General features: G+C 48.2%; 5 protein-coding genes across 6 annotated transcripts in view; 4 read left to right on the top strand and 1 right to left on the bottom strand.

Moving 5' to 3' along the window:
* Positions 1–17,153: 17,153 nt before the first annotated feature.
* Positions 17,154–19,823, bottom strand: TMEM278 (transmembrane protein 278). Its single transcript, XM_009484024.2, has 2 exons — positions 19,554–19,823; positions 17,154–17,423 (listed from the first exon to the last, which is right to left on the bottom strand). Exons 1-2 carry the CDS (start codon positions 19,821–19,823, stop codon positions 17,154–17,156), a joined length of 540 nt encoding a protein of 179 aa, XP_009482299.1.
* Positions 19,824–27,819: 7,996 nt separating this feature from the next.
* On the top strand, positions 27,820–31,924 carry MRPL20 (mitochondrial ribosomal protein L20). The gene is made up of 4 exons (XM_075721616.1): positions 27,820–27,906; positions 29,469–29,579; positions 29,888–29,965; positions 31,461–31,924. The coding sequence occupies exons 1-4, from the start codon at positions 27,820–27,822 to the stop codon at positions 31,632–31,634; spliced, it is 450 nt and encodes a 149-aa protein (XP_075577731.1). The 3' UTR covers positions 31,635–31,924.
* Positions 31,925–32,403: 479 nt separating this feature from the next.
* Positions 32,404–44,574, top strand: CCNL2 (cyclin L2). Its single transcript, XM_075721768.1, has 11 exons — positions 32,404–32,727; positions 33,725–33,799; positions 34,085–34,194; positions 34,474–34,594; positions 35,859–35,923; positions 38,787–38,886; positions 38,974–39,078; positions 39,316–39,457; positions 40,278–40,395; positions 40,480–40,572; positions 41,585–44,574. Exons 1-11 carry the CDS (start codon positions 32,404–32,406, stop codon positions 41,937–41,939), a joined length of 1,608 nt encoding a protein of 535 aa, XP_075577883.1. The 3' UTR covers positions 41,940–44,574.
* A 10,423-nt stretch (positions 44,575–54,997) lies between these two features.
* Positions 54,998–65,888, top strand: LOC104027217 (C-signal). The gene is made up of 6 exons (XM_075721533.1): positions 54,998–55,138; positions 63,433–63,484; positions 63,799–63,986; positions 64,443–64,598; positions 65,457–65,567; positions 65,775–65,888. Exons 1-6 carry the CDS (start codon positions 54,998–55,000, stop codon positions 65,886–65,888), a joined length of 762 nt encoding a protein of 253 aa, XP_075577648.1.
* Positions 65,889–67,325: 1,437 nt separating this feature from the next.
* The window catches only part of AURKAIP1 (aurora kinase A interacting protein 1), a 4,354-nt gene continuing 2,339 nt past the window's right edge, over positions 67,326–69,340 (top strand). Inside the window, exon 1 of one of the 2 annotated variants that reach the window (XM_075721592.1) lies at positions 67,326–67,346. The gene's annotated coding sequence lies outside the window, so the exon portion shown is untranslated. Of the gene's footprint in view, positions 67,347–69,189 lie in introns of those variants that run through there. The other variant, XM_075721591.1, reaches the window with a different exon arrangement.

The following is a 69,340-nucleotide window of genomic DNA, read 5'->3' as shown; positions in this document are numbered from 1 at the left end:
TGAAAAAAAGGGCCTTTTGTTTGCAGTCTTCCCCTGAGGCTGTTTATGTTATTGTTTGCATCATTATGCATGTAGGCTACCAAGACCTTCTCTCCTTGCACAGAATTCCCTGCAGATCTCCAAAGCAGTGGTGAAGTTCTGGAAGTTCTTCACTCTTCTCTCCTGGGCCTTCAGACTAGGCTATGGCTAGCTGTGAGGAGACACCCTTTGCCCCAGTTTTGGTCAGCCTTTGCTAGCTGGAGAACCAAGCAAAAATGCAGTCTTTTCACCCCTACATGTTAGACCTCTGACCCTAACCAGAATGAAACATTTTTCAGGATTGTAGATCAAAAAGCAGACAGTTTTAGTGCAGTGATTCCTGGACTCTTTCTTGTTACAGTTGTTCATTATTCAGTGATGACAAGACTTTCCTGTGTTGCAGTTTTGGAAGGAGCATGAAAGCTGGAGACTGAGCCTGTCATGTATGCTGCAGTAAGTATCCTAAATACTTCTGTAGCAGACATAACCATGTTAAAGAGGATGCCAGCAGGAATGCAAAGACAGGTATGTCCTATGGTAGACCATGGTAAGACACCCTGCACGTGAGGGGTCTCAAGCCCAAAGAGACTTTTCATTTCTGGTTGTGAATGATCTAGACAGTGGGAGGAACTCCAACAGTGACCTCATGAAAATGTCTTGTGCCAGAGAAACACTTGGCTAGGCTTTGGAGAGAATTTTTCTTGTCTCCAGAATGTTCATGGGGTTTTGCTCAACAGCCATATCCAGCAGGATTGACAGTGAGATGGTGCATCTGTTCTCGACAGCCGCTGCCCTTGGGTGCAGACAGTTACACAGGAATCATAGAATCAAAGAATCATAGAATGCTTTGGGTTGGAAGGGACCTTGAGAGATCATCTAGCCCAACCCCCCTGCAGCGAACAACCTCTGTTGTCTGTGTGAGTCTCGGGCTGCATGGATCCTTCTAGTCTTTCCTGGGAGAAGAAAAGGGACTTGCTGGTCTCCAGGTTTTCCTTCTAACCATTATTAGCAGGAGTCTGCGAGTTACTGTGAAACGGTTCAGAACATATCTTTATTGCTCTAGAGAAGCATTTCCTTCTTCCGGAAATATAGTTGTTCTGTGCATAATAATAGCCATCGAAGTGCCAGAATCCACCCCAGCATCTGTCCCAGTTCACATTCACAGTGGCAAGAGAACCTGCTGCTGTAGCACTCAACATTTTTTGCTGATTGCAAAGCACTCGGCATGCTGCAAAATACTGCTCACTGATTCCAGACAAGATGGCAGTGTGCGGTATCCTTCTGGTACCAACAGCAACAGCCTATAAAGACAGGCAGCTGGGGGCACCGATGTTGTTGCCTTGGGATTTGACCTTTATTTAAGCCCACAAATCCAATGTAAATAATCCCTTTTTTGCACCAAACCCCTGTATTGAAAAGCTGGCAGCTGTGCTGGGGTAAGGGTTAAATTTCCATCACTGACAACCATGACCCAAAGTACACTTTCTGGTGGAAATGAGGGAATTCTGCTGCTACAACATTTGTACTGTAGGAAATCTCAAACTGTGTTTTTCCAGCTTACATTTAATAACAAACCTTGTTCTCGATCACTGCTATCTTGATGAGACAACCCCAAAAGTGCATCTCATCCTTTGGCTACTACATTTGTGTGCCTAAAATTACGGCAAGGAGCAACAAGTGAAATGATCAAGGCAAGCACCAAAACGCCCCTTCAACAAAAGGCCCTTGATCAGAGAAACCAAGCGGCTAGGGTGAGTTCCACCCACAGTACCTGTGCAAATCCCAAGGAACCCGATTTGCCAAGCGCTAACAGGAACGGTCTAGCCCATGTAGACAGGCAGGCACAGAGCCATGCCTGCTTACTGAGAACAAACTAGAAAAACAACAAAGTTATCCACCCCCTTATTCAACTGCACGACATCCTTAATTGCAACAAGGCAAAAAGGGTTTCTGTCTTACCCCTGCTCACTCTATTTATGTAGCACATGGAGTATTGCATTATTAATAAGTAAATCAGAAGGCTGAATGAACTCTTTCCCCATAACCCGAACTAAAAACCTCTTGTGGTCTGAAGGAGTCTGACTGATTGATTTCATTTCTATGCTTTTTTTTTTTTCCCCTCTGGATTTCTAAGTATCTGGAGTCCAGTTGTGACGAGAAAGCAAATGCCAGAATGTCACAAGCAGAGCGTCTGCCTGGTGCGTTTGGCTCAGATGGAGTCAGGAAGCAACAGTAAATTAAATGGCAACCCTGTGTCCAGCAGCAGCGTGAAGTGCAGCTGGTGCCTGCAAGAAAAGTGGTCTTTGTAAAAGCATCTGTCCCCAAAAGCTGACACAATTCCACCCTCCCTGTACATGGGTCAAGACCTCATGAGGGGAAAGGCAGTGTGAGAAAGGAAAGCCATCTCCAAGAAGAAATAAGAGCTATCCAAAAGCAGTTTGCAGAAAACTGGTTGGATCTCTTCCCCCTTCCCATGCACTGTTGTGGTAAAGCCTGACTCCCTAGCAGGAAAGCTAGTCTGCAAACGTGCTGCGTGGCTGCGCACATTTCCAGCGATAACGGCATTTATTTTGCAGCTGGACTCACATAAAACTCCTGTTCCTCTGAAACAGCGAGTGCTGTGTGAATGGAGGGACTCTGTTTACATCTCAGCAGCAGACGTAGCTTTTGCAGACGATTTCGGAAGGCTAAGCGATCCAGGATGGCTGAAAAGCTGGGACTTGGAATGTAAGAGCCGGTAGCCGACATGGGACCACAGTCACCACAGCTAAAATAGAAACCAAAAGGCCAAACTCTCCCTGCTACCACTGACCTCAAGAACAGGCTGGGTCACAGCAATCTGAGGGCTTCCTAAAGCAATTGGTGTGGAGGGGCTGAACTGGGCCTCCACGTTCTTTTTCATAGCAAGCATTTCTCTGTTTTTGCCAGCACTCCCTCTAAGCTCAGCCACTGACCAGCTGCAGGGGCCTTGAGAAAGCTTCCTCCGCGTCCCCCATGACGCAGACCTCTTACAATCCTTTGCTCCTCACGTGTGCTGTAAAATATTGTTGCAGACCAGGCACTGTATTTTTACGAATAAACAATTGGGTCATATCAAAACCATATCCAGAAGAGTTAGTCATGCTACTTGAATATCTCTCCCTCCACGGACAACTGCACACACAGATCCACACGCGGCAGGAGCGAGATACGCAGCCTCGGAGGAGCCCCGGTTAATGCTCATGCATGTGGCACCAAATTTCTAGATAGGGACAGTGCCTTTCAAAGAGTACAACACTTCTGTCACTCTGCTGACGTCTGTGGGAATGGGCTATGAACAGTCTACTCTGGAACACCGGCTCAGCAGGTCTTTCCAAAATGTGCTAAGCAGCCCCCCAGCCTCAGCATCACAACTGGTGCTGAAACAGCCTGGATCCGTGAGCGGAAGCTGGTGAAGGAGTCAGGAGGACTTTTCAGGAACAAAGCAGATATTCTTGGCTTTCAGCAACAAGAGGCTGATGTCTGGGAGGAAGTCTGCTCCCCTGGTTTCTATTTTTACTGCTTCTCATCTGTTTAGGGTCTAGGGCTTGGTTTCCTTAGTGCTATACTTCGTCCTTGGGAAACAATGAAAGCAGGCACCAAGTCAAACTGGCAGCATCTGAAAGAAGAGAAGCAAACCAGACAGCACCACTGTTTTCCTGACTGGTTTGTTTGGGATTTTTTTTTTTTTTTGCCTTGCTTCTTATCTCTCCCTGAGGTTCACACAAACCATTGAAAACCAGGTCCAGCCCTACACATCCTGTCTACTTTATACCTGCTGGAGGATTGCCTACCGAGTCTCAGGGGGCAGAAGCACATCAGTATCTTCTGGCTTGACCCAGCAGGTCTTCCCAGTATGGTTTGCTTGACCTTTATGATGCTGAGCCCACCAGTTGTGCCGGCAGTGGAACAAATTGCTTCATGCAGAGATGTCCTGTCTTACAAAGTAGCCAGAGACAGGATGTCAGAACAATTTCCAGCACCTAAAAGGGCTGGGAATGGCTTTTCAGCTCCCCCCTAAATACCAGTAAGATAACTTGTGCCAGCAGATCTGGTCAAATCCCCAGGTTTCCAGAGCCTGACCAGTATATGCTGAAACACCACAGGAAAAGAAAAAGGACAACTCTGTTTCCCCTTCCTCCTCCCCAAATATCTGTCACAAAAAGTTACCTTCAATGGTATTAAAGGGGGGGGGGGGGGGGGGGGGCACAGCTGGGCTGTGCCTATGGGAAATCCTCAACAGCCTTTAATTGTATTCTGCTCTGCTCGCCTCATGCCCTGGAGATGCCAGGGATTTGCTAGCAGCTCACTAGCAGCAAGGCTTTTACGAACATCAGATCCCAAGCGCAGATTGCTCTCATAGTGACACCCACTAGAGCCGACTGCGTTCCCATGTTTTCTTCTGCAGACAAGGGACTCGGAGCCAGCTCCCTTCACACTCTTGGCCACCTGCCCTTTCAGTTCCCAACCAGGCCAGTCACTTTCTCTTCGCAGTTTTCACTGCGTTATCTAAAACCATCTTCCTTAGGCAGGTTCTCGCTCCTTTACGCTCGCTGGAGAGAGACAAGATAGGTGCAGGGGCTGGGAAGTTGTGATTTTCGCCTTGCGCTGATTATCAGATTAGCTGCCAAGCCTGCACAGATGGGCAGCAGCGTCATGAACAATGTTATTGGGATTGCAACACTTCACAAAGGCTTTAACTTACTTCAGCAGTCTCCTGCTTGGTGCCATGCAGATAAAAATGTGTTGACCAAAGAGTAATTTTAGCACATTGGTTTATTAACCCTGCTGCTGAAGAACAGGAGCAGAACAGTGCTTTCAGATGAGCAGGAGGAATTGATTTTCCAGTTCAGCACCACGTCCTCACTGCCACGGAGCTACAGACAGAGCCAGCATCTTTGCAAAATGCACGCTGTCTCGCTGGGTAGCTGCATACAATTCCTTAAATGCTCACCAGCTGGCATGGCTCAAGAGCCGACTCAAAGTGAGGATGCTCTTTAAGGGCCGGTGCCCCTTTCACTAGCTCTCAGTCATCTTACTAAGTGCAGGGAATGTCCTGAGTAAACATCCTTTTGATCCTCCTTGCAGTTGGCTCAGGAAAGAGGAGTCGTTAGGCCTGCGTTCAGGGAAGGAATCCAAGGACAGGTCCCCTGGGCAGCGCTGCCAGCAAACCAGCGTTCCTAGAGCACAGCTTTAGTTTGCACTTCATTTTGGTGTAACTAGCGTAGGTGCTGAGAGTGCCCCTCATTCCCCCCTCCACCCTCCTGGTTACACAGCCACTCTTTGCTGTGTGGCGAGGGAGGAGCTGGCATAGAAAGCTGACCGGGATTGAATTGCTTCTGGCACTCAAGTGCACCCACCCACTGCACGGTCTGGTCCCGACACACTGCAGGCTGTCCTGCTTGCCCACATCAACTGCCAGCGTTTCCATGAACTCATGTACTGGCAGAGAGGATAAATGCAAAGCAAAGCTGTGGCAGCGGCAGCAACCCTTGCAGCGCTGAGCATCCGATGTGAACAATTCATGGCTCTTCTCACGAAAAGTGGCTCTTTTGTTAGGTTGATAAATGTCCCTATTTTCCCACTCAGAGCAGGCTCCAGTCAGAGCTTGGAGAATGGGGTGTAGATCCTTCACTTGGGTTGCCACCACACAACCTGGGATCACTGCCCAGCCTGCTCTGCATTGCTCTTTCACATGGGAATGATGGCAGACCCTAAAAATCTTGCTGCCACAGATAGGCAGACTGATTATTCCCGTCAGCTCTGTGCGAGTAAAGTTCATATTCAGCTGCAGGAAGTGGTTCGGCTAAGGTCAAAGGGAAAGCAATGATGACGGGCTTGGGAGGTGACTGTTGTCAGTTACAGAAAACGCGTGCATTGTGCCAGGACACACTGATCCCCTTGAGTTTCCTTTTGTGAAATGACACTAGTTTCCAGCAATAGCTCATAGGATCATACCACCACATACTCCCTCCCCCTTTGCATTTTTCAGCCTTCACTGGCTAGATAGGACCAGATTTGGCCAAAACTTCAGTGACGGATGCTGGTACCCAGAAATGGCCTTGCCCAGTCAGAAGGGATGCGACCCAGAAGCAACGCCCGGGTGCGCGGTTGGAAGGAGAGCCTGCAAGATGATAATGCTGAGCCAAGGACCGAACTGAAACACTGCTCCAGCCTGTGCGCTCAGTGCCACTTCCACCCAATCCCATGGCCTTGGGGGATCTCAGTCTGGACATAAACCACGATGAAGCCGGTTGTGCGTTGCCTTCCCGGCATCCGTGGTGCTGGCTGTAGTGGCAGGCAGCAAGTGGCACAGCATCCAGGACCAGCTGTCCCAACCCAAAGGGTCTCGCTCTAGCCTGGATGCACCAGAGCACACTCAGATGTTCCAGACTCAGCCCCACAGCACCATCTTGAGGCCTGGGCACACAGGGGAACAGCTGCTCCTCCAGGCATAGAACAAGCTCCATCACGCATTTGCAAAGAATATATGAAATTAGGGGAAATTCCATCCTGGAAGATGACAGACAGGTAAAGGAAGGCCAAAAAACCAGACGCCAATCCAGCTGTGCACTTCCAGGTGCGAACCCAGGAAACACCGAGGTCCTGATTGGCCCAGTCCTGTCTCCTGGCCCCGCATCTGGTGTAGCAGCTCACAAAACCAGGGCTCGCGCTCCCCTAGAGAATTGCTGCGCATATCCAGCAGAAGGTTTTGTGGCACAGAACAGAGCAGCTAATCTGAAGCTGCCAGGCAAAGCGTCCTTTAGGAAGTCCCAGACAACACCTCATGGTGCACAATCTCTCCATCCACAAGAGCTACATAAGCTGATAGATAAAGACATATAAATCTGATTTCCTTGGAAATAATTCCCCTTCTCCCCCCTTGAGAAACAAAGTGATTTTTTTCCCCCTCGAAATTTCTTATAAGGAACAAACATACCATGGGGACTCAAATGGGTGACAACTTCTAGTGCGTGGAGGTGCCAGGCAATATCCCAGAACACAGCAGAGACCTCCAGAGTCCTTGGCATGGGACTGGCTGGGCCTTGGGAGCCCGGCTATTAATACAATTCCTCAAGCAGGGAAACAAAGGCACTGAGTTACTTGGGACAATATTTGCTTGCATTTAATTCCGGAAAGAAAAGGTTTGCTTTTCAGAAACGCTTGTGTGTTGGTGATGCCCAGGTACTTCTCTTTCTCTAGTCTGTAGTTTTAAAGTGCAATCTTGATGTCTGGTCATCACAGACCCCAACAGCCTCTTTTTTCTACTTCTTTTCCAGTTTGTGTTTTTAATGTGCAGACCTCTGAACAGAGATGAGTCACGGTAATTGGTAGGGGTTTTCTGAACTGGAGTCTATAGGTCTCAAAGAGACCTGGGAAGTACTGTCTACAATGTCTAGCAGATGTACCCTTCCAGACTTTTCGCGATTTTTTTTTTAAGTAAAGTTTATTTTCACATTTTTCTGCAACTCTTAAACAACAAGCCCTTTGGCAATGCATACTTGACAAATGGCTTCAGAGTGATATTAGCATTTTAACAAAGCTCCATAACACACCTGAAAATGTATACAGTTTCTGTTTCCTTCTGCCATTCAGAATTTCCTGGGGTGGGGAGAAACTGTGGGCATTTTTGCTGTGAGGGACTGGTTTGATGTAGGTGGAGGCATCGGTGTACCAGAAACCCAGGTTAAATTGCCACTTCCATTCTCACCTTTGTCCCTTTCCTTTGCTCTCACAGTGCCCCAGTACTCCCAGGACAGGGCTGCAGTCTGGGACCCATTCTGCAGGCACTTACATGCTAGGAAGATCAGCTGACGGAGTGAAGGAGCCCTTGGCAGGCACTCCCTGATTATTCTCTCTTTTTTAATCGCTTCCATTCATTCCAACCAAATTTTCCAGCAGAGCTGGAAACAATCAGCAGTGACTAGTTAGCTCGGTGAAAGAGACGGGAGGTGAAGGAGGACAATGGAAAATTCCCCAAAGACATTCAAGTTACAACTAAGCAGTTAGCAACACAAATAGAGAGAGCAAAAGAAATTGTCCAGCATATATGTCATTGGAATTATATTACCATGCAGATCCCTGCCAAATTAGCCTAGAGAGTTATCACAGAAAACTGAGCACATGGAGTATTAAACTGCCTGCGGGGAGCTTGAGAGCAATAGCCAGTCTCCTAAGAGCACTTTGCAAGAGACTTGTAACTCTTACTCTCAGAAACAACCAGAACCCCTCTGGCTGTGCATGCTTGCAATTCACATTGAGTTCGGTTCCTTTTAACACATCTTGCTGTGCTCTGGGTGGTGGAGGAACTATCCTGTCGTGGTTTAGCCCCAGCCCCAGCTCAGCACCACGCAGCCGCTCGCTCACTCCCCCTACCCCGATGGGATGGGGGAGAGAATCGGAGGAGTAAGAGTGAGAAACACTCCTGGGGTGAGATAAGAACAGTTTAATAATTAAAATAAAGTAAAATAATAATAATAACAATATAATAATAATAGTAATAATAATATACAAAGCAAGTGATGCACAATGCAATTGCTCACCACCCACCGACCGATACCCAGCCAGTGCCCGAGCAGCAATCGCTGCTCCCCGGCCAACCCCCCCAGTTTCTATACTGCCCATGACGCCGTATGGTATGGAATAGCCCTTGGGGCAGTTTGGATCAACTATTCTGGCTGTGCCCCCTCCCAGTTTCTTGTGCACCTGGCAGAGCATGGGAAGCTGAAAAGTCCTTGACTAGCATGAGCAGTACTGAGCAACAACTAAAAACATCAGTGCGTTATCAACATTCTTCTCCTACTAAATCCAACACTGCACACCACCTCTCCTGCTCTGAAAGACTGTGATGACAGATGGAACCCAAAGTCATGGGCTAAATGAACTCAATGGACATTTTAGAGGGATGGGCCATAGACGAAGGGAATGATATCTGTGTGTATATCAAGATAGGGAAAGCGGTGGTGATTAATTGGAACACATTGGAAAGGGGAGGGCCTGTGCATGACGTAGATGGTATAGAATAAGGGGTGGATACTGTCCTGGTTTCGGCTGGGATAGAGTTAATTTTCTTCCTAGTAGCAGGCACAGTGCTAAACCACAACACGATCCCAAGAAGAAACCCAGAGCCCCGGTCCCTTCTCTGCTACGTGCTGCATGGCCAGAACTGGGACCGTTCTCACAACCAGACTCCCTGCCTGCACCGCTCCCAGTGCTGACAGAGCTCCCCTTGGGAGCGGGCAGGGTGCTCTGTTTTCAGTCTGCCTCAGTCGATAGGACAGATGGGGGGCAGCCAGGCAGCTGTAGCCTCACCCTTGACTCTAGCAGTCTGCATTCAACCTCCCCTCATGGTATGCGCAGCAGGGTCCCGCTTCCTTTCGGCTCACCTCCCTCAAAGGAGGAATTTAGCATTCTGCCAATAAATGCAGTTATGGTGTCTTTGGCTCTAAAAGATCTTCCCCATTTCAGTTCAGCTTGACAGATGGTTCTTGCTTGCTCTGCCCCCGGCTGAGTGCTCCAGTAACTGAGGGCATCAGAGTACCAATACCCAGCTGAAAGCACCGGGAAATGGCCCAAACATTTCAGCTAGAATTTTTGCTGGACTCAGAGGCTTCAATTGGTAAATGCAGGGAGGCAGGGAAATGGTTATTCAGTTCCTGGTTTCCACTGGCTTAGAATTTCCCTGTGTTTTGTACGGGTTCTGCATTCCCTTGGGCTGAAACGTGCTCTCATTTACCCTGCTGCAAATCTAGTGTCTCCACCGATTTCAGTAATGCCAGGCCAGATCCGTGCCTGTGTGAGAGAAGAATTTGTTCTTTATTTCAGGAGCACCTGGGTGAACTCATCACCAGCTCTTCCAACACGTACAAATCAGAGAAATTCCTTACTAGGCCTGTGTGTTGAGAGAAGCTTTTCCTCTTGCCACTGGTGGAAACCTCCTAGTGCTCACTTCTGTCATATTCAACCCATATATAATCTGTATATAAAGTTTCCATAAACACTTATCCACAGTGATGCTGAGGCCCGTGACAAAGTCTGCCCATGGAAGCAGAGGGGTGAGGTAAGCAGCTCGGTGTTGGCAAGCTGGACAGACTGTAACAGCACTTCCTTGCGAGGAGGAAACTTTTACAAATTAGGACTCATTATCTCCTTTGCAGCTATATTGCACTTCTCTTTCACCTTCCATAAATCTGGCTCAGCGAAGCTGTCTCATATCATTCTTATCGCTCTCTACAACTACCTGAAAGGAGGGGGCAGTGAGGTGGGTGTCGGTCTCTTCTCCCAAGTAGTTAGTGATAGGACGAGAGGAAATGGGCTTAAGCTGTGCCAGGGGAGGTTTAGGTTGGAAATTAGGAAAAATTTCTTTACGGAAAGGGTGGTCAAGAATTGGAACAGGCTGCCCAGAGAGGTGGTGGAGTCCCCATCCCTGGAAGTGTTCAAAAAACGGGCAGAGGTGGCACTTTGGGACATGGTTCAGTCTAGTCTACCCTTGACTGGTTTAGTGTGGACTTGGTAGTGTAGGTTAATGGTTGGACTGGGTGATCTTAAAGGTCTTTTCCAACCTAAACGATTCTATGATTCTATGATTCACACTGAGAATATATCCTGCTATGGCTCAAGGTAAATTGCCTGGTTGGCACCGACTGTCAGCACTTTCAGTTCTTCCTGGGTGATTTTCTGTCCTAGAAATTCACACTGCAGAAATTAAATGCTCCCACGAATGTCGGTTCATTTCACAAAGCACAGAGTAATGTTTTCAGCATGCCATTCTGGATACTTTTCATGGCCTTGAAGAGCTCTACATGTCTTACCAGGTTGGCTGGGTCATACTCACAGGTGATGAAGAAGAACTCTCAAGGTCATGCTTATAACTAAGATGAGAGTTTGTCCTAAGGACAGTGAATGGCTTGAGCACTGCCAGGCAGGGCAGGAGAGCTGTGTGCCCTTCAGCGATGGCTGATTCTGAAACCTTGTAGTCTTTTATCAGACCAGATGCATGATCAAAAAGAATGAAAGGGAAAAAGAAAGGGAACATGAAAATCATGTGCGTAGGACTGGAAGGGACCTCAAGACTCTGCTTCTCAGCCCCATGAGAAACCCAATGCCACCCACAGATATGTATAATTAGTGCTTTAGAACGCTCCTGGCCTTTCTAGGCAACTCCACCACCCTCCCCATTCTCCTAGTGCTCCGAGACTATTCCAGGGCACGAGAGGTTGCTGTCCCTGCAGTCTGCGCGTGAGAGTGTTCCGGCCTTGTGGCCTCCCTTGTGCAAAGCCAGATGGAATATCATAGTAGATGCATCGACTTTTAAAAGTGCTGCCGTTGCACAGTATTGGCTGCAAATACCACTTTTGCCTAAAAATCAATTATACACGCCCACAGCACTGCTCATTTGCCAGGGCCTCGTGCTATTTTTCCAGGGCTGCTCAGCAGTTAGATGCCTGATGTTTGCCTTGAAGCCTGGCTTAATGTCGGGAATGCTGGCTGTCCTGGTTTCAGCTGGGATAGAGTTCATTTTCTTCCTAGTAGCTGGCGTAGTGCTGTGTTTTGGATTTAGTATGAGAATAATGCTGATAACACGCTGATGGTTTAGATGTTGCTAAGCACTGCTTATGCTAGTCAAGGGCTTCAGCTTCCCATGCTCTGCCAGGGGCACAAGAAACTGGGAGGGGGCACAGCAAGAATAGTTGATCCAAACTGCCCCAAGGGCTATTCCATACCATACGGCGTCATGGGCAGTATAGAAACTGGGGGGGTTGGCTGGGGAGCAGCGATCGCTGCTCGGGCACTGGCTGGGTGTCGGTCGGCGGGTGGTGAGCAATTGCATTGTGCATCACTTGCTTTGTATATTGTTATTACTGTTATTATTATATTGTTATTACTATTATTACTGTTTTACTTTATTTCAATTATTAAACTATTCTTAACCCAGGAGTTTTCTCACTCTTATTTCTCCGATTCTCTCCCCCATCCCACTGGGGCAGGGGGAGCGAGTGAGTGGCCGCGTGGTGCTGAGCTGCTGGCTGGGGTTAAACCACGACACTGGCAAACAGAGACATGTGCAGGCTGATGAGGAAACCTGTATTGCTATAGCAACTGAGCCTGGGCTGCAGGACTTTCTGAGACCTTGTCTAGGTGTATGAAAGCTGGTCCTCAGGTGCTCTAGCTGACTGCAGCAAAGCCATTTAGGAGCAGTGTGAGCAGACAAATTAAGAGGAAAGGAATAATAAATGAAATACGAAGGACTGGTAACCAAGAATAGCCTTCTGTGTTGGAGAAGCCACCCGGAAGGGTGAAAGGGAGGCACACAAGCAGCATCATCAGTCCTAATGAACCCCTTAGTCATGTTATTAACAAGAGACAGGTGACAGCCTAAAAAAGGTCTCATATTGTCCTCAGCTTCATGATTCCCCCCTTGCATACATTTTTGTATGTGGATTTAGGAGTCCAGCTCTGCATTAGCGCCTGGTCCACTGTGTGTTCCCAGGCATGACGTAGCGGTGCTTGTGCAGCTGTGCCTCTTCTATTTTCTCCTTTGCCAGAACAGCCGCTTCCAGCCCTGGTGTGAAGGACTATGTCATGATTAAACACCCACGGAGACATGGCATCTTTCTAGCAATTTCACTGGCTTTGGGTCTGGACTGTTCAGTGATGACAGAGAAGCAGTGAAACACAAATGAACACCGTACTTGACCAAAGCCTTGCCAGACGGAAATATATTTTACTGTCTTCTGAGGTACATCAGTACCAGGTTAGCGCCATGGCTTTGAATCATGGAGAAGACGTTGCAGGGAAATTAAATCCATATGTAGCTGGACTTTAAAAAGCCCAATTAAAATCCATTTATTTCTGTCCTCCTTCAGCACCTTGCTGAGCAGAGCTATGCTCTGAGCTCTGCACCGGGTTGGGAGCTCACAGAACAAAGCTCTGCCTGTGAGAGTTTAGAAGAGGCAGGCGTCACTTGGCAGCACCCTTTCCCCCAACATCTGTGGGCACAGTCCCTGCCTGGCACATCAGCCCTGCAGAAAGTGGGCTGGCACAGTTGCCCTCAGGATTTGATCCAAGGCTGAGGATATTAAGGACGTCTCTGTACTCTCTACAGGAAATTTAGGATCAAACCAGTTTCACATCAGGGCTCCAGCACTGTTTGCTATGCATTGTTTTGCTCTCTGCTCACGCCAGGACACCCTTGAGGTACAGCCTGAACTATCTGACATGAGGTCTGTGTGCTTCCAGGCAGATTAATTTCCCTTTTGTTATTAAAACTCTCTGTAAAGTAAAATACCAAATTAAATCAATTTTTTGTTTTATTAGGAAGGCTGTTGCCAATACCTTTTAATTTCTTCTGCAGAGGCAGCAATGGGAATGGTTCACTACAATACTTGCACCATAGCTAGGTTTAAGAATACTTTCCTTGTAAAAGCAGTTTGATTAAATGATGTGTGAGCAAAAGGAACAGCAGCTCATATCAAATATCTATAGTCAGTCAGCAAACTTTGCCTCCAGGCAAAACCTTATTATCCCATAGTACGATAGCTCCTTTTTATGAAATGGAACTTTCCCCTGTTTTTCCTTAGTCCTGTCAAACTCACGACCATTTCTCTCCTTTTAACTCTTCAAGATGAGACAGAGACTGACAGCAGAGGTGTGGGGTGGAAACAGAAGACCACACCAAAATGGAAGAATAGCAATGAACACAGTTGGCAGTAAGATCAACTGCAATTTTTTTTTTTGATGGATGCTTCACTTACAGGCTGAGGCACAACATGAGATGATCATGTACTCCTGACTGCAAGTTGGCCCTTTAGTAAAGGAACTAGTTGAAGGATTGCTTTATTAGCCCTGTGGATGCAGAGCAGCTTGCTGATGCCGTCTCCAAATTTTTCCATCCTATGTGTGTCTTTCCCACCATATACAAAGCACATCTGCAAGCACAACAAAGGGGAGGTACAGCTACCCCCTGGGATTTTGTCACTGTACAGACACAAATGCACTGCAACCTGCTGTCAAAGCACCTTCCAGAAAAGCAAACGCACTGCTGTCACCCCAGAGGGGCAATCTCAGCAGAATGTGATCCCTGGCAGATGAGGGCATATCTGTCAGATGAGCTGCAGGACACAGGAAAGTCAGCAACATTTATTTGAGCCTGGATCTTTATTTTTAATGAAGGACAAGCCAGAGACAGAAAATTTAGTGTTTCAGGGACCTTTTAGAGTGCAGAATTTGTAAACACCGTATATAATACTCTGCAAGAGTCTCTAGGAAGCCATACAGAGGCATGTGTCCCCTTCATCCTGATTTATGTTGTTTTTGCTAGGAGACAATCAGCTAATCCACTGCTATCGGTGTCCCACGGTGAAGCGGGAACATGGAAATACTGCCTTTGCCATCCACTTAATCTGTCAGCTTCGAAACTTTTCTTCTTACTGCTTCAAAGCATCCAAAGATGTAACAGTAATCATTAAAGCCTGGGGCTTCAGAATAGGCATCCTTCTCTGGAAGGACAGAAGTCTCTAGCTTAAAGGAAAGAAGCTCAAACCAATTACTTGCTGCACTTGTATTTCCCTTTTCAAGTCAGGCAGTCCGTTACACTCCTATAACGGGCCTGAACAAATGCTAACACATTCTTGCTCTCCTGAATGGCATCTGAACAATTTAGTCTGCACTTTGACCCTGCAAAATCCTAGAGCAATAGAAAAGCATTAAAATGCAAACCCTACATTCCTTCAACCACTCAGGTTCTGGGATGGAAGAACCTTCTTCATTCCTCTTTGGTACATAGAGCCATTAAGCAACAGCTAGAACTGTAAATGAAAAATATCAGAGCAGTTGCACCTGAAGTATTGTGGAGGAGGTTTGTTGAGGCTTTGGTTTAATGGAACTGCCAGGATGGGATAAATAGCAATGAAGGCTGGCAGAATGACTCAGTGGAACATGCACATGGAGCTGCAAAGTGGATATATTGCACTGCTGCCCATCTGTTCACAGCAGAGAGCTGCACAAAGATGCCTGCTTGCCGGAGTACAAAGCTAAGGCTGTGACCATCACAAGGTAACGTGATGGGCAAAGATCAAACCAATGGCTCTAGTGTCTCACAACAAGGGGTCCAGCAACAGCGCTGTGCTTACCTCCAGCTGTCCCTGTGGTGCTCTTTTCTGTTTTGGTGGCTGGACTGAGTGTGGCTGTCCATGCACGGGGTGTTTCCTGCCAATTCAATTCACTTTCACCTGTAGCCACCACTGATTATTTCTTTGGGTGAGACTAGGGCTCTGCAGGCCATGTAGACTGGAAAAAAAATCAATTCTCAGAAAGAAAGCAGAAGTTACATTTTAACTTAGTGACATGTACTGTGGTTCAATGGGCACCACATGGCTGTTTGAGACAGCCAGTGCTTTGAGACAGAACAGAGAGAAACTCCCTCAGTGGAGATTTGACATGACCTTTATTTATACGTAACACTTGAAATGGTTATATTTGGGAGACAGGGGAACAAGAGCCAGTGGGAGTACACAGCTTGCAGCAATCAGCAACACACAGACCTCACTAACTGAACACTACAGAGACCCACAGCAATTTGAAAGGAGAGAATCATGCACGAAGCTGCCATGCTTTTCCCTTCCTGCCATACCTCCTCACACACACTGTGCTTTTCACTCAGTCGCAATTTATGGCATGGCGTATGACAGAGGATCTGTGGTATCGCTTCAGAGATCACAAATCAAGAGGGAGATCCAGTTGACTTAGCTAAGCACCAGTTCAGGCCCTGTGAGAATTCTGCAGAATCATGGGAGGGAATGCAGGCTGGGTTCCCCTGCTCAGCAGGTTTCAGACGTACAGCCCCTCTCTAGGGAGCATGCCACCATCGCCCCACACATCTCCTGGGTATTGCAGATCACATACTCAACACAGCAGGCTCCCCAGACACCACCTTGCTGCCATACTCACATTTTCATGAGGGGCAGTCAGTCTGTGGCCCATTCAGTCCTTGTTTCACACAGAGAATACGACACGGTGCCGGTGCTGAAGTGGCTCCTAGGTTCTCCAGATATCCAGCCTTATTGGAGCACCAAAAGATTCATAGCATTCAGCACTTTGACCCTTTCCAGTTCTCCACTCAAACTCCAGCACTAACTCTAAATCTAGGTATCCGTGACCCTCAGAAAACAAGACATTATACACTCACTCTTGCAGGAATAAGCTCTTAGCCCAGATCTGGGAGAACTTGTAATGCTCAGAAACCACCATGAGTCTTCAGCTCCTTCTGCCACAAATCCTAAAACTGACCTGAACCCTCAGCCAGATTTAGCCCCACACAAAACCACCTGACTACAGCATAAAGGACAAGGAGCTATTTGCTGTTAATAACCATCAGCCATTACCGGAAAAGCATATTTCAGATCAGCAGCTGGCAGGGAAAAGACCCAAAGATCAGCATTTTTTTCCACAGCCCACCCAGTGACCTGACTCAGGAACAGCAAAAGGAACATAAGCATGCTTTGGCAATCCTTCTTTCCCATGTCTATGTGTGGGACGAATATCTGATGTGTAGGAAAGTGATGGATCCCAAATATCACAGAGGCAGTGACCTACAGACACCTTTGCAATGGGTTAGAAACATTGGCAGTCCAGCACTTGGGAAAACTACAGCTGCTTCCTCTTGGCTGGATGCTTCTCCAAAGGCTGCCTTTTCCAAACAGACCTCTCTGAGGCACATAGCAAAGTCAGCAGCCACTCCCACCACTGTTTAATCCTACACACATGTACTCTGTGTTCCACGTGAGGCAGAACACCCTGTCGAGACTGGAAACAGTGCTGTGCTCTGAATGCAACAGGCACTGGGAAGAGTCCCTGTTCTTTTCAGGGCTCAACATTGTCTTCACCATCAAGGACTTGTGTTTTCTGTATTTCCCTCATGGTGGGCAGAATCCTACCCGCTTATAGACAAAGCTGTGGGAGATGGCTCATTAACAGGTTTCCCTTCCTCTCACATCTAGGTACTACACAGCTTTCATCTGCAGAGACCTCAGGGTGCCGATTCTGGGAGGTGATGGTGGGGAGGGGCAGGGCAGGAAGAAGAGGGTGCTGGCTAGGGCAGGGCCTCTGGTGCTGCAAACTCATACCCAGGCCTTGACTTGAGTGTTCCACCCCTTGGCACAGCTGCACAGGCCTCCCTCCTCGTACCAGCGCCACTTCACCCCCTTGTACACAGCCCTGCTGTATGGCTGGAAGCACATGAAGAGATGGAGACGCCTTGCCAGGCTGCAGTAGATAGCCATGGCCACCACAATGAGAGGGGACATGATGACAAAGCCAAGGATGATGAGGGCAGAAGAGCTGTTGTCATCCAAAATGCTTTTGCAGTAGCGGGCAGCTGAGTGCAGCACCTGTGGGAAGAACAAGACAGAACTTGTCACAGACCTGGTGGTGGTGGAGTAGTGACTGAAGTACCCTTGAGTTTCGCGCGCTTCCACAGAAAGACACCTCTTCCCTCTCCGAGCTGAGCTCAGCAATCTTCAGGCTACACTACGTGACTGACAACACATTTTAATCAAGCTTTCAATTATTCCAGCATCACTGTGAGACAAGAGCACTGCACACTGATGGTGAAGCAGGAAACGCTAATCTTTAAGTCATCAGAATAGCACAGCTTAGCATGTGATAGGCAGGAACCAAATAAAAAGGCCTCCTGCTGCTACATCGACGGGGGTGGCACAACATAGTGGAAATTATAACAACGTAAATAAAATACAGCAAGATGTTAGATTCTGCAGACAGGGGTTGGTCAATCCATAGCTACCCGCTGGCTGGAGACTCTCCAGACTCCTGCCCTGGAACAGACCCCTTTGTGTTCTGTTTTCTGTGTACACGCTGTACTTGTTTCTACCTCCTAGCATCTCTTTGCACTGCAAAAATCTGCCAGAAAAGCCTCTTCGCCCCCTGTTGCTGCAAAGCATTCAGCACACTAACTGGTCCTTGCTGAGTGGTATTTAAAGCCCTCCTTTCATCCTGGCAGCAAGGAGCTCCGAGTCAAGCCACTCAGTTGTTCTGCATTAACAAATACTACAGGCAACCCCCACGTCCCCTAGTTTCCTTTCTTTGTTCCATATTCTTCCAGCAGTACAAGAAACACGACCCATCATACTGAAAAAAATCCATCTAATGGATCTGCAGTGCAGAAATTGGCCTCTGTCTACTAGGAAGGCATTCAAAAGCATTAGCCCGAATACAAAGGACCACTCTTGTCAAGCCATACTGCCATAATCCCTCTCTATGCCTATTAAAGAAAAGTCTGTGTTAAGAGCCCTTACAGCTAACAGCAACACAGTTGCTTTCAATTCTGATGTACTTGGCTGTACTAGAAAACCTTTTGCATCTCCTCAAAGCCTTTGACTGGAGAACACTGTGTGTGCAAAGGAGAACTTGAGGTTTTCCAAGGTGAGGGTGGAGCAGGGTGAAGCTGGAAGGCGTAATTCCAGGAGGCAGTCCTCACACTTTTTCCCATTTTGGGTCCAATTTGAAGTCCTTATTATGGCTTTCAAGGACCAGTTTCAGATCATAGGAAAAACTGATTTAAGGGCTTTACAGGCAATCTCCTATTAAACCTACCCTAAAAAGCCTCATGTCTTAAAGAATCTGCATCCACACTGCACTTGTGGAGGCAGACCAGCCATTTTACCAAGTCAATGGCCCACACTGCACTTTCTCCCAGAATTTATTAGGTTATTTCTTGTGAAGACTTATTCTTCAATAAAACAAAAGTCATTCTACGCACCTGCCCTTTTGTATGCAAAAATCCTAACAGCCATGGACTGTAAAAGGGAAGTGTTGCAACCCACAATGAAGAAGGGTTGCATGACCATTCAGGTAGATCAGGACCCCTCTGAGACACTTTTGCTCTCTATAGGCCCTCCAGAGCATCCCACTTTACCCTGTTGGGCATCACACACATTTGCGTCCCACAGTAAAACATTTCCAGAAGGTGTCAGAGCCACAGTGGGAATTGCCTGGCCCAGAGGTACATGATTTCACTATGAATTATGCTTCACTCCAACTAGCAGCAGCACTGTCAGTGTTCTGCCTCTCCAATGAGAGCCTTTCTGTGCTAACCTACTGATGCTGAATGTATGAGTGCCGCCCAACTACTTTAAGAGAGTTAGTCCAGACACCATAAAGCCCATACTTCCCTAGACAAATGCACATGCCAGCCTTGCCGATAGCTGCGTCACAGGCACCAAGCAGAAGAGATCGCTCTCTTGTACAACCAAGAGCCTGCAGGTCAGCATGCACCACCATAAACCTGTTCTTGTCAGCCCAGTCTATACACATTCCACCCTCCAGCCCCCCCCCAAAAAAAATTATACACATACACACCTCTTATGAAAACAAAGCCAAAGCTTGGGGGTCTAGCCTTGCCTTTACAGCCGATGTCCCCCCATGGGCTAAAATAAAACCCTTTAGATGGCCCTGCCTTAGAGGTGTCTGTTGGCAGCCAAATGGAGCAAGGCTTAACTTACCCGAGAGTGGCACTGGAAGCCAAAGTAAACCACCACAATGGTAGGAAGCAGCACAATGGTGAAGATAAAAAACATCAGGAGCAAATTCATGAAAAAGACCAAGGAGTTCATGGTGACTACCACCAAGGTCCATGCCAAGCAGCACCAGGCACTCCGTGGCTCCCTGGGAAGGAGCTGGTCATCCATGTCATATGGCGGGAGGCTAGGAATCATCCGAGATTTTTCTGAGAGGTTTTCTGCTCCAAAGTCCTCAGTGTCCTGGCCAGACATTCTTCAAGAAGATTGCTAATCAACTCACACTCTTATCCAAAACGGTTTCTTTGCTTTTGGTGACACACCTGGGAAGAACTTGCAAAGGCTTTTTCTGCCTCTTCCACACATAGACAAAAACACTTGACCAGAGAGTATAACGGAGCAAGGAGGGAAAGGTTTCTTTTGGCCACCTGCTTTCCCAGGACCTGGCCAGCACAGGTTGTTTCCGTTCAGAATGTTTTCCAGCAGTGTCCTAACCTCAGTTTTGAAGTAGATGTGGCTGCTGGAAGTTTGGCAATAGCTATTATTTTGCTTTTGAATCCACAGTACTCCTGAATTTGGTGTTGTTCTTCCTAGGATTATGATCCCAAGAGGTCCCAAACAGTTGCTGTCTTAGCTTTGGTAGGTTGCTTGGTTCCCGATGCCTAGCTTTAGCATCTTCCTCCACCTTTGAGCACTGCTGTTTGCTAAGAATATCAGGCTTAGGCACTTTCAGACAGTTCCTTGACTTCAGATCATTTTTCCATGCTCTTCACCCTGTACCCAAGTAAATATTCCTGTTCAACTCTCATCCAAATGAAGAGACCAGCGAAGATATTGAACAGCAGCCGTTTCTCCACTCTCTGCCTTGCTAGAATCTTTGCCCACACCTTGCAGAGCTGGAAGCAAAGACAGGAGCAGTGCGTGGTTTCACTGCTCTCAGCTGCCTGCAGTCACAGGCACTCAAATACAAGCAGTGTCTTCCTTTCCGAGCTGGCTCTGAGCTTTGCAGCACTGCTCTGTTTACAGAGTAGATTCTGAAGCTGCTTTCTGTGCTAGCCAATCCTTTACATCTGTCTCTCTACTCAAGTGATTTAGCACACAGCACCCAAGAGCTGCACCCAAACCGTACATTCCCAGGTCAAGATGGTCCCTTTTAAATTTTAATTATTCTGCCTCTCATTAATTTTCTATAATTTCTCCCCAGATTAAAAAAAAATTTAGAGCAATTGATAATAGTCACTATATACCTCAGAAATATTCTGTTCTCTGCAGTCATCACTATTGTTGTTTGCAGAACATATTGATATTCTTGTACTGAAGGCGCAGCAATTATCAATTATTTCATCTGCCTCAAATGATCAGTATTATTTAAGAATTTCAGCGATAGCTGAACATTTATGTAGCCTTTTAGATACATTTGTATATGCGTGGTCATAGCACTGCAGGAGGGAGAAAACTTCCTTAACTCCAGGGGAAGCTGAGGTAGCATAGGTCTTACCAGAAGGCACAGCTCATCTATGGCACGAGTCAGGGAAAGAATCCAGCGGTCCTGTGTTCTGCTCGATGTTATTTGTCTCAGAATATACTGCCCTAGAAGAAGATTATCAGAAAAATGAGGGTCACACAATGCTAAGTGTAAGATGATTTTATAATACAGATGAGTGCTAGTTTTCCTTCATTAAATGCTTCTGTTAAAAATTGTACATTTTGGGTGCCCATCTCCCTGCCATTGTTGGGTGTTTTGGTATGTTTATTTGCCTTACTTATTTACTGGCCCGCTGTAGCAATATGCACATCAGAATTAAAGCTAAGACAGTTTTCTCCAAGGACTTGGACAGACCTGCTCATGAAGCACTTACTGGTAGCCCATTAGAAGAACTTTACCAGATGATAAATTAGGGCTAGCAGACCTCTGGGCAGCTGCATCCCAAACATACCATGGCTCAACAACAAACCCACACTGTGAGAGGAAGCAATGAGGGCAACACAAACACAATATCCAGGCTCAATATTCATGACTCAGACCGATTTCTTGTATTGCTTTTAACTGAAGTTAGGCTCCATTGTGCCAGTCACTCCATACATGTTGGCCAAGCGCACAGCATCTCTTACTGTGCAAGTTCTAGAAACAGGCACACATAGAGTTAAAAGGGTTCCCCAGGCTTCTTTCAAAGCTAAAATTTGGATGTAGATTCCAAGTCACAGGCCACTAGTTCAATTAGAAGGCACATATAAGTCATATGAGTAATTTTCCTGAGTGCAGAAAGAAAGCAGAATATCACCCCACAAAGATACAGGCCCATGCAGCCAGAAGGATTGCGTTCTAATCGGAATAGAATATAATTGAACAAATTCTGTTCTCTTGCTGCTCAAAGTACCTTCTCACCCTGGGCTGGAAGAGTGTTGCACACTACTTGTAGAAAGAAAGCAGTGAGATAAATTGAGACCATTTGCAATCTGCCACATGTAATCAATACCAAACCAGAGGCTTTAAAAATTGAAGAGCTGTGGGAGGATACAGACTTCAAAGGTGTAATGAGTGATACTGGTGAGAAGGAAGCTTTCTGAAACAAATAAGTAGCTTTTAAACAGCTCAGCAATGTCCATACTTGTTATGCAGTTCCCCAGCTACGAAAATTATTAGTTGATCCACACCACTTCATTTTTTTTTCCGATAGCTCTTCTTGCAGAGCCTTTAAGACATCCAAAAGGGTCTCACAAACTCCAGCTCTATCAGCATCCAGCAGTAAAACTTCATCTGGCTAACCTGCGCCAGATCACAAGTCAGGCATATCATTCTTACTAACAGCAGAAATAACTCATAACTATGTGGGGAGCTTTGTTCTGTGCTTACCATTGACACATCTCAAAGCCCATCAGAAAGATGCAAAGCTTCAGCTAGAGGAGGCTGCTGGAAGCTTGGCCATAATTAAGTTCTTGCTGCTCCCTAAGAGATGGGGAGCCAAGTGCAACACCGCAGCCAGCAAGGCAGAGGATTGCCAGCCAAGGCTCCACCCCACAGCACCCAAACAAGCGTGAAAACAGTAGACTGGGAGGTGGTGGTTGCATTCAACTAAGAGTCCAGATCTTCAGGCAAGCTTACAATTATAAGGCAGGTCCAAGGTCAAGCCAGGAAATCAGTCTACAAGTCAGAGGCCACAGCAAGGTCCATGACTAGCTTTGGCTATAACCTAGCTAGCCCCAGGAACAGGAACAGCTACAACAGCAGCTCAGGCAAAGAGGAAATTCCCAGGCCTGAGCTTAAATGGCCCCCAGGCAGAGGGTGGGGATGGAAGCCTCAGCTGAGGCTTATCAGGGCCATTAAGGAATATCGGTGCCCCAAGGGCTCTAACACCCCACATTGTGCTGGAAAGGGGAACTTTGCTGATGGTTGTGAAGACAGGTCATCTCTTGCTTCCCACCTCCTTTTAAGAACCAACCCAGATGAACTAATCAAAAGTTTTCTACTAATTTGCTGGGAACACACATGTCGCTGCTATTGTCAGCCAGCTCCCTGGGGAGCCAGGCTATAGAGTGGAAGGCAGAAGGAGGTGTGGGAGGAGATATGTCAACATCTCATTACAGTGCAGGGATCTGCTTAAGAGCCTGGGAAAGTTACAAAGCCAGGCCAATATTCTGCAATTCTCAGAATTAATGGCCTTGCTGCGGAGGTAATTGTGTACGTGAATCGAGGGTGTTCACATCCATGCACACACACTTCATTCTTCAGACTCCTAGGTTTTGAGCTGCAGCTCCCACCATCCCGCTTTGAGTTGTGAAAGGTATTTGCAGACCTAACTGTGGCAACAATGATGGAAGGTTTGTTATTTATGCAAAATTCTAGCTTCTTTGTGATGTTTCGGGAAGGAGAAAATAAAAGTGGGAGCCAGTATCTCCAATACAATCCTGCTCATTTAGCAAGTGGCACGAGAGTAACTTTTCTTAAATACGACAGGGAACAAATGACAGGAGCTGTATTTTGCACAGAAGGCTACTCCCTTTCTAGCAAGCACTCTGCCCAAAAGGACTCTGGAAACCCTGCTCTCAGGGCTCTCCCCAGCTGTGTCTTTCTCACTTCTTCCCTGCAGCACATTTTCTTTGGAATGTCTTCTGCATCTCCCTTAGACACAATAGCAAAGAAAATTGCATTGCCTCTCGTGCCCTGTATTTGCTTCTGGTTTGAGTGAGGGCTATTAGTTTCACCTGACGTTCATCCCAATTGGATAAATGGTGGATATTCCCTGGCTGTGGTGGGGTTTGGCATTTCCTGAGTGGGGGGGAAGCCTTACCTTTAGGGAGTAATAGGGGAAGGAGGTAGCACTGCTCAGGAGCTGGAGAGACCCATTCTCCTCCCAAAGCAGATAGGAAGCTGTGCTCTTCCTCACCAGGGACTGGTACTAATCACTTAAACTAGATTTCTTGCAAGTAATTTTATTTGCTCTAGTACTGAAGGTGACACTGAATTCAATTAATCTGTTTTGTTTGTTATTGTTTATGCTTTCTGTTGTTCTTTCACAGTGAAGGAAAAAAAAAGTTGATGTGCCAAGTGAGAGGAAGAAGGTTAAAAATAGACCCTCAGACTGACAGTAGCCTGTATCCTGATTTGTTCCAGAAGGAATATACTGGTAAATAAGAGAAAACTTTAATTTGTAACACAGATTAAAGTCAACATCTGTCTGTATTGAACTCAGCTGCCCTTGAAGGAGCAGGGTAGAGAAAAGAAGTGTGAAATCCAGAAGGTAATTACTCTCCTCTGGGCAGCAGGCACCAAGGTTTTCTGGTACTGGACTGACCAAAGCACTGAAGCTCTTCATCCCCAGCTAGCCTGCCCTTTTCCTAGGCACAAAGGGGATTCCTGGACCATCTGAGCCTGCCTCGCTGGAGAGAAGAGCTAAAGAACATCTTGGGTACTGCGGTGTACTGCATGCTCTTGTCACAGGGAATAATGCTTTTCCCTGGTTTTCAAACTGAAAAATATCTCTGAAAATTACTTCTTTAAACTGATTATAAATTCATTTACCACAGCTCTGCATTGTAAGTCAAAAAACAATAGACAACTGTCTCCCAAATATGAAGATGTTCTTCTACTTTCTCATTTTTGAATGTCACGTATTGAAATATTTTTAAAGGTGTACTAATGAATCCAAATATTTCAATAGCACTTCTGCTTGCATCCCATCTCCTCTCTACAGTCCTAGACCAGGTCTCTCACTCTGTGCTGCCACCTTCCCCTGCCTCTTGCATTTTGGGACTCTGTGGAGATTACTGCAGGACAGGTGTAAGAGCCAGAAATGGCTCTGACAAGCACTAGAGGAGCTTGAATAAGTAGCTGTTCTAACAAGCTACACCCCATCACCACATTGCCCTTGTGCCGATTTTATTCCTTTGTAAATACGAAAGGGTTTTACCATCTTTCAGCAAGGGTGTGGTGGTGTGGTAAAAACCAAAGCTGCTTAAGTAGTCATAAAAGTGCCATAAATTCTAAAAAGCTTTGCTAAATCCAGAGAAAATTTCCAAAGTTCTTTTGCTATAATGATAATGCATTTTAACTTGTGGGAGGTCTGAAAACCACATTCTTTAAATTTATTTTCCTTTGGAAAAAACCACACATTCTAATGATTCTTCTAATAACCAAGTGAACTTTGTGTCAAACAAACTCCAGTGATAGTAAGAAAGATTCCCCAAGCCTCTAATTCTGTGACATCTCCACATCCTTAGCAAGTACCTGCCCCTAAGTGGGAAAGATGTCTTGATGATGGTGCAAGTTATGGAGCAATTTCTAACAGGAGCATCGTTGCTTTGAGATGCTGAAACTGGTAACGATTAAAGACGATCAGACAAATTCATTAGCTCTCTTCTCTGATGGCAGAGGCCCTTGTTGCTAAGAAATCATTTTTCCGCTGTCTATCATGGCAGCACCATCTTGTGGTTTGTTACAGTTCATCAGTTCTCATTTTACATCTCACGCTCTCGTACGCACAGAAGGACACTGTAAGCCATGCTACCCAGCATGGAATTCTTCCAGTCACTGAAAACACCACAACAGCTTCTCACACGGCTTTAGCATTGCTAGTTTGAGCACTGCTAGCAATATAGCCCAGAAGTGCAGAGGTGGGTACTGAACAGTGACTAAAAATGAGGCCCACTGTTCATGTAACTTCATGAACGGCTCCAGGACCTCGCGGGACAAAGGACGATGCAAAATGGCAGAGCCGCTCCCTCCTCATGTCTCCATGGGCACATGCATTACTCTTTCATGGAAAGCACTTTAATGAGCAAACTAAAGAATTAAAGGTTGAGCCTTTGCATACTGAGAGCAGGTTATCATGTAACAGTGTTTTAGACTGCAGAGACAGGCCACTGATTATCCGTATGTCTCCAGTTTAACAGGAATATCACAATAAACTTTCTTTGACCACAGTGCTTGTCTAGTACCATTTGGCCTGTTGCAGTTGCGTTTACTTGCAAAAGCTCTCAGCAGCTGACATCCCAAGTCACTGATGAACTGAATCTATCATTGACTGGAGAAAAGCTTAGCCAACAACATGTAAAATGCCTGCTTATCTTGCTCAAACCCAATCCAATTAGCATTCCTTGCAGCTTCCAGGGCTGGAAGGAGCTCCAGCTGGCTCTGTGGAGCGGCAGTAGGCACCATGCGAAACAGCTCCTTCAACAGGGGACAACAACGGGCAAGCGCTAAGCAGCTCACCGTTAAATTTCACCCCACTTCTCTTCACCCAACCTCCTTTCCTCTCTCCCTTCAATGTTCCTGGCATCTATGAATCGAAGGCTTTATTTCTGGTTTTCCAACGTGGATGAAAATGCTTGGACACCTTTATATGACACAGCACAGAATGAGTGCATCCCGTCAGTTAAATTACTGGCGCACTACAGAGCGGGGGCAAGTGCTGCAAATTCTGCTAGGCACCCCTTCACCAAGCTACGTGGAACGAACACCCCCAAGCAGCTCAGTTCCTTCTTATTCAGGGAGTTTCGGCAACAGCTCCCTGAACGCAACCCCATCGTATCGTGCAGCAACCAGCAGCTTCGTTGCGCAGCTGCTCCTCCAGTGAGGCGCAGATCTGGCCCATTTTGGACGGTGCTGCGCTGGACCGCACGCAGTGGCCAGCTGGATAGTCACGTTCATAGTAATTTGACAGGGCTTTCAGCAGACTCGGGCAGTGGCACAAACACCACAGCACGGCAGTCACAGAATCACAGAATCGTTTAGGTTGGAAAAGACCTTTAAGATCATCCAGTCCAACCATTAACCTAACGCTACCAAGTCCACTCTAAACCAATTAAGGGGAGAGTAGCAATTTCGTGTTTCCTGGCGTGGTGGCTGGGTTATTTATAATGAAAGTAAAAACTAGGAATCATTAAGGTTGGAAAGGAGCTCTAAGATCATCAGTCCAACCATCAACCCAACACCCCCATGCCCACTAAACCATGTCCCCAAGTGCCACCTCTGCCTGGTTTTTGAACGCTTCCAGGGATGGGGACTCCACCACCTCTCTGGGCAGCCTGGTCCAATGCTTGACCACCCTTTCCGTAAAGAAATTTTTCCTAATATCCAACCTAAACCTCCCCTGGCGCAGTGAGCCCATTTCCCCTCGTCCTATCGTTATCTATTTGGGAGATAACGTCGCAGAAAAGTCACGGAAAAGCACCCAGAACAGGGCGGCCTGGCGCTGCGGGCGGGGAGCGCTCCCTGCCCGGCCCCGCGGCCCCGCTGCCACCGGGAGAGCGGCCGAGGCGGCCGGGAAGGGCCGGGGCCGGTGTCCCCGCCGCTATCAGGGAAGCGGCCGAGGCGGCCGGGAAGGGCCGGGGCCGGTGTCCCTGCCGAGGCAGCCGGGAAGGGCCAGGCCCCCTTGTCCCCGCCGCCACCGGGAGAGCGGCCGAGGCGGCCGGGAAGGGCCGGGGCCGGTGTCCCCGCCGCTATCGGGGAAGCGGCCGAGGCGGCCGGGAAGGGCCAGGCCCCCTTGTCCCCGCCGAGGCAGCCGGGAAGGGCCAGGCCCCCTTGTCCCCGCCGCCACCGGGAGAGCGGCCGAGGCAGCCGGGAAGGGCCGGGGCCGGTGTCCCCGCCGAAGCGGCCGGGAAGGGCCAGGCCCCCTTGTCCCCGCCGCCAGCGGGGAAGCGGCCGAGGCAGCGGCCGAGGCAGCCGCGCCGGCGCAGCGCAGGCGGCGCCCGGCGGGAAGGGCCGGGCCCGGGCCCGCCCCGGAAGGCGCAGGGCGGGCAGGGGGTGGTGGAGATGGTGCTGCTGAGCGCACCGCGCTGGCTCCGCAGCCGCCTCACCGACCGCTTCTGGAGGGTGCAGGAGGTGCTCAAGTACGCGCGGGTGAGTCTGCCCGCAGCCCCCCCGGCCCCGGGGAGCGGGCGGCCCGGCCTTCGGCTGCCCGCAAGCCCTGCCCCGGGGGCGGGAAGCCAGGCAGCGGGCGCGATGGCGGCGCCTGTGCCTAGAAGGGCCGAGGGTGCGTGAGGTTGGCTCGCCTCTAACTTAGCGTGTGGGTGAGGTTGGCTGTGTTGGATCAGAACCTGGAGGAGGGGGCTGCGGGGAGGCCTGAGCGCGGCCTGGCAGTGCTGAGAGGGGCTGCAGGAAGGGTGGGGGCAAGCTTTTAGCAAGGCCTGTTGTGACAGGACAAGGAGTAATGGGTTTAGACTAAAGAAGAATAGATTTAGACTGGACATAAGGAAGAAATGTTTTACACTGAGGGTGGTGAGGCACTGGCACAGGTTGCCCAGCGAGGCGGTGGAGGCCCCGTCCCTGGGAACATCCCAGGCCAGGTTGGCCGGGGCTGTGAGCACCCTGCTCTGGTTAAAGCTGTCCCTGTCGCTGCAGGGGCTGGGCTGGGTGGCCTCTAAAGGTCCCTTCCAGCCCAAAGCATTCCGTGATTCTGTGAAAGCTGGAGGCCGTAAGCGCGTCTGGTGTTTCTGACATAACACAGCACGTGTGTGCGTGCGGATGGGTGTGAATAGAAGAGAGAACGCTGTGGCGGAAGGAATACAAGCACTGCGGGAAGAGCAGTCTGTAAATACAGCACGCTTTAGACTGGTGTTGGTTGTGGGGTTTTGTTGTTTTGTTTGGGTTTTTTTGTTTTTTTTTTTGACTGGGCAAAGGAGCAGGGGGAAAAAAAGATTTTAACCTTGCTCTTCAAGTGCATTTTGAAAGGTGAAAGAGACTGCTTCGCAACATGATTCCAACTGAAGTTCAAGCTATCGTACCTCGGCTCAGGAGGAACCTTTCTCAAGGACAGGCTGTTAGTTAGCATCCTGGGAGGTAGTACTTCTTGCCTGTAGTACTGAGGTGGAAAATGTTGAAGGAAGTGACAGTATCTTGGTCTTGTAGTGCCTAAGCTGCCCACGGTACCAGTAGTAGTTATTTATTTCTCTGTGCAGCACTGGCTGCATCTTCCTACTTCGTGTTAGACGGATGTCAGTGGTAGCTCCAGTAAACTATTTTCATTATGCTTTCTGTTTGGGCAACTGCAATGTTCCTGACATATCAGAGGCTCCTGTCCCATCCCTGTATTCATACTGACAAAACTGAGAGGGCAGCTCAGGAGTGAGAATAAATATGTGAATTTAGGGGTTGGCTGAAAGCCCTGAAGGTTGCCTTCCCCCTGGAACCACAGTCTAAAATGAGTGCTGGTTCTGGCTCCCTCCTGCTTGACTGAAATTTTTCAGCCTGCTCCAGCTTTTCAGCTTCAGATTTCCCATGCTATAAAACAAGGAAAAAATATTTTCATGATCTGCCAGCTGAAGGCTTAGCTGACGTTTGTGAAGTATTTTGTGATCCTTGTTATGAAGAGTTGTGAAATGCAAATGAGCATATATTAGTATTATTGAAGGATTTAACAGCCTTAAAGATAACTGAACAAGAACATTTTGTTTTCATCTCAGCATTTTCGTGGAAGGAAGAACCGCTGCTATAAGCTGGCTGTACGAAGTGTTCGGAGAGCTTTTGTGAAGTCTACGAAGGCCAGAAGAGAGAAGAAGAGAGTCCTAAGAGCGGTAAAGAGCAAAATATTAGATGTAAACATTAAAATGGGAGAAGAGCAGAACTGAAATAGCCATTTTCCTTACTGGGGGGGTTCTCTCAAAATGTTTTACTAGTGGGTGAAAAATATGAGTTTAAAGTAAGCATAGTCCCTCTGTGGTCTGAAACAGCTCACATTCTGAAGTTCATCCATGTATATGTTGCACTGAGAAGACTGTAGGTCTGAAAATGTTACATTTACTAAGTGTGAGCAGATCAGCATGACAAAAGGTTTACTTTCAAAGTATTTTATCATCTGAGATGTTAATTTTTACACTTTCAGCTCTGGATCACTAGGATTGAAGCAGCTTCTCTTGAACATGGTTTGAAATACCCAGCTTTCATAAGCAATCTGCTTAAGGTAAGGATAGTGCTTGAAGAATAGTTACTTTGCAACAACAAATTGGAGAAAATGTCTGATAGAGGTCTTCTGAAGTGCCCGACAAGTTAATTTCTTAAAACTCTGAAATCTTTTAAGTAGATGTAGTCTGACAAAACGTATCAAAGGGTTGCTGGTTACTGTCTAAGAATGTAACTGCAAGGAATTGAAGCTGCAGCCTCCACTTGCCAATCTTTGAAGAACAGTTGTGGGGACTTCCAAATGGGAGCCAGAGCAGGCAATCATAGCATAGGGCATGTTGGAAGGATTGAAAAGCTCCTTCTGTCAGACTGGACTTCTGCCAACACTGTCCCGCTTCCTAGTTCTAGTGATGAAAGGCCGCCTGCTTATGAAAGGAGTTTCACTCACTCCAGGAACTAAGTTCTGCCCTAAACCTGTTTCTCTTCCTTACGTGCATAATCCCCTTTTATCCTGGTGAACATTGTTGCTCTATGCTTTGTTCTGTCCCCAAAACTTTTACGTCAAGAACGAGGCTTGTAAAAAATACAAAGCTTGGATTAGCAAAAACAACCCTAAGAAGTCTCTACTCTTTTCACTACTAGCTTTGTGTTTCGGTGAGCATGGACAATGCAGAGAGTTGGTGCCATTGCCCCTTGTTCTTAAATGTGCTGGGGAATTGGTTTTAATTTGTTGATACTGGAACTGTAAAATTAAAACTTGTTCCTCTTGGCTGTGATTGGAATAAAAAGGTAGTGTTTCTGCTTCTTAAAGTGGAACTACATGTAAATTTACAGCATATTTCAAAACATTTTATCTGTTTCAAAGAAATAGGTTTTCTAACATGTTTCCTGTAAAGTAATACAGCTTATGAAATTTATACACTCGTTCTCCTGGTTACTCTTGTCATACTGTAACCAAAAGAATCAAGCACTGCCTAAAAGCAAACTCACTTTTTTTTTTTTTTTAATTTTTGTTCCCTCAAGATGCCTGTCCCTTTGATTCTTGCCCTAGAGCAATGTGTTTTTGTAAGGTTCTCTGTTAAAAGATCCAAAAGCAGCAAACTGTTTTATATAATACCTCCCTCTTAGACTATGGAGTTAACCGTGCAGTATCTAGCTTTGTTGAGAGTATTTGATCCTGCAGTCTTTCTCTACTCCAGGACACATTTTAAGATACCGAGCAGCTTCTAGCACAATGAGTAAACTTGAATATGCCTAAGAACTTGAACAAATGCCATGGATTAACCTGTAACATGTGGCCTTCCATGAAATAAGACATTCTTCTTCAGTTCTTGGTTTCTACCAGACTGAGAAAGTTGGTAAACAGATTTTACACAATGGCTTAATGAGTCGTCCATGGCCGAGTAGTCATGCTGGACAGTTCTCCGACTCATAGTTCCAAAATTGTACAGCACAGAAAAAAGGTAATTTGCCTTAAGACCTCAGGTAATCATTAAGCATTGCAGTGTTGTTCCTAAAAATTACAGTCCTTAACCAACAGATTTTCTTGCATTTAGTCCCAGGTGGAGCTGAATAGGAAAGTGATTGCCGATTTGGCTATTTATGAGCCGAAGACATTCAAGTCCCTAGCTGCCTTAGCCCAGAGGAGGAGGCAAGAAGGCTTCCTTGCTGCCCTGGGAGATGGAAAAGAACCGGAGGGGATATTTTCACGTATTGTACACCACTATTGATATTAAAAGAGTCTGCAGATACATGTTACAAACAGGAACTTGTATTGCGAAGTGAACTTGCTTGCTGACTGCTGCTCAGATCATAGCTGTGGAACAAGATCCTCTAAGGATGGTTCCAGAAGGAGGACGGGGTGGGTCGGGGTGCAGAGCTTGCGCCTTGACGACTTTTTCCCCAGTGTTGTTGTAACTGAAACACGTTGAGTTAGAAGCCGCGGTTCAAAGTTCGCAGTGGTAAGTCAGGCCCGTAGAAGTTCCAGTGTTAACGACATGTATGGTGTGCGTACGCTTTCTGTTCTGTTTGAGGGCTTAATAAAGATTTCTTTTTTTTGGTAACTGCTACTGGGAGGACAATTTGGTGACTTCTGGCGCTGCACGGGGAAAAAGCCCCGCTCGGGGGGGTGATCTCGCCACTCGCAGCACGCAGCCCAGCAGCAGCCGCCCGGCTCCGGGACGGCTCTGGGAGGGTTTGGGGAGCTCAGCGGCCGGCCCGGCAACCCCAGAGCTACTGAGGGCGGTGGCGCGCGCCGGAAGTCCCGCCCCCTCCGCCCTGTTCAAATTCCCCAACGGGTGCGTCACGCCGCTCCGCTCAGCCCGGCGTTGGCGTCAGACGTCGCGGCGGCCGGGCCAATCAGCCACCGCCGCTTCGCCGCGCCCCACCAATAGGCGACGACCGGAGGTGGAAGGGAGGGGCGGGGGCGCTGGGGCAGAGGCGCCGCCCGGTGGGGAAGGAGAGCGGAGCCAGGCGAGGCGGCGGCATCACCACCACAAAATGGCGGCCGGGTCGGGCAGCGCGGCGGCTGTGATAGCGGTGGGAGGCAGCGGCCCGGCGGGGCCTCAGGCTGCTGGCGCTACGGCGGCGGGATCCGTCCCGACGGGGAGCGGTGCGCCGGTGCCGGGCCCTGGGGCGGTGCTGATCGGGGACCGCCTGTACTCGGGGGTGCTGATCACGCTGGAGAACTGCCTGCTGCCCGAGCACACGCTGCGCTTCACCCCGTCCATGAGCAGCGGCCTCGACCCCGACACCGAGACCGAGCTGCGCGTCACCGGCTGCGAGCTCATCCAAGCGGCCGGCATCCTGCTTCGTCTCCCGCAGGTGAGGCTGGGCCGCGGCCTGGCCGGTCGGGGTGGGGAGGCCTCTCGCCGGCGGCCGGGGAAGAGGCCGCGGTGGGGCGGGCCGGGCCGGGCCTGGGTTCGGGCGTCTTTGCACCCTGGCAGGGCAGAGCTTTGTTCGCTAGGCCTCGGCCCGCTGGCGCCGGCGGAGCCGCCCCTCGATCGCTAGGCCGCCATCCGCAGTTACAGGGTGCGGGGATCGGGGGGGGGGGGCTGAGGAGCTGCCCCTTTTGGCTGGGGTTTTGGGACGCCAGAGCCGCTGGGCCTCCCCGCGGGGCCTGCGGCCTTCCCCGCCCGGCTGGGAGCAGGAAGCGGGTGATGTAACCGCCTTCCTGCGCCGCCCCCGCCGCCTCCCCGGGCCGGCCGGGCAGGGCGGGGGCTCCCGCAGCGCTTTTATTTTTTTTTTTTTTTTAAAGATCGGGGCTTGCGGAAAGGAGGACTTTTTAGACCCCTTTGAATTGTAGTGCCCTCAGAAAGGTTTTGTTTCCTGGCGAACTCCAATCGCAAACAGTCTCGTTGAGTAAAACTTCCCAGGCATCTTCTCGCTCCCGAGTCTCAGCTGCTCAAATTGTGTTGAATATATGCAAATCATAATATGATTAGATTCCCCCACGCCGAAAAAGGAGAGTTTTTCTGGCGTACTGTCATAACTTTCGGTTTTATTGGGTTCTAGTGTTTGGGTTGGGTTTGTAAATATTTTCTTATTTCATTTGGAGTATGTTTTCATACTTCATTTAAAAAGTTTGCGATTTAACGTATGTATTTGACTTATAGACAGTGTTTGTGATGTTGATAACATTTGGGGCACCTTAATTTGTAATGGTGCTAGTTTTCTTTAGATACCGCTGAACTTACTCCCATACTTAAATATAGCTTAGCTAGTCTTCTGGGTCTTAAATCTGTTGGAATCATTCTAGGTAATTTATTTTTGGAACTGGTAGTTGCTTTGTTAATACCTGTTGTGGTTACTTCCTTTTTAGGTGGCTATGGCTACAGGACAGGTGCTATTTCAACGTTTTTTTTATACCAAGTCTTTTGTGAAGCATTCCATGGAGGTAAGAAAAGATTAAAAGATGTATATGGCTACAAATGTGACTTAATCTTTGATCTGTTTTCGCAAGTTGTCAATTTAGGTGTGATCAGAGTGTTGGTAACTAGCCTGTAGGTTTTACTAACTGAACAACATGATTTTACAAAGCTACGTAGTACTGATTTTGTCAAATTTTTAGCATTTCCTTGTTTTACCACCATTTTCTCTTGTTATCCCTCCTTAAGCTGTTGGAGGCGATCAGTTCCTGATTTGAGCAAAACATCAGTATCTTGCAATACTTATATTTCAGCATGTGTCAATGGCCTGTGTTCATCTGGCATCCAAAATTGAAGAAGCACCAAGACGCATAAGGGATGTAATTAACGTGTTCCATCGGCTTAGACATCTACGGGAAAAAAAGTAAGCTTAGACTTTGAGATTATCTGAAGTATTTATGTTGTATTTGAATTATTAAACTTCGTGGGCCCGTGATAGTATCGTTGCCTGTTTCATAAATCAGGGAACATCTTGAAGAGATCTCATGAAGGAGAAAAGTGAGTTGACACATTTTATTAAGTAAATATTTTTGGTGTTACAAATAGTGATGTCTCTTATGTTTACAAGAACACAATTAAACCTGTATATGAGTACTCTTTAGAGTTAAGATTATCTTCCTCAGAATTTGAAATTCTCTTGCAGAAAACCTGTGCCTCTAATACTGGATCAAGAATATGTGAACTTGAAGAATCAAATTATTAAGGCAGAAAGAAGAGTGTTAAAGGAGTTGGGATTTTGTGTTCATGTAAAGCACCCTCATAAGGTTTGTACTGTATAAGTTACCTTTATAATCAGTGTTTCATATGTGATAAATGCTTTGAGTAGACTGCTAAACTGTGTGGAAGCTGTATGGTTTGTACATGATAAAGCTAGTTAATTCAGTAAAGCTGGCTTATCACCCCAAAGTCTTCTTTCTCATTCAAGAGAGTCTTACTAGTTGGTCTTGTGTCATTGCTGAATGACAAGTGGAGGTGGATGCAGATGCTAAGTATTCCGTGAAGTCAAATTATATAAGTAGGTAGCTTTTGGTGTTAGAAAACGTCAACTAAACATAGATTCTTAAGCAGAAAGGGATTTGGAGACCTAGGGTTGTGATATCCTATTATCAGAAGCACTGTGTGTCATGATCACTCTTTGTGGAAATGTGCTGAGGTTATTAAACCTGTATAAGCTCGTTAGCAGTGTTTCTTATTTTCTGAAAAGTACACTTGGGTGCGAGGGGCTTGACTAGAAATGAGACGGTTATCAATGTTTAAGTATCACTTGTCAGACTAGGATGCTACTTGGAGGATGTAACTACTGCAGACGTTTAAGTTGGTGCTTTAGTACCATCAGCATTATGCCTTAAGTAGCCAAGTGTGGTAAAAGAATCTCCTACTTTTGTGCCAGCAGAACTTGGGATCTTGCTCTTTCTTCCTCTAAAAACTACTGCTGTCTTAAGGTCTTTTTAAGCATACTTGACTTCCAGAATTCACTCATGTTATCAGTACGCCAGAGGACAATTGTACTTGTTTGTTAATTGGTATGAATTTTTGCTATTACTCTTTTTATCTGCATCCTTGTTTTCCTTTCGAACGTAAGAAAAAAAACCTAGAACTGAATAAACCAGTGACACACAACATGTTAGATCTGTTCTTTGCAAATACTGTTATACTTCTGTTACTGCTTATTGCAGCTAGCAATATTTTCTCCCAAGTTACAGCTAAAAAGGAATCGTGAATTGTATAGGAGAACATACCTAGCTTGAAAACAGTTGAAGACAAGACATCTAGATGAATAGCATGATGACTGAGCTCAGAAGACGGAGAGCTAGGAAGGTCAGATCTGGTTGAGTGTCAACTCATGCATACTTTTGCATTGGAGAGCAGAAGCTGTGTGGGTAATCACTGGGGATGTTGCAATCGCTCTCTCATGTGGAGTGTTTTAGGACTTGAAAGAGAATAACAGATGCCTCATGGATGTCCCTCTGAAATAAGTAGGTGGCTCTCGAGATTCTTGTTAATAACTCAATAACCCATATCTTCCAGATAATCGTTATGTACCTTCAGGTATTAGAATGTGAACGTAACCAACACCTGGTCCAGACTTCATGGTAAGTTGATTTTCTTTGTTTTAAGAGACCAGCAGGGGCAGTAGCAGAAATATGTCACTTGAGGCACTCTGGGCAGCATTGCTCAGAAATGATTGTGGGCCATACCAGACAGCTCCAGTGTTTCTTGGCGTGCCCCACACTACTACCCAAATGTTGATCGGCCTCTTAAGTTAGAGGCACTGTTTTAATGGTAAGGTAGCTTTGCACCCTGACTTTTCACTTCCCTCCTCTCTGCTTTCACTTTTCAGCTGAAGGGAAAATGTTGAGTGGGTTATAGGGTTTTCTTGGTTTTTGTTCTTTGGGGAAAATTATGTGCAGTTAAAGTCTGTTACCAGTGCTGGGAAATGGCTTTTCCCGGGGCTTGAGGTTGATCACAGGTGTATCAAAAACTCAGCACAGATAAATTTCTTTTATCTATATGGATAATGCAAGATGTCAGCTTCTAAGACTGGATAAACTCAATGTTTTCATGTTTGCCAAGAAATGTTCTCTGCCTTGTCACTCTCATTACAGTAAAGATTTGCTTGGGGATGGGAAGCTTATGTAAAATTCCAGGTCTTAAACTTAACAAATAGATAACGCTTTTAAAGAATAATGCTTTTTAACAATACTGTGGTTTAAAAACCTTTAGTGAATCCAAAGATCATATTTCTGCTGACTGAACTGTCTGGTACTGTGACCCATGTGTAGAGAACCAGTTTTGACTTTTCTTTTCTGTACTCTTTTAATCAAAGGGTAGCCTCTGAGGGTAAGTGACTAAGACTTCTCCTCTGCTGCCCAAGCGCTATGGTGCAGGGATAGCTGCCGTCTTCAGTCAAACCAAAGCAGGCTCTACAAAGAGAAGGCTGACTCTAGACAGGTGGTATATACGTGATAGTATAGTAACTGGCCAACTGCTTCTTGTGCTTATACTTTTTGACTTTTATTTTTATTGTGCATTTTGACTGTTGTATATTTTATAACCTGATTGTTGAAGTTCTGAAATATTTTTCTTTTTATGTTACATTTCTATAACTGTTAAAATGATGTATTCTTAAATGATAAAGCAAATTAAGGTGGGATTTAAGTCTTAAAGGGATGAATTAACACAACAAAAACTGAAGTCTAGTTCCATTTGTAAACTATTAGAAAATGTTTGAGTAGATGTGTGAAGCTTGGAGCCAAATGTAGTACTTGGGACTTAGAGAAAATTCTCACCACGAGATTTCCCAGTACCATTGCATGAAGTATTCAAACGTGAGTTACAGACTCCTCATTACCAGTTTTCTACTTGTTACGAATGGAGAGGTAGGTGAGGAGGAGGGGCGAAATTACCCCAATTGAGAAATGGTTCACATGTTTAAAATAACATATTTGTGTACTGATGCTTGTTGCTTCCAGTACCTGAAAACTGGTGGATATCCAGTACAATTGGTCTTTGAAGTGTGCATTTTTACAGCATTACCTTTTTCTTAAAATATTGTGACAAGGATTCATTTCCTCATGTGTCTGATTCTGAGCCCACAGGGGAAAATATGCAGAGGCCAAAGTTGGAAGTAGGCATGTTTTTCAGCTTGGCAAATTACAAAAAGGCTGTATGACTTCCAGATGTCTGAAGTACCACTTTTCTTTATTGCTTCTTTTGCCAAAAGGTTTGTGTTCTCTTTGTAGTGGGACAAGAAAAAGTAGGGTTTGAAGTTGCTTTCTCCCAGAGAGATGACCTGACGTTTAGCATTGCTTCTGTGGGGTAGCATTTGCTCTTCATATAAACAAGAATGTAAGACAACTGGGGAAGGTGGGAGTTTGATGCTTTTGGGATTCATGTTCCTTTTGTCTGTCCTGTGTAAACTGGTTACAAGTGTTTGGACTGTGGTCTCTGGTTTGGATGTCTTGGGGTTTAGTGAATCCTTGTATACTGGGTACCCACATGGTTAATTACTACTTTCAGAAAGTGTATTATTTTGAGGACTTCCTGTTGTGTCTGGTTTTAGCTTTTCCCCATCTGATGCTTTGCTTGACATATGTGCTCAAAAATCTAGATCTTTTTAAGCACATCAGCTGACAGGTTCAGAGGAAGTTACTTTGTGTATTTAAGATTTAGAAGAATAATGCTTAAGTGTACTGACTGGAATATATGCAATATTTTACAGTTTTCTCATTCTGTGAATATTCATTTTAAGCAACCTTACTGAAATGGGACAATTTGGAAACCGTATTTCATGTGCCAAAGAGGAGATCTGCTGAATACTGAGTACTCTCCTGAATTGATGTTCCCAAACACCCTGATTTCTTCTATGGCTGCTTTTTGTGGGAAAAAGAATTCAGTTCTGGATGGAAAATCATGATTCTGAAGGAAAAGGGACCCCCTAAATCTCCAGTGGGAGTTGGCGCATGCTGAAGTGGACTGCATTTTCATGGGAGAACGACGACAGGAGCTGCAGCTTTCAGCAAACCATCTGGTTTCAGCCCTATTGCAGAGAAACATGTGAACCTAAAAATTTATAACTCAGTACTTCAGATCGTATTGTGTGTTTTCTCGATGAAAATAACTTGTCTATTGCATGAGAGCAGGCCAGTAGAGATCCAGAAGGAAAAGTGAAGTTAAAATTGGTTCTCTTTTCACAAGTGAATTTTCAGCAGCCAGTCAGTCAAATTTAATTTCTGTCACACATCTCTCCCCTTGAGGGATTTTTTTTTAAATTTTTTGTTTGGTTGTTTTTTTAGTAAAATCATTCAACTTTTCTTTAGATTTACAGGAGTATAATGTTAGCTCTAGTAACTGAATGCAGAAGGAAATAGTCCTTGTAAAAATAAAAAAAAAAAACCAGCAAGCATCAAACAACTTTGCAGTGCCATGCAACTTTGGTGATCTCCTGTCTTTCAGGAATTACATGAATGATAGCCTGAGAACAGATGTCTTTGTAAGATTCCAGCCAGAAAGCATTGCGTGTGCATGTATTTACCTTGCAGCTAGGACACTGGAGGTAAGCATGCAGTTACATTTAATTTCAAGTTTGTTAGGTCTTTTTAATAGAAGCAGAAAACTGAGCATGTCTTCTCCTCCCTTTCAGATTCCACTTCCTAATCGTCCACACTGGTTTTTACTCTTTGGAGCAACAGAGGAAGAAATTCAAGAAATCTGCTTAAAAATTTTGCAACTCTATACTCGGAAAAAGGTTTGCTTCTTTTTCATATTGTGAGCTTTCATTAAAGGCTGCTGCTTAGAACATGAGCTGGAAAACCTCATCCCATTTGAAAATAGCTGCAAGCCTAGTACATGAAGTGGAACAGGGTAGTAGTCGCAGTGTCTGGGTCTCTTTAGGTTTTTTGGGTTCCCAGCTGCCCCTGTAAGTGAGTAAGCAGAGAGTCTAGTTTATGATGTTTTGTCATAAGTGGTGGTCCTGTGTTCACAGGTTGATTTATCTGATCTGGAAAGTAAAGTAGAAAAGAAGAAATTAGCTATCGAAGAGGCAAAAGCACAAGCTAAAGGTCTAGTCCCTGAGGGAGCCCCAAGTTTGGATACCACATCAGGATTTTCCCCTATCCCAAAAAATGGTAAGTTGTGGATAACTTGTTTTTAATAACTTTCTCATCTTAAATGTGTATTTACCCTTTTCAGACGCGTGTACAGTGTGGCTTGTTGGTTTGGTTTGGGTTTTTGTTTGGTTGGTTGTTCTTTTTAAGCTGGCTTACAGCAACTGTTCAAATGGCAGAGTGAATAGCATTGTAACTTTGTAATTTCTTGAAACAGATAAAGGCTAAAATCAAATTAGTGTAAAATTAAGGCTAGTTTAAACTTACATAATACAGGGACTTGCTTTTATGTGGTTTTGCAATAAACTTGAACGAATACTTACAAGTGGCCTGTTATGCTAAAGCAATATTAAAGCATATAGGTATGATAAGGAACTCTGGCAGGAGTAGTATTTTTGGGTGATGGGTGGGGAATGTTTTCCTGTATGCTTGGTCTGAAGTTTCCAGTCTGGTGCCTAGAAGATAACGTTACCGTCTTCCTCCTCAGTTTACCTTTAAGAAGATACTGAATAATTGGCAAGAAAAGGAAGTTGCTGTTCTGCCTTCTTGAAGTGGCTTTGAAAGCGATGTGTACTATTGCAGTTAACTCCCTGGTGCTACTTCAATATTTTGGCACAAATGTTTCAGATTAACTTCTGCCTTCGGTGAACTGCTTCAGATCTACTTCTTGTGGGTGGTTGTGTGTGCGTGTGTGCACGCGTGTGTGCGCATATATGCAAACTACGTGTGTACAGTACTGATTATTACAAAGATGATGAAACGGGGCAAGGGGAGGCTTCAGTCCTTCTTTCAGTCGCTACCCATACTTTCAAAATAAGGTAACAAAGACTTGTTTTTCTAGAGTCTCCAAAAGAGGTTAAAGGAAATAAACCTTCACCGCTACCTGTTCAGGCAATGAAGAATGCTAAAAGGAAAGCAGAGGGGGCAAAAAGAATGAGTTCAAATAGCCCAGTAAATGGGTAAGGCTTTCAAAATGAAGCAGCTTATTTTTTTCCCCATTACTACTTTAAGCAAAGTAACTTCCTGTTTATTGTTTCTTGCAGTGTTCAGAAAGGAAGAGAAAGCAGAAGTCGAAGTGGAAGTAGGGATCAAAGTTATTCAAGATCTCCATCCAGATCCGCATCCCCTAAGCACAGGTATGTGCTATTGCAAAAGAAAGGCGTGCTGTAAGAAGCTCCCAGACTAAAATTTCACAGAGCAAGCTTTGGTAGTTTCGCAACAAGAGAGGCTGTGAAATACCATAGCAATATGTGCTGCTGGTTAAAGCTCCAGAAACATTATGGCTAAGAGTTGTACTGTCTTACCTCACGGGTTTGACCTTGATTTATGAAACACAAAATGATCCCGTTTTGTATGTAACTGAGAGTAGTAGAGATTCATGCCCCTCAGTCAATGCAAATTTGACTTCTTATTCAACAGTCTGTATCCCGTTGGGTTTAGGTGTGTACTGATTAATACAAAGCCATACTTTTATGTGTATGTGGAAAAGGCCAAAGCTAAAATCTGCTGATTAAAATTCTTCTTCAGATTTTAATTCAAAATTGCATTTTAGTAATTGTCTGAATTTAGTGAAACATCTTTAAAATCTGCTTGCTGTACTGCCTTTGACTTTCAAGTCCGGCATATAATCACGTTACCCATAGAGGGGTAATCAAAGAGACAGAAAGGAACACTGACTCCAAACTTTGGCATTTTGGTGGACGGTATTACTGCAACTGAAGCAGGAGAAGTAGTTGTACCTTCTGTCTTACTGTTGGCAGCACTTTGAATCTGGCAGTTACTCTTAGCTATTCGTGCTTGTTTTCTAAGTAGCGAAGGAAAAAAATCTAAAACTGAGACGTGACTACTATACTCCAAACAGGTTTGAGTTTCTAAAAATTAGTATTTTTACAGTAATCAGATGTGATCAAATCTGGGACACAAGATTACTGTTTATGGGATAGTGAACAACAAAATACAGAATCAAGCGCCTGGTCTCAAACTGCTTGCACACCTTGGCTCTATCAGTGGGAAGCATTTGTCTGTATGGTACTTGAAGTGTGTATGTATGTATTGCGACTACATCGAGGCACTAACAGTAATGCAGAGTAATTCTATTTAATATTGAGAAAATCATGTGCTTTTTCTCCTGTTTTTCTCTTTCCATAGGAAAAGTGAAAGTTACTCCACATCAAGCGGTTCCAAATCCCACAGCCGTTCTAGGAGCCGCAGTGACTCTCCCCCAAGACAGTTCAACCACAGTTCTGGCTACAAGGGTTCCAAGGTGAGAAGTTACAAGAAATCAAAAGACTACAAATACTCAACACACAAACCACGGAAATCACGCAGCAGGAGTTCGTCACGTTCCAGGAGCCGATCCCGGGAGCGCTCTGACCATTCGGGAAAGTACAAGAAGAAGAGTCACTACTATAGAAATCACAGGCATGAGCGTTCGCGCTCCTATGAGCGAGCAAGTCATCGCTATGAACGAGACCATCCTGGCCACAGTAGGCATAGGCGATGAATAAAGCAAAAAGTTCTTTCCTTTGGAATTTAAGCAGTGGCGCTTTTCCCCATTTGGCCTTTGCAGCGTAGGGTTAACCTGGCTTGTAAACCACCTAGCTTGAGTAACGTCTATTCTGCTGGCAATTCTGTACTTACTATCATGAGTCCAAAGGAAAGATACTAACAAGACAGGATGATGTGAAAGACTTAATGTGATAAATGTCTTGGTGACTGTTCTGCTGGAGCATCGCCTGGTAGCGCTGCAGAACTTGTCTCGGGATGCTCCTATGCCTGCTCTTTAGTAATTTGCAGCCCGTAGCGCGGTGGAGTGTTACTTGGGACTTCCAGTTCTGCGAGCCGGGCCTCCCTTGCTCGGTGCTTGGAATGCTGTGCTGAACAGTCCTTCCCTGTGGAACTAGAAGGCTCAAGACAGTTCGTAAAAACCATTGGAGTGGCTTGGTGCTAACAAAGCTGTCTTTTCATACTGACTCGATTACGTTGTACAAATGTAAGGTGACTTTTTTAGAACTGTTGCCTATATTAGGTTATATATGTGTATATATATTTTGCAGTGTTACAGTACAGTATGGGAATATGGCCTTACTAGCCTTTACACTTTATCCACAATGTAAATAAGCATTTGTTTAATACAGGTGGAAGATATATACAGAAAATTGAAAACTTGAATTCTATCAAAAGACTTGTGTAGAAAATTCTGATAAATGTGAAAGTATTTAGCTCTGTGTATTGAGAGTAGTATATTTTTATCTGTGCAATGCTGTGTGCAGGCCACCAGCTCATAAGACATTTCCTATATATACATTTTAAGTGGTTTGAAATTCTTTACTCAGGATCTTTGACACTCTGAAGAATTAGTAGTTTGTCAATCTGCATGCTTGTTGAAGAACAGAGCATTTAAAAAGGGAAAAAAAAAAAGATAGAAACCCCACAGCCCAGTAGTATCAGTTCTAGTGGTATATCTGAGCTGTTACTCTCATGCTCCCTAATTTCATTAAAGTATTTGATTTTCTATTAAATTTACTTGATAGTAGTTTCTTATGAGCTATACCACTGTGTCTACTCATAAAGAAATGGGGTGCTGAATGAAGAGATTATCAAATTGTAGTAGATTTAAGACTAGCCTAAGTTGTTACACCCTGAATTTAAGTATGGTAGATGTCACGCTGGGCCCATCCCAGAGGAGCAGAGTGGCGTGCTGTGTGAGGTAGGGTGCTGTTACCAGAGCCTTTCAAGCTCTGCGAGTAGATCTTACTAGAACCACTGCCTGCTGGTGAAAATTCCTCTGTCTGCTGAATTGGGAAACAAGATCCGTTAAGTTTTTTGTGGTCAGTCTTGTATGTGCCTCAGTGTGTCAGTGATTCTTCTAACGCTTCTTTTAAATCCAAACCAATCCCATGGTAATTTTCTTTATTTTCAATATGGAGGTAAGGCAGCTGAAAGGATTTGCAGTAGGCCTTCCTTTAGCCAACCTCTAGTCTGCCAGTTTTCTGAGGTAGAGGTTGCGTAGGGTTATTCTGTGTAATTACCAGTGGAGGTATTTGTGAACTTGACTAATCTTTGCTTGAACTAAGTGATGCTTTTGACCTCTGCAGCCCCCTGTGATGTTATGTTCCTTAGCAGGAGTTAGTACTTCACACAACAGTTACCTGTTCTAAATTCATCGTTACTGGATAGTTTCAGTGGGTGCCCCTGTTTCCTGTGCAGGGGGAAGGCTAGTTAGCTCCTGGTCGCCTTGCAGTAGCAGTAGTTGGTTTGTAGTTCTTTACTGGAGTTCTGATTACATTTCAGCTGAGAAAAGACAACTAATTGAGATAGGCAGCAGATACAGGGAAAGCTCCTTGGAGCTTCAGCAGAGCACTGCTATGGAATATAAGTTAATCTGTTCCTGAATCAGCAAACTGTCTGCCTTAACTTGACCTTTGCACACAGATGGAAACTAATTATTTCATACTCGGTGCTAAATAATTGAGTAGAAGTCAAAATACTACAGTAGCTCAGACATAATGTGATACAAAGAGTAACTTTGATCTATTCAAATATGAACAACCTGAAGTAACAATGTTCTCTAGAGAGTTCCCATTTTAAATCTAATTCCTACTACCTGGATATTACTTGGAGCAGGTCAACCTCAAATCTCTGTTTACTAATTCCAGTTCTAAAAGGTAATCAGTGTTTCCCTGTTTAATGACTTCATTCTGCTCCAGATGCTTCCAGAATTGCTTCTTGTCCAATTCCTGAGGTAAGCGACGTGGGGAGGCAGGTTTCACAGCTGCAGCCTCCTCCAGAAGGACTTTAAGAGGAATTAATTACCTTAATTCTCAGTTCTGATGGCTACAGACCTGGCCTTCCTCCAGCGCAAGCAGCATGGTCAAGGATAAAGGTATGACCCAGGCTGTGTACACGTTTCTGCACAAACATAATGCCACTTGGCAGAAAAATCAGCATCTGTGTTCCATGAACTACCGTGCTTATGTACAGTGCTGAATAGTCATCTACTTTCTAGTACATTTGTTAAAATCTGGAGAGAAAAAAACAAGGGAGAAAGTGTGTATATCTTTATGTTAAAGTGGTTTTGTTCCGAACCAGAAGGGATTGTATCGCAGGATTAAAAGATGTTGTGTTCTAGCAGAGAACAGTCTGTCTTCACCAGCAAAAAGCCCAACACGGATAGCTGCGCAGAATGTCTTGGCAGTGAGGTGGGTTTGGGAGAAGCAGCTTGAGCAGCTAGCGCAAGCGTAAGGTAGAGCGTGCAACATGGGGGCTGATTCCTTGGATGGCGGCAGGCGCACCTCTGCGTGCCTGTTCTCGCGCTCCGGTGGTATGGCACGCAGCCATAAGGGCAGGCGAATGTCGTATTGTTTTACTTTGCTCAGGAAGCCCGAGATTAAAGAGATATCGTGTATTTGGTGACTCTAGGGGAACTTAGAAGAAAGTAGTTTTTCAGCATTTACTGTGCTCAGCGCCAAGAACTGTAGTGTCTGTCCTATCTGTCATATTTCACTCTGAAAATAACTGGCTTGGCATTCCAAAGCAGCCATGCCAGAATTTCAATTTAAGCTCTTTGCAGTGGTCAGCTTAGCGAACCTTTGAATTAAATCCCTACTTCCTTGAAGTTGGGAATCTTGGGCATTATGTTAGTTTAGGCACCTCTCCGGTTGATGCCAAACGTAACATCCACCAATCTGCAAAAGTCTGGGATTTCTCTGACTTAAGATGTAGGTGGCAGATACCAGCTGAATTTCATGAACGGTAACGGCTCTGGTCCTCTTCACCTGTACGACAATGAACAAACCGCGCTATAGTTGATCTCTGGGAGATCACGGAGCCATGGTTCGTGAGAATCTTACTCCTTGACACATGGAAAAGAGGAGTGGGCTAGGTGCCAGTTCCGGGGGTGTGAAAACGTTGCAGAGGGGATGAACATCTGCGGTGGTTTTGATGTGAGCCGGCCCCAGGGAGCTGTTGAGACAACGCTGGGGGAAGTGCATGCTGCAAACCGGCAGTCCCATTAATGGAGCCGACGGGTTTTCTTCTCTTTTCTTGGCACGGGTTTGCATTTGTTCACTTAATCTCTTGTAAGCACCGTTCCTGTATTAGGTGTCAAGTGGATGTGATTGGGCCCAATATTGTAAAAGAGCCTGGGAAAAAAGAAATCAGCCCAGTCTTTGGAGAAAATGTTAAATATGGGGTCAAGTCACTCTGTTGTTCCTCCCTATGCTTACTGCCCTCTTACAACCCCGCCTTTTGTCTCTTCACATCTGATCGGCAGTTGCTTTTTCCAATGCTGCCTACAGAGCTGAAAGGAACAGGGCTGCTTTTTGTCATCTTGGAAAAACATCCTTCACCTCGGGGTCATCTGGCGGGGTAGCAACTGGAAACCGCTGGTGTCTGGGAGAGCTGCGGTGGTTCATGTGAAACGATGGGAAGAGACGGGCCCTACCCTGACCGTGACTTAGGAAATTGCCCTTCTGCCAGGCGGGCAGGCAGCCCTGCGCGTGAGCGCTTGGGGAACTCCTCGGCTCTTCGGTGAAGAGCTTGCTCTCTGAACCTGCTAGTTCTTTAATTTCTACTCGTTTTCCTAGTAAGCGGAGCTGAATATAGAATAAATGATGCGTAATCCTGCTCTGACACTTCGCTATTTACCGAAGGCTCAACTGCTCTTTTCTAGATACCAGTAGTGTTTGATCTAGTGCCCATTCCAGGAGGCTGGAGGGGTGCTGCAGGCCTGCATTGTGCCTATCCTTGGATCCAGACATGGCCTAAGTCCTTGTAGTCAGCAAATACGGCAACCTCTGACCTGACTCGTTCCTCCAGCTGCGCCCCGTGCGTAGTGGTTTCACTCTATTCATAGCACTGAGACCAGTCTTGAGCTCCCCCAGCTACCAGCACTTGTGACTCTATCGCAGACCATAGAGTATTTAGAACTTGTTTACAGCCGGTAGCCCTATTGAGTAAGAAATCGTGAGAGAATATAAGTTTTCATTTTAAGAAAACAGAAAAAAGATTCTAGTTCTCATGGTTACAAAGATTACAAAACGCAGAAATCTCTGTGTGTCAGGGTAAGCAAACAGGAGACGAGCTTAGGTTTACCTAAAAAAACCCCCACACTGCATTTTTTATGTACATGCATGCATATACAAGTCTCACCTCTTAAGGTGAGTTATGACTTCCGTTTTCTGAACACCTGAAGGCTGCAGCATGGCTCTCGCTTATCAGAACATCTCTCAGGTTGTGATCTCTCTGGCTGGTGTTCTCATGTAATTCCTTCTGCTTGGAGAGAGGTTATCTCACTGGCCAGGCTTTGAAGGGGCAGCGCTTACTGAAACCTCTGACTTGGAAGACGCTACGGTCTTGGCCAGGCTGTGGTTCTCTTTCATAGAATCATAGAATCGTTTAGGTTGGAAAAGACCTTTAAGATCATCCAGTCCAACCAGTAACCTACACTACCAAGTCCACACTAAACCAACCAAGGGTAGACTAGACTAAACCATGTCCCAAAGTGCCACGTCTGCCCGTTGTTTGAACACTTCTGGGGATGGGGACTCCACCACCTCTCTGGGCAGCCTGTTCCAATGCTTGACCACCCTTTCCGTGAAGAAATTTTTCCTAATTTCCAACCTAAACCTCCCCTGGCGCAGCTTGAGCCCATTTCCTCATTTGCTCAGATAAAGCTGCGTCCCGGCTCTGGCAACGCAGCCTGCTCCTCCTTCCTTCATGGAGATAATCCTCTGGGCTTCCCGGCTGGTGTTTCCTCAACAGCGGAGTCCGCAGCTGTAAAGCCAACGTGCAGGCGGACGGTCACGCCATCAGATCTGTATTTGCTCTGTATCAGCAGAGGGTCAGCCAACAAAGCTTTCCTTTTTCAGGTGAAAGCCTAGAGAATTATTTCCTCGGATGCGGAACAACATCTAGCTCAGTGTGTGCCAGGCGGGCGGTGACCGAGAGGGAAAGATCTTCCCCCACTGGGTGAGCCAAAGGTAGCAAGCCAGTGGTTGACACGATCAAAGAATAACTGAATGAACAACAAAGCTTGGAATTTTTGAGATCAGATGAGAAAAGCAGATTTCAATTCACTGTTAGACGTTTGGGAGGGAGGCTTTAATTGAGATTTACCATAAGCTTCAGTGCAGACCTTGCATCTGTGCAGAGCTGGTGATGAGCCTTTGCGCCTCTGGAAAATCTGTGGTGGGAAATGAGAGAGACGTTCAACTTCTGTCAGAAACTGCCCGCCTTCACTGCTGAGCTCACCGCGTCTGGGGTCTGGCCAGAAGTTTTGGAGTCAATTGCCACCTCAAGGCTGCTTAAGATCAGGTATGGCCAGGTGAAGCACCAAGGCTGATCATGGCTTTGGTTTGTAGCAGAGTCTTTTGTGCCCCTCTGTTTGTGAAGGGTGGCTGTTCTTTTCATGGTTGACTTTGCTCAAACTGAATTCTGCTGACCTGAAGCTGTGGATTAGTGATTCAGAGTCATTTAGTTAGAGGGAGTGTCTGTTTTAAACCTTATTTTGCTTGCTTTGCCCACAGACTATCGCTCTAATGATTTATAGTTCCACAAACGCTAGAAATACCCTGATACTCCAATATGTTCTTGGGTGGAAAAAGTGCCCCAAAAAAGTGACCTAAAAAAAAAAAAAAAAAGCCTGCGGCATGTCCTGCACAAAGACAGACCTAAGCCAAAGAGGAGCTGAATGAAAGGAGTTCACTTAAATACAGAAACTGCAAGTAGCAATTATTTAAGATCATTGCTTCATGCAAAATAAAAGGAATTTTCTCCGGTTGTCCTGCCAGGTAACTTCTCTCCAAGGGTTGCCAGGCAACCCTTGTTTTTATTGTCTTTAAATGTGAGTGAGAAATTACGAAGCAAAGCAATTCTACCTCTGGTGTATCCAACTCGACTTGGGTTGAGCCAAACAGCATAAAAATTTGCCTTATTAGACTGTGGTTAACAGCGTGCTGAAATCTGGACTTGACTTCGAGAGTTAGACAAAAGCAGGCCTGGAGGAACTCGCTTCTAGTCCGCAGAACGTGGTTACGAGCTGTGGCAAACAGAGCGGTAGGAGCTGGAAAGGAGATGATGAGGGCTGAGGTGAGAAGACGTGAGCAGGGCTGGCCGGATTCGCTTGGGATGCAGTTCATCTGTTGGTGGAAGAGAATCCTCAGACACCCGACCGGGTGGTTGGTTGCCGTCTCCAGCACAGCAAGGAGCTCAGGGCAATGTTTCTCTTCTAAGTGCCTGGCTATGTCGTGTAACTTGGATGTTGGCCTCTTATTACTCACAAAAAACGGGATGGGACGCGCCCTTGCTTGCCCAGGGGAGCCTGTCACCAGCTCTGGGTGACCTTGGGCTATATGACTGGACCCTCTCCCAGTTTCCCCATCTATGAAAGCAGAATAAGAGCTTTTTTTTTTTTGCTTTTTTTTTTTTTTTTTTTTTTTTTGGAAAACCTTGGAGCTTTGAAAAGCATTACATAGAATTCCGTACAGGTCAGTTCTGTGCCTTGTGGACCTAGACAACAGCAGGGATTTTCAGTATCAGCTTTATTTCCTGAGAAAAACATCTTCCTCTAGTTAGACTGCTGCTTCCCCTTTGAGAACTACTCCGAATTCCCGACAAGAGAGAAGCACCCTGTGCGTGAAGTCCTAGCTGCGTTCTGGCAGTGACAAAACTCCCCTTGACTTCAGCGGGTTTTGACCCTTTTTGTTCTACCGGTCAGCGCAAGAATGCTCCAAAAGGCTCAGCAAAGAGGTGCTGCCACCGGCAGGACCCAGGCTGGAGGAGGAACGCGGTAGGGAAGACCTGAGAAACTGAAAGCAAACAGCAGTGAAATAGTAAAAAAGTGACAGTGCTGGATTTCATCTGCCGTCAGCAACAACCACGGTGGATTGCAAGTGCAGCACCGAGCAGAGCGTGAATTGCACGGGCATCTCCAAGGTCTCAGGTCAGCAAAGCCGTGCTGTGATTGCGTCGGCCCTGACCGTAGCCCTCCCGCGCTGCGCAAAGGTGCCGCCGGCTTTCTAGCGCTGGCGTGCCAGCCCGCCGCTGCCGATCCCGGTACGGCCGCCGTGGGCTTCGCGCACGTGCGCAGAATTCCGGCTGCGCCTGGCAGCACCAGCGCTCGTGCGCTGACAGCAAGGACTGAATAAGTTACAAGCACATGGGTAGACGAAGCAGTCTTAATGCCTGACAGGCGTTTTTTGAAAATTCTCCAAAACCAACAAACTACTGTTTGTAATGCACAACGAGGATTGTTCCGAACTTAACGCGGTACACATGGGAAGGAAGGTAATTGATTAAACCGCTCGGAAATTAAAAGAGGGCTAGCGCTTGTGAGATGGAGAGAGATTTCTGGAACGGGGCTTTATTTGGAAGACAGGAGAAAACCGCAGGTATCAGTATACAGGGCAAGCTTAGCTGCTGGCTTGTTGCCACATCCGACGCTTGCACAAAGATGAGCTTTTCCCGCTGGCTTTAGGGGACAGTGGAGTCTAATTCAGCGGATCCACTTTAAATAAGGGGTGACGGATCCATGCATCCTTTTTTACATATGGCAGAGCAATAATCGGCCGTTTATTTGATTGTTTTGATGCTGTGGAACCCCTCGATAGTAGCCATTGATTTCTGCGTACGTGTGTGAGCACCGGCAACCGAGGTATGGCTGAGCGTGTATTTGTTCCAAACCTCCATGCATGAAACCGGCCTCTCCGCAAGGCTGAGCTGAGCTTGGGTGTGTGAGTACCGCCCATCCGTCGGGATAACCGGCCCCTCGGGCAACGCTATTTCCAAAACCGCTGAGCCCTGGGAGGATGGAGGGGTTGGAGGCCCTTCCCAAGGATCCTGTTGTGCAGTATCACGCACAGCTGAGCCGTTCGTGATGTGTGAGTTCCCTTCAGTCTTTAGAGCTTTTCCTTACGAAAACAACGCCATGGAGCCAAGTAGAGGACATGACATAGAAATACTGAGAGGGGTATTCATGCTGCCTGGGAACTTCGATACCAAAGCTGGAGAATTCCCTCTTTCCCGCATAGCTGATGGGTAAAGACAGGTATTCAAATTTCAGTCAGACTCCTCCAAACCCTGCTGTGGACAGGTCTGTCTGTCTCAGAACTACACAGGAACAGCAGCTGCCTAAACAACGTACCGAATCCAGGCAGAGAATCCAAGAGAATCCTTGCTCGCTTGCCCAAGTCGACAAAGGAAGCTGTTGTCCAGCCGGGAGTCGAGGTGTCACTTTCTACAGCCCAGCTGCGCATCTGAGCCTTGCTAGGGCCCAGGACACGGACCGGGCCACCTGCGCCTCGCAAGCCATAGCTGGCACCTGCACCCACGGTGCCCCCCGCGCTAACGGCCGGAAGGCGGCAACGGGACTTCAAAACCAATGTAGCTACCCCAGCTTCAAAGGACAGGGAGAATATTTCATAGAATCATAGAATCGTTTAGGTTGGAAAAGCCCTTTAAGATCATCCAGTCCAACCATTAACCTACACTACCAAGTCCACACTAAACCAGTCAAGGGTAGACTAGACTAAACCATGTCCCCAAGTGCCACCTCTGCCCGTTTTTTGAACGCTTCCAGGGATGGGGACTCCACCACCTCTCTGGGCAGCCTGTTCCAATGCTTGACCACCCTTTCCATGATGAAATTTTTCCTAATTTCCAACCTAAACCTCCCCTGATGCAGCTTGAGCCCATTTCCTCTCGTCCTAAGCCCATTTCCTCTCATCCTAAATTTCTCGTCCCTAATTCCCATGGGCATAAGTCAGGGAGACCGCAGTGAAAGGCAATGGCATTTTCAACATCTCTTCAGCAGTCCCCAGAGACCTGATACAAAGCCTGTTCAAAGCAGAAGAAATCTTTCTGCCGTCTGCCTTCCCTGTCGCTGTAACGGCACTCCTTGGCGTTAGAACACCGGCAACAGACTCCTGCCTTCCCTTTGCGGGCCCGAAGCGTAGCACCCCCAAGTCCAGGCTCTCCCCTTCAATGCCCGTTCCTTTCAGGTGTTGCACAGTGCAGCTTCTCGCACCCACAGCGGGGAAAGGGGCAGCGCGCACGGTGCGAGTCCTTCCCAGGCAGCACGTTCAACCAGCCAGTTCACGCTCATCGTCTGGCCCCGTGCGTGCTCCCCGCTCGTTACGGATGCGATGTGAAACGCGGCAGCTTAAACGAGAGGTGTCCCTACCAACCTATGCTATCTCACGTTTGTCGCAAGGAAAGAACGTATTTATGGGCGCTCGCCACAGCCCCAGTAATGCACGGCAAACCTGAAAATCTGCAGCAAATTGGGTTGAGCCCAGTGTGGAGGCAACGGTCCTGGTTTCCGGCTGATTTATATGGGTGACCCTGCGTGGGAGTGAATGAGGCTGGGACGACTTTCACACAAAGGCCTGGCTGCTTGTCTGTAACTACAGAGGAGCAAGGAACTATCTGAAAACCAAGGTCGCCGTTTCTCTTTTGGTGCGAGTCATCCGTCGGGTCGGGTGCAACAGCTGGGTGCTGTCCCCTGACCTGTGGCTCGGCGGCCTCAGGATAAATCATCTCACCTCTGCTCCCCGGCAGTGAAGCGGAGCTAGCTACGCTTCCCACCTCTGTTACATATTTTCAGACCTACCAGGGAAAGGGGCAATTTGTGACGGAAATTGCACTTACGGTTTGTTTGCAGAGTGCTGCGTGTGTTTATGATGCCATAGAAAGGCAATGTAACACACAAACACGGCATACTTTGTATTTACAGCTCTTGCAATGGGCAAACACTTTGATTCTGCTAAACCTTGGACTCGGTTTCCTGCTTGATGTTAAGAACCTACTGCATGGTTTGGCTCGGCGAGCGCCCGGGACTCGACTTGCTGAAGGCAGAGAGCAGGCTGAGGGCTGTTCCGTGCGTCCAGCCTTGGTACACCAGAAACAAGCATCATAGTCGGGACTTTCTACGCAAAGAGAAAAAACAAAAACACCGAGCCGAAGCCCTGTCACTGGTCAGCTTTGCTTGCAGTCGACACTTTTTGTCTCCAAGGGCCTGAGATGCGAGAAAGGACTGGAAGCGCCTTGTAATCTTCACCTCAGCCCAGGAGCGTGACACGTGAATGTCAAACCCGCTGTTGGGCTCTCCAGCAGTAACAGGCGTTTTCAGGTACACAGATCCCGCACATGATTTGAAGCTACTGCAGTTGCTTAGAAATAAGAAACCAACAAAAGGGAAACGGGGCAGCCTCATCAGATGTCTTGGGCTTTTCCACAGAATTTGAACAAATTACCCAATCTCTTTGTGCTTTAGTTTCCCAAGTACAAGGGGAGAGGATATTCTTGACCTGTATCAGGACGAAGTTAATGTTTTAAAAACTCACTGATCTTTTAATAAGAGAAAATAAAGACCAGTCTAGTACTAACAGATGTAATTGAAGCCTTTATACCTATATATATACTGATTTATATGCGTGAGTGTGCGCAGATCAATAATAGACTATTTATCTGGGCAAGCGTGCATGCGCGCTGTGGGTCGCGCGTGTGAGGACTCGCTAAAGCGAGGAAGCCTGTAGCGATTTCCAGGGAGACGTCACCCCGGTGCCGAAGGAAGGGTTAATGCTCCTACCAGCCCAAACAGGCACCTCGAGCTGTGCCTCTGGCAGCAACCTAGGGAGTCCAGAACTGGGGTTCAGTTCCTGCCCCTGCTTCATGGCCCCGGTAGAGAACTTAGATCTTTGTTCTACCCATTCCCAGATGCTTGGGGCAGCGATTTCAGCGTGGCCCGTTTACGTCAGTCTTAGGAACAAAGGTTGTTTCTCCCAGAGCGGTCGGGCGATGCCCAGCAGAAGCGCAGCCATGCCCGGGGCAGTCCATCGAGCTACGGCAAAGCGGGTTCTGCTCCGCAGAAGCTCGTGGAGCAGGGCATTTGGGCACTGCACAGGGCATTTGGGCAACTGCACAGGGCATTTATTTGGGCACTGCACGGGGCATTTGGGCAACTGCACAGGGCATTTGGGCACTGCACGGGGCATTTGGGCACTGCACAGGGCATTTATTTGGGCACTGCACGGGGCATTTGGGCACTGCACAGGGCATTTGGGCAACTGCACAGGGCATTTGGGCAACTGCACAGGGCATTGATTTGGGCACTGCACGGGGCATTTGGGCACTGCACAGGGCATTTGGGCAACTGCACAGGGCATTCATTTGGGCACTGCACGGGGCATTTGGGCACTGCACAGGGCAATTGGGCAACTGCACAGGGCATTCATTTGGGCACTGCACAGGGCATTTGGGCAACTGCACAGGGCATTCATTTGGGCACTGCACAGGGCATTTGGGCAACTGCACAGGGCATTTATTTGGGCACTGCATGGGGCATTTGGGCACTGCGGAGGGCATTTGGGCACTGCACGGGGCATTGATTTGGGCACTGCACAGGGCATTGATTTGGGCACTGCACGGGGCATTTGGGCACTGCACGGGGCATTGATTTGGGCACTGCACGGGGCATTTGGGCACTGCGCAGGGCATTTGGGCAACTGCACAGGGCATTCATTTGGGCCCTGCACAGGGCATTTGGGCAACTGCACAGGGCATTGATTTGGGCACTGCACGGGGCATTGATTTGGGCACTGTACGGGGCATTTGGGCACTGCACGGGGCATTGATTTGGGCACTGCACGGGGCATTGATTTGGGCACTGCGCAGGGCATTTGGGCACTGCACGGGGCATTGATTTGGGCACTGCACGGGGCATTTGGGCACTGCACGGGGCATTGATTTGGGCACTGCACGGGGCATTGATTTGGGCACTGCACGGGGCATTTGGGCACTGCACAGGGTATTTGGGCACTGCATGGGGCATTTGGGCACTGCACGGGGCATTGATTTGGGCACTGCACAGGGCATTTGGGCACTGCACGGGGCATTGATTTGGGCACTGCACAGGGATTTGGGCACTGCACGGGGCATTTGGGCAACTGCACGGGGCATTGATTTGGGCACTGCAGGGGCATTTGGGCACTGCAGGGGCATTTGGGCTGGGATCTCCGTGGGAGGGGGCAGAGTGGATTTCTCTGCCAAGCATTTTCGGAGCGGGCTCTTCTCTTCCGCGAGCCAGGGCCCTGCGGATGAAAATTCGGGCGAACGTCCCAAGCTGCCGGGGGCTGCCAGCGCGGCCGCGGGCCCCCGGGACGCTGCCGTGGGCCCAAAACCCGGGGGAGCCGCCCCCTCTCCCCGGCCCCCCTCCAGGGCCGCCGCCCCCGGCCGCAGCCGCCCCCCCCCCCCCGCCCCGGGCCCCCCGGGAAGGCGGGAGCGGAGCCCCGGGGGCCGGGGGCCTTTGCTGCGGCCGGAGGCAGCGGGGGAGGCGCCGGGCCGGGCCGGGCCGGGCGGGGCGGCGGGGGCGGGATCGGGATCGGGATCGGGATCGGGGCGGCGGTGCCGGCTCCACGCCGCGCAGGTTGAGCCGCGTGCGGCCGCGGCGGGAGCGGAGCGAGGGGAGCGGAGCCGAGGGGAGCCGGGCCGAGGGGAGCCGGGCCGAGGGGAGCCGGGCCGAGGGGAGCGGAGCCGAGGGGAGCCGGGCCGAACCGGGCCAGCATGGCCCAGCCGCGCTGCCGCTCCGTGCTCATCACCGGCTGCAGCCGGGGCATCGGGCTGGGGCTGGTGCGGGGGCTCGCAGCCTCCAGCCCCTCCCCGGATTTCGTTTTCGCGACCTGCCGGTACCCCGAGAAGGCGCAGGTAACCGGGGCGGGGGCACCGGGGGGGCTCCCCGGGAGGGGATGCTGCCAGCTCCGCGCCTCCGGGCCCCCCCAGCCCCCCGGTGCGGGCAGGGCAGGGCTGGGCTGGGCTGGGCTGGGCTGCGGAGCTCCCCCTGCCCTTGCGCCCGCCGCACGCAGCCCCGGAGAGGGCCCCGGCCGGGCAGCGGCCAGGTGGGGGCAGCCCGGGGGCAGGGGCAGCCCGGGGGCAGGGGCAGGGGCAGGGGCAGGGGAAGGCGCTGGGGCAGGGGCAGGGGCAGCCCGGGGGCAGGGGCAGGGGCAGCCCGGGGGCAGGGGAAAGTGCAGGGGAAGGCGCTGGGGCAGGGGCAGGGGCAGGGGCAGCCCGGGGGCAGGGGCAGGGGCTGGGGAAGGCACAGGGGCAGGGGAAAGTGCAGGGGAAGGCGCAGGGGCAGGGGCAGGGGAAGGCGCTGGGGCAGGGGAAGGCGCAGGGGCAGCCCGGGGGCAGGGGCAGGGGAAGGCTCAGGGGCAGCCCAGGGGCAGGGGCAGCCCAGGGGCAGGGGCAGCCCAGGGGCAGGGGCAGCCTAGGGGCAGGGGCAGGGGAAGGCGCTGGGGCAGGGGAAGGCGCTGGGGCAGGGGAAGGCGCTGGGGCAGGGGCAGGGGCAGCCCAGGGGCAGGGGCAGGGGCAGGGGCAGGGGTTGCTGGAAGCGCAGCGCTGGTGGCCCAGCAGCAAGTGCCCGGGCTGGGATGGGAACCGGGCAGGGGCTGAGCCTGCTGGCTCGGGTAGAGCCAGTGCTGTGAAAAGTCTCGGAGGCTGGAGGTGAGGTGAGCCCGGGATATCGCTGCTCGGGTACTCCTGTGCGTTCCCAGGAGGAGCAGAGCCGAGCTGGGGACGCTGCGGCCCCCGGTCCCCGCGGGGCAGCCGGGCTGGGCAGCTGCAGCATCTCAAGCGCCGCTGCCTCCCGTCCCCGAGCTTCTCGCCGGCTTTGCAGCTGCAGATCCGTGCGTTCTGTCCGTGCCTTCTCCGGTTCTGCAGGGCCTGAGCTCTGCAGGGGCAGTCTGTCCCCTAGAAGCCTTCCCAGGGAAGCCCGTTACAGCTTCCCTTGTCTCTTCTGCATGGCGTGGCTGTGTCCCCAGTTGGAGCTGTGCCCCGTCTGCCTCTTCCCTTTCTCCACTGGACTTCCAAGAAGTGAGAAGGACCAAATGAATGCCGAATTAAACGCTCCTCTCGGTGCCCTTCTCGGCTGGGTAGGGACCGGGGCCTTCTGCTGAAAACATAGCTTTTGTTAGATGTTGCTGGTGAATTCACTTGCGGCCCTGTCCCCTTTCAGCCAGCATTCCCACTGCTACAGCATCGCAGCAATGGGTTTGGACTCCCCATCCCTAGACTGTTATAAATGACCATCGGACAAACTGAAGGTACTCCCCGAACCTTCGGGAGGCAAACTGACCTCTGCCATTTATCAGTCTGCTCACTTTGTGGCCAGTAGCATCCTCCGTTGCATCTCTAGCCTGATCTTGGCTCTCCTCAGGAAGGCAGAACGCTGCCAGGGCAGCACAGCAATACACGCAGGTATCACCCTCTTTCTTTCCTAGGAGAATTCCAGTGCTCCGGAGCTGCAAGAATCTGAGCGCTCAACTCTGTGACTGTCTCAAACCCCCGTGTATCACCACGGGTGTTTGGTAGAATTGATACCAAAAGCCCTCCTTCTGCATGTCCCCTATTTCAAGCATGGCACAAGGCTGCCGTAACGAAAGGCAAATTCCCTGGCACGTGCAGAGGTAAAGAGAGCTTTTATGTCTGTTCCTTTCTGGTGGATTTTACTCTTTTCAGTGCAAACTGTGATCACACCATGCTAGCAATAAACAAAATGCAGCAACTTTGTTCACGGCTTAGCTACGCACAAACTTTAAAAGAAGGTGCTGAGGCTCCCCGTTCAAGGCTGGTCAGGTAACAACTGCAGTCTGACCGCTCGGTCCTGCGGTAGCCCTGTGCTGCTCTACAGGTACTTACGGAACTGAAGGAAAAGGTCTTAATTTTGTTTCTTGCTGTCAAAAAAAATCTCTCCAGCACAAAGGCACATTTAGGATATTTCTGAATCGAATTGCTGAGAAACAGAGCAGCAAGGCTGAACTCTGGCGCACAGGCTGCCTTTCAGAGCCACTGGTTCCTGCAGCTTCCCCCCTCAGCCCCCCTTCTGCACTGCATGAGCTCCCGAACAGGTATTCGCTACCATTCTGTTCCCTTTTAACTCCTGTTACAAGATCTGGCATTTGTCCCAGATGTATTTCCTATTAGTGATTGCACAACAGCGTGGTGCAGTAGTGGTATGGGAAACCAGCAGAGACATATGACCCGGTGTTAGATAGAAATCTCCCCGCTTAGTTGTTTGTTCTAAAGCTGCTTTAGCTGGTGCTGAGGGAGGCTCTCTTTTTCACCCTTGTGCTTAGCACTGATTTCTCATTATAATGGTCTTGGATCAATTACATGGAGAATGAAATGGTTCCTTCAATAGGAGGAGCTTCCCAGGAAACATTACACGGACGTACCTTAACACAACTCGTGAGGTTTTTCGCGTTGCCAGTACTTAAAAATCTCGAGCAAAAAGGCTAGTAAACCTGCGGAAGAGGATGACACAGCCTTCAGATAGCGCAGTGTGCCTCGGAAGAGCCCGGGTCGCTCCTGGCTTGCAGCGGTGGAACGCTGAACGGGCTGCTGGCCGCCGTGCCGCGTGCAGGCAGGAAGCTGGCCAAGAGCCGCGTTCAGTACCCCCGAGTGGGGATTCTGCAGCCTACACGGGGTGCATCCCAAGCTTTTTTTTGGGGACACACACACAAGGTTTGTCCTTGGTGGATCAGGGTGGGTTTTTTGTTCTTTGTAAGGACCTCTAGGCCATGTGCTGTGCTTTGGCAGTACATCAATAGAAACCTCTGCAGGCAGCTGAAAGCATATTTCTCACAGATGGGTTTGGAAACTCCACAAGGAAGGGAAATCTTTACTGAAGGAACTGTAGTAGTCTCGCTAGTATTATCTGCCCCATCTGCAATGCATGAGGTTGGCACAAAGCCTCCTGACCTTCTGAGGTGTGTTTCCCCCCATGCCGCTAGGCCTGGCTGGCAGAGGGCAAGCACCGACGCGCTCGAGCCTCCAGCAATGGGAGTCTTAGCACGTTACGCAACTGTCTCGAAGCTTGGATCCGATTTGATGGTGTTGCTTGAGTGTGGTAAGCTAAGGAAAGGCAAAGGTTCAGTGATTTTCTTTTTTTTTTTCTTTTCTTTCCCAGAGAGAAAACTTTGCCTTCGCTGACTTCCCAGTCAAATCTTGAAAATCCAGAGTTCAGGTTCCTGCACTCGGAGGCTGGCGCTGCAGACTTGTCTTAGTGCACACGAAATGGGCTTTGCCCATCTAAGACCTGTTTGTTGACCACGCGGACCGGGCTGTAAAGTCGAGCGACTTGTTCTTTCTCTGCACACCTGAGCTGTCAGTGCTTGCTTTGTCTTTTGACAGTGATTCAAGCAGTCTAGTTTTGTTTCCTCCCACTTTGCTTTGTGGTAAGAGATCATATGAAAGATCCTGCTTACTATGAGTGCACTGCGCCCCGCTTCTCTCCTGGATTAGAGGATGAACTTGGAGAACAGCAACTTTGGACGGTTCTCTTAAATTCTGCTCTCATCTGGTTTGGTAGAGTAGCATTTTCCTGTTGCAGAATGCAGGGTGGGGAAAAAGGGTGGGAAGAGCTTAAATGAAAAGCCTTTTAAAAATCATCTTCCAGTTTTTAGAGGAAAAGTGATTTAAATATGCTTAGCTACTGGCAAATCCAGCGCGCGTCTTGGGGACAATAGTCAGCAGCGATTCCCCGGTAGCTGAGAATTACCCAGACAATCTGTCGGCAGAGCGTATGCTGTTACACAGATGGCTGCGTACTTTGGAGTCCTCCAAACGGTGGACAGACAAAAGGCTCGAAAGGACCTGACTAAAAAGAGATGCCGGAGAAGAGTCTGACTTTGCTTTCCTCTGCTTAACTACAGAAAGCAGCACGTCTGCTGTAACTTGCTAACCCTGGGACAATGCTGAACATCTGCAAGCTTTTGCATGTGAGTCTGTGCTGGCAGAAGTTGTAATAACTCGAATTCTTGTGCTGAATAGCTCCTAGGTGGCCTCCACAGAACATTTGCTTAACAAATGGGCTTTAGATCACAGGATAACATGCAGCAGGCCTGCAGGCGCATCTAGATAACCGCCGCCCCTCCTTGAAAAGTACCATACTAGGCTCCTTCAGCCACACTTGGATTCTGATCCGTCTTTACTTGGGCTGCTCCAGCCCTGAGAGCGGGAGCAGCTACGAATCTCTTGCAAAATAATCCTGATGTCCTGTCTTTGCACTCCAGATGGACGAAACCACAGTGCAGTTATTATGCAGCCTGCACGGGCGCACGGACACATCTGTAATTCTCCCCTCCTCCTGCTTCTCGTTCTTGCTTTTTCTTCCCCCACCCTGCTTCCCCATAAAGGGGAAAAAACTCTGACCTGAAGTCTACGACTGCACCTAATGATGGTGTAGCCCCTGTAGTCCCCCCTCTGACTTGCTGAAGTGTGGAAGGAGGAGACGGCTTTCCGGGGAAGCGCGGCAGCTGAAGGGATCTTGGTGGCCATGGCGTGGACCCGTTCGCGGTGCTGCCGGTGCTCAGCCTGGCTCTGCCGGGCTGCGCCGAGAGCTGAGCGTGGGACCGCCGGACAGGAGCATCTCTTGTTCCTCCCGCTCTCCCCACAAGCCCACGGGCGTTCCCAGGTGAACAAGAAAGCATTCACTTCCTCGCTGCTCAGGAGTCCTCTACCGGGCTCTGGAAAGCTTCCAGGGCTTAATGCGCTGTTTCCCTTCCTCTGAAGTAGGAGATAGTGTTACTAACAGTCCATGTCTGTTCCCTTGTCAGACACAGAGCTCTCGCTGAAGTGCTTCTGCACACTGTCTCTGTCAGGTTTTGTTTTTGTTGTTTCTTTGCTACATATTTTAGCCATGTGGTCTGCTATTGGGAAGAGCAGCTGAACGATCTCCAGAGCAGTGCTCCAGCAAGATAGATGTGTTGTATCAGGCAGAGGGGGCATTCTTGAAGTCTTCCTAATTTTGGGTTATGGCAGTGTTGTGTGGTTTTTTTTTTTTCTTTTTCCTGGGAGTGTTTTGCATTTCCAACAGCATTAAGGTCTGGCTCTTCTTGAGTCAGAGAGGACTGTGGATTTGGGGCAGTCTGCAGCAGCTTGTTGTAAGCTATTAACTGATCACACAGTAAGCTGGCTGTACGCTGTGATACTGAATACCTGTCTCAGAGACACGGGCAAATGCATCTTTGACTTTGTCCTGAGTGCAGGCAGGATGATGTGAAAGGATGCCCATGTACCCTTTGCCTGACAAAGCTGCTACAAGCTGTGCTAGTTTGGCTTGATTGCTTCCGACTGGCGTAATGTGGCCAGGTCCTTTCCAAGAGTTGTGACGGAAGTGAATAATGCTTTCATAAAGAAGGCAAAGTAAATCTTGCTAAATGACAAAGACGACATAACATTCCTGGTTGAAATCTAGCAATAAATATCCTGCGTACTGATGAATCTGTATCTGGAGCCTTGAGTTCCAGAGGATCTTGTTTAAATTGGAGTAGGATGACTCTTTGTTAATCGTAATTAAAATCAGCAAGTAGGAAACAACAGATGCTAATCGGAGTTTAAATTTTTCTTGGAATCCCTAGGAGTTGATTCTCAGGGGTAACTATTCAGGTGCGGAGCACTTCTAGAACTACTATGCTAAACACAGTATTAGGGGGTTGTGTTGTGGGGTTTGTTGGTTTTGTTTGTTTGTCTTGTTTGGTTTTAAATCGGCTATCACAGTACACTAACTCAAAATGACTTAGCCTGGCTTATGTTGGCTGTACCTACTGTCTTTAAATGCAACTGCATAAACTGACATGAAAATACGAGCTGCTCGTCAACGAGCAGTACCAGTGAGCTCACTTATTCTTAGGTATGCATTGCCATCGTGGGCTGCACTGGCTCTGGTAGGCTGTGCTCCGAGACCTCGTCTTCCCAGGGATTTAACCCGTTGTCCTGGGTGCAGTGCCCCTGCACTAGCACGGTGGCGTAAAAAAAGTGAGCGCAAGCCTGCTGAAAAAAAAAACCCTTGCAGACAACTTTAGCGGTGTAGGTTTGGTTTTTCTTTGTTATGGGGCTTTGTTTTGTTTGTTTTGGTGGGGTGGGTTGGGTTTGGTTTGGTTTTAATGGGGGGAGAACAAGGCATTTGACAGATGACCACGGTGAGTTTCAGGAAAGCTTATCCCTTCAGTGCAGAGTCAATAACTAGTATATGCATGCATTACAGTAATATTTTCGGGGTTCTCTGGACACAGGAGGCTTTTGATCTCTTTGATCAAAACTGTTTGGGGTGGGGGAAGAGGAGAAGCAGCACACATGGCTGGTGGCTTGAAATGGCTGCATCTGATCGCACTGCCATGAACTTGTCTCGGTCCGCCTTTCCGCATGTTCCTTCTAGTCACAGCAGGGAAAAGAATAGGCTTTTCTGCAACTTCTATGTTTCCTAACTGGATTTTTCAGCTTATGTTTATGTCAGGTGGAGTAGCATTCTTGAAGACCACAGCTGTCTAAGCTTTATGCCTGGAAGCTGCTTCTGAGAAACTTAAACCACTGAAGTGGGAGTCACTTGTTAACTAATTAACTAAATGGAAAAACCATTGGATTTGAATCCTGATTTGCATGCAGCAATTGTAATTTCGTGCCGTTTATGTTCTGGAGAATGCTTAATGCTACAGTGTTTGGAGTTCTCAATTGAACATATTGCTTACTTCAGAAGTTGCCATCACTACACAAAACATCTCTGGCCTTTTAGCAAAAGTTAGTAGCTTGTTCCTGTCAGAGAGTAAAGCCATCTGACTGTAAATAAATGAACAAACCTCAAGAAGCCAGAGCACTTCTGGAGTTTATTATCAAGTGAGTGATACTGTCAAACTAAGGTTCAGTGGACAGCCCAAAGCCATGTAATTATTGCAGGCCTTGACATGGCAGAAGTGTTTCATGCCTGACTATCAATAGACAAGATAGTGTGTTCTGGGCCTTTAATCTGTTGAAAAGTGCCCCGTTAAGCCCTATCCAAGGGAAGGAATGTCTTCTGGTTTTGTGCTTCTGACACGTTCCCCTTCCTTCCCCCTCCCCTTAAGAGCCTTCACTGCAGTTGTAGATTCTCCTCAATGGGAGAAGACGTTTTCTAAACAAGCCTGGAGAGAACCCTGCAGAGTATGAACTGAGATAAAAGATGTAATGCATCTAGCTTGACAGAGGACATGGAGTCCCTAAGTGTCTCCAAGTGGCAAAGAAGTACTCTTTCAAAATCAGCTCTCTTGACCCCTATTCCCAAAGGGCTCCTAAAGAAATGGATTTGCTTGAGCTGGAATGTTTGTCCAGGGTTGCTCAGTCTCCTAAACATGGCTGGGAGTATGTAATCCATCTGTTACATTTGGCCACACTTCCCACTTTGGCTACATGGCACAGAAATCTAAGTATTCCAGCTTGGCATATAAATCCAATTTGGACACACTTTCTCCAGCAGGAACACCAGTATAATACCAATTTTCTCCAAGTCATTCTACTGAGAGGTAGTAGACAGATGACTGACTTATAGCTATCTAGCAGAGAGAGAATTACTCTCGTGGACAGTTGCTGTGTATGTTAAACAATTTCACGTGTGCTTTACTTTCAGTTACAAGAATTGAAGCTAATGAGAGTGCCGGGAAACAGAATTTCTGTGGAAAAATTGCTAGGAAACGTTTCCTGCAAACAGTAATTCTAAATGGCTTTTCTTAAGCATTCCTGTTGCCCTGAGCTGATGTGTAGCACTAGCTGAGCTTCAGGAGAATTACGCTCTTCTTACAGAAGTGGGGAATTACTGGCTTGGAATGCAGTCTGAGCACTGACTCTGCTGTGGAACTGGCAACGGTAGCTGCTTGATCAAAGACCTTTGGTTACACGGCAAACACACCCTCGAGTTGTACACACTGAGAACTAACTCTGTAATCCAGCGTTCTGGTATCTTGACTCAGCAGGTGAAGAGTCCAGTTTCTTGGAGCAGTTGATCTTGCTCTCAGGAAAGCGGCTCAGCAGGCTGGAAAACAAAGTAGTATCACTGCCTCTGATCCAATTCTGAAAATAAATGCCCATTACAAGTCTGGAAGTACAGATCTCAAACTGTTTTATGTAATAGCCATGGAGATAGAGATATATATATATAAAAAAAAAAGGTAACACAAATAATTTTTGCTTCCTAGGAACTCCAGCAGCTTAGCAAGCAATACAGCAATATCAAGCTCCTCCAGCTGGGTGAGTAAAGGGCTTATACAGAAGTATGTTCAACTAAGTCAGGTGAGTGCATCTTAAGAAACTGGTCTCCCGGGTGATCAGTAGCTGTACATGACCTCCAGCAGCTGAAAACGGTCACCCTCATCTTAAGATAACACCGGGGAAACATAATCTATGTCAAGACTTCCGTGCGTTGTCCTCTCTGTGTGCTGCCTAAATGTCCCCATTCAGGCTAATGCCTTAGCTTTGGCTTAGCATGTGTTGTATAGGGACAGATGGCATTTGAACCACACAGTTCACTGTTCACTGTGGCTATTCTTGGCTCCTCTGTGCAGATGTGGTCTGTGAAAACAGCATCAAGAAAGTAGTCAAGGAAGTGGAAGAAATTGTGGGAGACAAAGGTCTGAACTGCCTCATTAACAATGCTGGCATCAATGTGCTTGCTTCCTTGGAAGAAGTCACAGCAGAGACAATGCTCACCATTTATGAAACCAATACAGTTGCCCAGCTGATGGTCACCAAGGTAAGAATTGGGAGGAATGTGCTTCATCTATGGTACTATAAGAAGCTTTTCCACTAGTGAGCTGGACATGTAACCCAAGCATTTGTCACCTTGGAACTGCACAGATCCAGGTCTGATATCAAACTGCGTGCCGAGAGAGCAGCAAGAGATCCTTTCTATCAAGGGCCTTTCTCTTTACTTAAATCCAGCTGGTATGAGGTCACTTCAGTGGACAGGTTGGGCTAGGAGGTGGGCAGAAGAGACTGAAGGTGGCACAAGTTAAGGTCCTTGCTGCTTACATCTGGCTGTTATCGGAAGGTTTCCTATGGTCAGCTTGTCTGGGGAGCCATCACCATTCTGTGCTGGTGGCACAGAGTTGTACTGCAATTCTTCATAGAGCAGAACCTGAGAGTCTGGCTTGCCTTGAACGGGCCAAGAGCAAGCTGACCAAATGAAAACAAACTCTTGTTTTCACAGGCGTTTCTACCCCTTCTGAGGAAGGCAGCCCAGCTGAGCACAGGAATGGGCTGCCATAGAGCTGCTATTATCAATATGTCCTCTCTTGCTGCCTCCATGCAACTCGTCCAGGCAAATGAGATGTTCCTCAAGGTCTACCCCTACAGGATAGCAAAGGTTTGTAGGCTTCCCTGGCTGTGCTCACTGGGGGAGGGCAGGCCTGTGAGTTAAAGACCACTCTGAGCTTAAGACGGTGATCTGAGGTGTGCAGCACTTCCTTGGATAGGCTGACACAGGGACTGTTCTTGTTCTTCGTGTGGGTGGAAATGGAACCTGTGAAAACTGTACATCTGGAGCAAGCATGCCAGCTTCTTAAGAACAGGCTCACAAATGCTCCATCACTACTCTGATACAGATCCATCTCAGAGGGACTTGGCATTCAGGGAAGAACTGATGCCATCAAGTGTGTGTCCTATTAGCTGTCTTCCTCTCCAGTCCAAGCAAGATAGCAGGCATGGAACTCAACAAAATGTATGCTGACCTGCACATGGTAATGCTAGTTAGTGAGAGGTGGAGCTTTTAGTTTTGTCACATCCAGAGACTGAGTTTGTACGAATAGTCAAGACTAGACAGACAGTTTCTCCTACACCACCTACTCATAAGCTGTTAATATGCTTGTTTTCCCTGTTCAGAAGTAAAAAAATGAATGCTTGTGTAGTGATTATTGCAGAAAAACAGAGTCCTTATGTCAATATTATTTTCCCCACAGCGCCTTAGGAGTTTCAAATGCTACTTTTTCTTCCATTATAACTCAGTTTCATCTTTGGGCAGTGAGCTTATGGTGATAGAGCTTTCACAATGCTTAACAGGTATCTGAGAATGAAGAATGTCTGGATAAGTTACTGTGATACTGTTACTGCCCCTTCATTTGTCAGGAGACAGCATAGTGGAAGGGAGGTGGCAATTAGCTTGGCTTAAGGTCTTGCTCAAGGCTTGTAAAACCAGCACACTAATAAGTGGTTTCCACTCTTGCAGACTGCACTGAACATGATCACCAGGTGTCTCGCTGCAGACTTGAAATCGGATGGAATTCTCTGTATTTCTTTGCATCCAGGCTGGCTTCAGACAGATATGGGCGGAAACATGGTAAGTGACATCTCTCTGAAAATGTGAAAGTATTGTTGTCCCAACCATTGAACAAGAACCCACTGTACAGTACACACTTCCAGGTGCTGCAGAGGCACACTGTGAAATGTGAAAATACATCCCACTTGATTCTAGTAACTCCTTAAATGCATTTGATTCTCTTCTGTAGGACATTCCCAGTAATAATCTGAGCTTGATTTGCTCTAGGCTCCCATGCAGGTGCAAGAGGCTATCCCAGGTATTCTCTCCGTTCTGGACCGTCTTGGTGAAAAAGAAAACGGTTCCTTCCTGGACTGGCAAGGGGAAACTCTCCCGTGGTAGAAGTGCACAGTATGCTACAGAAACAGCCTGTCAGTCACTATTTAACTTGTGCCACTAATGTCCATGTCTCTAGGTTTTCTTACAGGCTAGCTGAAACAGCCAGTCTGATATCCAGCCTGTCTCTAGGTGTATTTGGAAAGCGAGGCGGCTGACGCTTTTCCTTGGTATGCTACTGCTCTGTTCTAATGCTTCCTGCAACTACTACTGTGCTCTTAGTGATGGGTATCTCCTGGAACCATCTCAAATAGATTAAAAACTGCAGGTTAAATTCCGGGGCTGGTTCCTCTTCACTTCCAAAACCAAAGTGGGCCTCTCGCTCTCTGCAGAAGTAAATGACCTGACCTCAGAGTAAAGCCAGTGTAGGCTGTCAGGCTGCTGTATGTTCAGTCTGCGGGAGACGCCTCTGGAAAAGGTCCTTCAGTTTCCTTCAGTCCTAACTGAGCCAAGGCTGAAATTGTCCAACTCTAAACCACGTGAATTTGGTAGTTCTGTAAATTCCTCAGCAACCCCTTGAGTGTCCCCAGGTTGATGGCGCACACCAGGCACTTGTTTTGTTCCCAGCGGGTGACTAACATCCTGATACGGGGGTGGGAATGTTGTTTTGTACATAAACTTCTAAAATGTCTTCAATAAAGTCTTGTTTAAACAAACAGTCTGTTTACTAAACTACTTCAGTTACTTTCTCTGTATGTAGGTTTCTCTTAGGTTTCTCTTCCCTGCCCAGAGGGCTGTACTTCTACCTTTCCTGGTTTCGGCTGGGATAGAGTTAATTTTCTTCCTAGGAGCAGGCACAGTGCTGTGTTTTGGATTTGGTAGGAGAAGAATGTTGATAACGCACTGATGGTTTTAGTTGTTGCTCAGTGCTGCTTATGTTAGTCAAGGACTTTTCAGCTTCCCATGCTCTGCCAGGCGCACAAGAAACTGGGAGGGGGCACAGCCAGAATAGTTGATCCAAACTGCCCCAAGGGCTATTCCATACCATACGGCGTCATGGGCAGTATAGAAACTGGGGGGGTTGGCCGGGGAGCAGCGATCACTGCTGGGAACTGGCTGGGTATCAGTTGGCGGGTGGTGAGCAATTGCATTGGGCATCACTTGCTTTGTATATTATTATTACTATTATTATTATTATATTGTTATTATTATCATTACTACTTTACTTTATTTCAATTATTAAACTGTTCTTATCTCAGCCCAGGAGTGTTTCTCACTCTTACTCCTCCGATTCTCTCCCCCATCCCATCGGGGCAGGGGGAGTGAGCGAGCGGCTGCGTGGTGCTGAGCTGCTGCCTGGGGCTAAACCGCGACGCCTTGCAGGAAGAAACTCTAACCATTGCTGTCTCCTTCGGGCTAGATGGGCTTAACATGGTGGGGTGTACCTGCAACTGAAGCAGACCTTTGTTGCTGGTGTGAAATACTAAAAGCAGCTGGTGAAAAGATCTCTCTCTTCTGGCTGAGGTAGGGATAAAAGGAAAAAGTTCTTTGAAGTTTGGGACTGGCTTCAACATCACTCCCTCATGCCAGCTGATTAGGCACTTTCATGCTGTGCCAAGGTGGTAGGTTCCTGTACCGAGTGAGAAAAGAGAAGAACAGCCAGGTAAGTGGGAGAGACAGGTGTGGCTGTTCCTGGACAGCAGCCACGGTGAGACCTGCCCCTCGATGCCGCCGAGGCTGCCTAAGGGAGAGGTGTCTCGCTGCCGTCTGTGATCCCCACGTTGGCGGGGATATAAAGTCTCACTGTAAGAGCTTGTTACGCTGTAAGAACTTCTGCACTCCGGCCTATTCTTAGTGACGTGCTGCTCCTATCAGTGCTTTCCTATCAGCTGAAAGCCACTGACTTGCTGTCTCCAAGTGTGACTGTAGTATCAGCACAACCCTACAGGGAAGGGGCAAGCTCGGTGTGAACGAGTTGAACTATTTAGTTTTTACGGCGTGTCAGATGCCGGGTGGGGAAAAGGAGTCAATGTGCCTTCTGCAGCCTGCCGTGAAGAGTGCTGATGGAAACAGTCCCTGCTCCATGATTCAGATGGGTGGGAGCGGGAGAAGAGGCGGCTGCGGGGACGCCGGCGGCCTGTTTGCAAAAGCCTTGCGCGCGCTTCCTCCCGAAACGCAAGATGGGGTCGCAACCCAGGGCCCCGCTCCTGCCTGACCCCGCGGCGCCGCCACGCTCCAGCCCCTTGCCCAGCCTCCCACCGCCCAGGCCCCCAGCGCCCGCGCACCCGCTCCCGGGCCGCGGTGTCCTGTTTGCGAGCCCCCTCGCCCTGCTGCCGGGGGGCCGAGGGGGACCCTCCCCACGCCCGCCCCTCCAGCCCTGCGGGTGCCCCTCCTGCCCCTCTGCTCCGCTCTGGTGAGACCCCCCGGAGCCCTGCGCCCAGCTCTGGGCCCTCAGCACAGGACATGGAGCTGTTGGAGCCGGTCTGGAGGAGGCCACAGAAATGCCCCGAGGGCCGGAGCCCCTCTGCTGCGGGGCCAGGCTGGGGGAGCCGGGGGTGCTCAGCCTGGAGAGGAGGGGGCTGCGGGGAGGCCTGAGTGCGGCCTGGCAGCGCTGACAGGGGCCTGCGGGAAGGGGGGGCAAGCTTTTAGCAAGGCCTGTTGTGACAGGACAAGGAGTAATGGGTTTAGACTAAAGAAGAATGGATTTAGACTGGATACAAGGAAGACATTTTTTACAGTGAGGGTGGTGAAGCACTGGAAGGGGTTGCCCAGAGAGGCGGTGGAGGCCCCGTCCCTGGGAACATCCCAGGCCAGGTTGGCCGGGGCTGTGAGCACCCTGCTCTGGTTAAAGCTGTCCCTGTCGCTGCAGGGGCTGGGCTGGGTGGCCTCTAAAGGTCCCTTCCAGCCCAAAGCGTTCCGTGATTCTGTGAAGGCCGGGCCGGGCCGACCACCCTCTCCCTGAGCCGGCTCCCCCGGGGCAGCGGCGGGCGCTGCCGAAGGCGGGGCAAACCGGGACCCTACGCCCGACTGCAGGGCGGGGAAAGGGGCCGGGGCCGGGGCCGGGGCCGGGGCCGGGGCGTCCGAGCTGGGCCCGCGGGGCCCCGGAGGACCCAGCCCGGCAGCGCCGGCGGGCGTCGCTTGGGGGCGCTCCCTGCCGGAAGTGCCGGGGCGGGGGCGGGCGGGGCCGGTGAGCGATGGCGGCCGCGGGCTGAGGGTGGGCCGGGTGCGGGGAGCCCGGCAGCCCCGTGCGGGCTTTGCCTCGGCAGCGCGGTGGTGCTGGCCGGCTTTGCTGGCCGGGCTGCGGCGGGGGAGGCTGCTCGCCGAGCGCGGGGCTGCGGTCCGGCCCGCCTCGGTAGCGGCCTTTCGTTAGGCCGCGCGGCGGTCCCTCAGGGCCTGAGGCGAGCGGGCGCCTTTTTTGCGCTCCGGATTCTGCTGTGGAAGCAGCACCTTCGCGCTGAGCTGGGTAGACGCGTGCTGGTGGGACGCGGGCTGAAGTTACCTTATTTTTAAACCTGGAA

Source organism: Pelecanus crispus, chromosome 15, assembly GCF_030463565.1.
Source record: "Pelecanus crispus isolate bPelCri1 chromosome 15, bPelCri1.pri, whole genome shotgun sequence".
NCBI classification, from domain to species: domain Eukaryota; kingdom Metazoa; phylum Chordata; class Aves; order Pelecaniformes; family Pelecanidae; genus Pelecanus; species Pelecanus crispus.
This window is presented reverse-complemented; position numbering and strand designations above follow the sequence as displayed.

Bases quoted from the DNA above. Each gene is read 5' to 3' on its own strand.
- TMEM278 (XM_009484024.2), bottom strand. From the start codon at position 19,823: ATGTCTGGCCAGGACACTGAGGACTTTGGAGCAGAAAACCTCTCAGAA. The intron at 17,424-19,553 runs GTAAGTTAAGCC...TTCTTCCCACAG, and splicing joins GCTTCCAGTGCCACTCTCGG to GTGCTGCACTCAGCTGCCCG.
- MRPL20 (XM_075721616.1), top strand. From the start codon at position 27,820: ATGGTGCTGCTGAGCGCACCGCGCTGGCTCCGCAGCCGCCTCACCGAC. The intron at 27,907-29,468 runs GTGAGTCTGCCC...TTTTCATCTCAG, and splicing joins AGGTGCTCAAGTACGCGCGG to CATTTTCGTGGAAGGAAGAA. The intron at 29,580-29,887 runs GTAAAGAGCAAA...TTACACTTTCAG, and splicing joins AGAAGAGAGTCCTAAGAGCG to CTCTGGATCACTAGGATTGA.
- CCNL2 (XM_075721768.1), top strand. From the start codon at position 32,404: ATGGCGGCCGGGTCGGGCAGCGCGGCGGCTGTGATAGCGGTGGGAGGC. The intron at 34,195-34,473 runs GTAAGCTTAGAC...ATTCTCTTGCAG, and splicing joins AGACATCTACGGGAAAAAAA to AAAACCTGTGCCTCTAATAC. The intron at 40,573-41,584 runs GTATGTGCTATT...CTCTTTCCATAG, and splicing joins TCCGCATCCCCTAAGCACAG to GAAAAGTGAAAGTTACTCCA.
- LOC104027217 (XM_075721533.1), top strand. From the start codon at position 54,998: ATGGCCCAGCCGCGCTGCCGCTCCGTGCTCATCACCGGCTGCAGCCGG. The intron at 63,485-63,798 runs GTGAGTAAAGGG...TCCTCTGTGCAG, and splicing joins TATCAAGCTCCTCCAGCTGG to ATGTGGTCTGTGAAAACAGC. The intron at 63,987-64,442 runs GTAAGAATTGGG...TTGTTTTCACAG, and splicing joins CCCAGCTGATGGTCACCAAG to GCGTTTCTACCCCTTCTGAG.